We start from the raw sequence: 72,089 nt of genomic DNA on the forward strand, positions 1-72,089 counted from the left end.
GTTCTCCAAATGCATGAATGTGTTTCTGTTTTTTTACATTCATTCAAAATATTCATTCATTTTTTTTAGTTTTGGGATTCCAGATATATATGATAATACTCAGTATTTGTCTTTCTCTGAGTTATTATGCATAATATCCTCCAGGTCCATCTATGTTGTTATAAATGACAAAATTTCATTCTATTTTTAGCTGCTAAGTATTCTATTCTGTATACACACACACACACACACACACACACACACCCCCCTTATCTTCTTTATTCATTCATCTGCACATCATAAACACTTAGGCTACTACCATATCATGGCTCGTGTAAATATTGCTGCTAAGAACATTTGGGTGAATTTATGTTTTTGAATTAGTGTTTTTATTTTCTTTAGATAAACACCCAGGAGTAGAACTGCAAGATCATATGGTAGTTCTATTTTTAGTTTTTGGGACTCCCTCCATACAGTTTTCTATAGTGGCTACACCAGTTTATATTCCTATCAACAGTGTACAAGTGTTCCCATGTCCTGGCCACCACTGATTATTTATCTTTTTGATGATAGCCATTCTGACCAGTGTGAGGTGATATCTCACTGTGGTTTTGATTTGCATTTCTCTGAGGATTATGTAAGTTGAACATCTTTTCATGTCCTATTGGCCAACTGTATGACTTAATTAGAAAAATATTTATTCATATCTTGCCCTTTTTCAGCCAAGTTTTCTATTTTTTATTGTTGAGGTGACTGAGTTCTTTATTTGGATATTAACCCCTTATCTGTTACATGGTTTGAAGTATTTTCTTCCATTCAGTAGTAGGGTGTTTTCTCATTTTGTTAATTGTTTCTTTTGTTTTGCAGAAGGTTTTGAATTTTATATTGCCCATTTGTTGATTTTTTCTTTTGTTGTTTATGCTTTTGGTACAAGTATTATTATTACCATTATCTTGTATTAACCTATAATGGAGTATAATCTATGTTGTTGTTGTTCAGTTGCTCAATCATGTCTGACTCCTTGAGACCCCATGGACTGCAGCAAGCCAGGCCTCCCTGTCCTTCACCATCTCCTAGAGCTTGCTCAAGCTCATGTCCATTGTGTCAGTGACACCATCCAACCATCTTGTCCTCTGTTGTCCCTTTCTTCTCTTGCCTTCAATCTTTCCCAGCATCAAGGTCTTTTCTAATAAGTCAGCTCTTTGCATCAGGTGGCCAAAGTATTGGAGTTTCAGCCTCAGCATCAGTCCTTCCAATGAATGGTCAGGATCGATTTCCTTTAGGACTGACTGGTTGGATCTCCTTGCAGTCCAAGGGACTCTCAAGAGTCTTCTCCAACAGCACAGTTCAAAAGCATCAATTCTTCGGTGCTCAGCCTTCTTTATAGTCCAGCTCTCACATTCATTCATGACTACTGGAAAAGCCATAGCTTTGACTATCTGGACTTTTGTTGGTAGAGTAATATCTCTGCTTTTTAATATGCTGTCTAGGTTTGTCAGAGCTTTTCTTCTAAAGAACAAGCATCTTTTGATTTCATGGCTGCAGTCACCATCTGTACTGATTTTGGAGCCCCCCAAAATAAAGTCTTTCCCTATTTCCATTGTTTCCCCATCTATTTGCCATGAAGTGATGGGACCAGATGCCATTGTCTTAGTTTTCTGAGTATTGACTTTTAAACCATCTTTTTCACTCTTCTCTTTTACTTTCATCAAGAGACTCCTCAGCTCCTCTTTGCTTTCTGCCATAAGGGTGGTGTCATCTGCATATCTGAGTTTATTGATATTTCTCCTGCCAATCTTATTTCTAGCTTGTGCTTCATCCAGCCCAGCATTTCGCATGATGTACTCTGCACTTAACTTAAATAAGCAGGGTGACAATATACACCTTGCTGTACTCCTTTCCCAATTTGGAACCAGTCTGTTACATATCTAGCTCTAATTGTTGCTTCTGGACCTGAATGCAGGTTTTGTAGGAGGCAGGTCAGGTGGTCTGGTATTCCCATCTCTTTGAGAATTTTCCAGAGTTTGTTGTGATCCACACAGTCAAAGGCTTTGGCGTAGTCAATGAAGCAGAAGTAGGGGTTCTTCTGGAATTCTCTTGCTTTTTGTATGATCCAGTGTATGTTGTCAATTTGATCTCTAGTTCCTCTGCTTTTTCTAAGTCCAGCTTGAATATCTGAAAGTTCTTGATTCATGAACTGTTGAAGCCTGGCTTGAAGAATTTTGAGCATTACTCTGCTAGCATGTGAGATGAGTGCAGTTGTGCAGTAGTTTGAACAATGAGTGAAATGTGCAGTAGTTTTATAGTGTAATCTGTAAAAATACTGAATTGCTATGCTGTACACCGGAAACTGATATAAGATTGCAAATCAACTATATACCAATGAAAAAAGGCCTAAATCTGTTCTCTGTGTTTCTGCTTTTTCATATCTTACTGTAAGTAAATTCCCCTCCCCCACCCTCACCTCTGCCCCAGGAATCTGGAGCTGCCTGCATTGAAAAAAAGCAGATCTACTTCCTAGATTTGCCTTTGTATCAGTCCCTGTGTTCCCTGTTCTTTGTTTTGTGGGTTTTTGCATATTTATCTTATAGATCATCTTCTGAAACTGAGAATAGTAATGAGAATGTCTGGAATCTAAATATAAAGACAAGAGTCTCTGACTATGGTCATGCCTAAACAGCTTCATTAAACTAATCATTCTACAAAAAATAACTATAAAACCTTGACAAAATACATAAAAAGAACATTCTAAGGCACTAGAAAGCAGTTAACACAGAAAAGACTTCAGGGGATACAATTCCAAGAAGGGAGCAACAAGGAGATGAGTTCCACATTCACCTTGGGGGTTTTCCCCTGAGGAATAGCAATCAGTAGGGCAGGAAAATGTAGATAGGAAGGCATAAGGAAAGATTGGTGTGAAAAAAGAATACTGTCTCAGCAAAAAGCAGTAAATTTTCCTCAGACTGAACTGAGGAAATAAAGGTTTGGTGCTATAGCCAGTAAGGCAGTTGGGGTTTGAGAAACAAATTCTGGAAAAGGAGGACCACAGAGAAGGAAGATCAAAGGGTAATATAATCTCCTTTCAAGGCATTTTTGATTTCTCAACTAGCCATTCATATACAAGATGAGATTTCAAAAAAAATCTAGTAGAAAGCAGAAATTGGGAGTCTAAAGAGCTGAGAGATGTTTTAGGAGTCATGATTTTTCAGAGTACAAAAATAGGAATTCAGGGATTGCTAAGGTGGAGATATCCTAAAAACAATCCAGGTTTGCAGCTGAGATCTCAGAAAGGTCATATTCCTGAGTAAGAGTCACATCCCAGAGATAAGAGCAAAAGTGGTTTAGGTTATTTTTACAACATGAATCCTTAAATGGGATCAAACTGATCTGTTTTTACTCTATCTGCTACTTGAGGAAAATTTAACCTTTGTTGCATTACTATATCCATTGTCTTTACAATGTCAAAAATATAATGTGTAACATTAAATTAAAAATATGGAAGCATATGAAGAAACAGGATAAATGATCAAGAACCTATCAAGAATACCAAACTATCAAGAATAGTTTTATGGTTTCAGAAATTTCTTCAGGGCCTTTTTCATATCTTTGTTCCTAAGACTATATATTATTGGATTAAGAAGTGGGGTGACAACAGAATAAAACAGAGTCACAGTCATCTGCATTCTAGCACCATGCTCAGATGCTGGGCTCCCATACACGACCACTGCTGAGCCATAGAACAGTGAAACCACAGTCAGATGAGACCCGCAGGTGGAGAAAGCCTTCCTTTGTCCAGCTGCTGAAGGAGCTTTCAATACAGCTTTTATGACCAAAGCATAGGACCCCATGATGAAGAGAAAGAGAATGATGAGGGGAATAGGACTTAGAGTGGAGAAGACAAGCTCCATCACAGGAGCTTTTTTGCAGGTGAGTGCTAGAAGAGGACCTGGGTCACACAGGAAATGGTCAATGATCCTGGATCCACAGAAGGACATTTGGGAGATGAGGATGACAGGAATCAAAAACCAGAGAAAACCAAGTACCCAGCAGCTGATCACAAGATTGGTGCAGAGGCGTCCAGTCATGAGGGTGGGGTAATGTAGAGGTTGGCAGATGGCAAGGTATCGATCAAATGCCATAATAGCCAAGAAAAAGCTTTCTGTAGAACCCAAGGAGAAGAAAAAGTAGAACTGGAGAAGGCACCCAGAGAAGGAGATGAGCTTGTTGTCAGAGAGGAAGTTGGCCAACATGTTGGGGACAGTGGAGGTGACATACCAGATCTCCAGGAAGGAAAAGTTGGCAAGCAGGATGTACATGGGGGTGTGGAGTCTCTGATCCCAGCACACAGCACAGATGATAGAACCATTGCCCATGAGGGTCAGGAGGTAGACAGCAGAGAAGAGCACAAAGAGGAGAATCTGCCCCTCCCTGGGGCAAGGGAAGCCCAGGAGGATGAAGCCAGCGATGGTGCTGGAGGTGTTGGGGGTGTTGGAGATTTTCATGGATCTGGAAAAGACCAGCAAATATCAAATGAGTTTGTATAGAGACATGAGGACTCAGATTTATACTTAAATAATCTTGGGAAAGATATAAGAACTTGCATGCCTGAGTGCTAAGTCACTTTAGTCATGTCCAACTCTTTGCAACCCTAGGGACTGTAGCCTGCCAGGTTCCTCTGTCCACGGAATTCTCTAGGCAAGAATACTAGGATGGGTTGTCATGCTCTTTTCCAGGGGATCTTCCCAACCCAGGGATCGAACCCACATCTTTTATGTCTCCTGCATTGACCGGCAGACTCTTTACCATTAGTGCCACTTGGGAAGCCCATAAGGGCTTATATCAATAATTTATATAACATATCAATAATTTTTTCTTGAAAGATGAAATATTGACCTGGGTTTCCTCTTTATTCTCATTTATATTTTCATCTTGGATTCCATAAAATTTCTGGTCAGAATAGATAAACCTTTCTAGTAAAGTGTTGTAGTGGTATTTGAAGATTATATAGACTTAGTAGAGAAGACTCTTGAGAGTCCCTCGGACTGCAAGGAGATCCAACCAGTCCATTCTGAAGGAGATCAGCCCTGGGATTTCTTTGGAAGGAATGATGCTAAAGCTGAAACTCCAGTACTTTGGCCACTTCATGTGAAGAGTTGACTCATTGGAAAAGACTGATGCTGGGAGGGATTGGGGGCAGGAGGAGAAGGGGACGACAGAGGATGAGATGGCTGGATGGCATCACTGACTCGATGGACGTGAGTCTGAGTGGACTCTGGGAGTTGGTGATGGACAGGGAGGCCTGGCGTGCTGCGCTTCATGGGGTCTCAAAGAGTCGGACACGACTGAGTGACTGAACTGAACTGAATAGAGAATATACATATAAGTATATTACCTTTAGGGCTTCCCAGGTGGCGCTAGTGGTAAAGAACCCGTCTGCCAATGCAGGAGACATAAGAGACAAGGGCTCAATCCTAGGGTCAGGAAGATCCGCTGGTGGAGGGCATGGCAATCCACTCCAGTATTCTTGCCTGGAGAATCCTCATGGATAGAGAACCCTGGCAGGCTACAGTCCATAGGGTCACAAAGAGTCAGACATGACTGAAGTGACTTACCATGTATGCATACAAATATTACATTTAATAGAGTCTATCTATTGATCTATCTACCAACCAACCTACTGGTCTATTGTCACAAAAATGGAATGGATTTCTTCCACTTTTCAAACAGGTGACATCATGGCAGTTGTGCCAGAAGTTAAGTCAAACTATGTTGCACATTTATACATTATCTTACAGGGTTCTGATTGATTTCAAGATCAATGTGCAAGATTACTTAACAAAAGTATTCTCATTTAGAACAACAGAAAAAGACATGTTGCAGATATGCAAACTTTAAAAGCTACCCTGCCTTGAGATGCTCCAAGTAGTTACTGGAAAGACCTATGTTGCCATGCAACACAAATTGATGGAACTTTTTGAATTACTTCTTCATGTGACTTTTGAAGCAGCCTTTATTTCAAACTAAATGATTTAAATTATTAATTTCATAATGTTTTACACTAATCATCTATAATCATCAGATCGCAATCATCAGATCAACTAGAGGAAATTAGCCTTGATTTCTATTGTGTTAAAAAGGCAATCCTAGTCATTCTCAGTGGACATGTGTGTAAGAATTATTAACAGAGCATGTGAAACAGGTCTGTACTTACCTGGAACAGAGATATGAAGTTTTATAAGCTACAATTATTGATATATTTCTATCCCAATGATATGAGCTATGAATATTACTGATAACAAGGAATTCTAAATATTCAAATAGCAGTGGATTTGTAAGGATTCAAAACTAAAATTTTGCTTATCCTCCAGAAACTACTTGGAGCATCTCAAGGCAGAGTAGCTTTTAAAGTTTGCATATCTGCAACATGTCTTTTTCTGTTGTTCTAAATCAGAATACTTTTGCTAAATAATCTTGCACATTGATCTTGAAATCTATCAGAACCCTGTAAGATAATGTTTAAATGTGCAATATAAAGAAAATCTATATTCCCTACCCTTTGTTCTATTGTAAATCCATATTTTACTTTTTGAAGTTTGATACAGGGACTCAGGAAGTCTAATAATTTCCTTTCAGAAATAGTCAATTTTTGAGAAACCTCCAGGATCAGGAGCAAAAGGTGGTGGCAGCAAGGTGTCATCCCTTCTCATGTAAAGGTGTGGCTGCTTACATGATGTGTTGGAGGAGGAATACAATTGTGTTGGTTGGAGGCAGGGGAACAAAGCTGTGGCAGAGATTATAATACAATACATATTCTTAAAAAACCCTTTCTGGGTCATTTTAAACAAGATTCCATGATTCCTATTGCATAAGGGATGCTTGAGGCCAATAAAATTCTTGCAGATCTGGCAGATTGTCTTTATATAACTTGACTGGAATTAGATTTAATGGACTCTATTTGGTGAGGGGGAGAGTGTGTAGGTTCTGGTACCTATCCCATGCAATTCCATTTACTATCTTTTTCTCTTCTGCTTTTAGGGGTCCAGTAAATTTCTGAGGCCACGCATTTATTTTTTTTATAAAGGAGAGTTGAAGGAAGACAGCAGTGACTTTTAATATCTGAGTCACTTTTAAGTCACTCTGTACCAGTTGCACTCATGAGCAATGACAGTACTCATTTACCCTTTTATTGCTTCTTACCCTGGCTTTTGTAGTGTATTTACAAAGTTATATTAGTTGCATGAGCCCATTGATTTGTAAAGAATAAAATTAGGGACTCAAAAGAATAATTCTGCTATGTGAAAAGGTCCTTAATGAGTTCTAAGTATTTTAGAATCTAAAGATAAATCTAGATTTGCCAGCCAGGATTAACCCTAACTTTGCCAGAATCCTTTGCTCCACATTAACACTGCAGGCTGATGCTCATTATGAAATGTCCTAACAAAGTCTGTGTCTGTGCAAAAAAAAAAAAAGCGTAAGTCTATAATTCTTGTACTGATTCAGAGGAAAGAATTATGATCAATTAAAAACAATTGTTAAGTGTTTTTGACCAGGTTTGCTTTGCTGGTATTCCTGAAATTTCATTTTAGGAGTAAGCATCTGCTCAACAATCATATAACTGACCCCTTCAATTGAATGCTGAATAACTTTTTTGGTAAAATTTATGTCAGTAGTTTTTCTCCATTATCTAAACCTCACATTGATTCCATCAGAAATTATTGTTAGTTTTTCTCATGTCTAAAACTCTCTTGTTTAAGCTATCATCTTATCTTCCCTGGATCACTGTGATACTGTGCTCACTGGCTTCCTGTTTCACCCTTGCCTCTAGATAGTGTGTTATCCCTGTCATGGCCAGAGTACTCTAAAAAAGAAACTCAGATCAGTCCCTTTTCCTGTGCGCATACTTCACTTAGCTTCCCAAAGCACTGAAAATAAAATCTTCAAACCAAACTATTAGATGACCCCTTGTAACAGATCCAACCTCATCTCATGACTGTATTAATCAATCATATACATACTATATCTCTCAAACACATACATACACACACACATAGAAACACACATTCTGTTTTGCAAAGGACTCTGAAGTTTGAATTTAATATAACTGATGTGTTACATTAACACAGTTTCTGACTAACAGAAAGTTAGTCCTCTATTGATTTTTTAATTTAAATTCAAAATATAAGAATTCTTAGCTCACTGTCTATACAAGAATGGGCAGCAGGCCAGATCTGGGCCATTGGCCATAACTTGCTGGCTCCTGTTTCATGCATTTTTAAGGATAGGAAAGCAACGATCATCACTGTACTGTGGCACAATAGAAGCTCCTTGGTCCAGCAAGAATCTTATTAGATAGAAAGCGAGGAGACCACTAGAGGCAGCTAGAATCAGCCTAATCTTCTCAGGTAGCACCTTTGGGCCAGCTTTAGCTTAATAAAAAAGATGAACTTCCAAAGCCATTTGCCTCTTTCTCTCTCTGTCTCTACACACACACACACACACACACACACACACACACACACGCTCATGCATGCACGGCTTCCCTCTTCCCCACAGTACTTCGGCAATATAACATTGGCCTTCTTTCAGTTTCTAGAAATAGCCAAGTACTTTTCTGACCCAGGGTTTTTTGTTCTTGTTGTCCTCCATGGTCATTCTTAATCCCTAGTTCTCAGCACAGTATAAGGAAGATAGTATATATTTGTAATTTTTTTTGAAAGAAATGATTGTCCTCACTGTTACCAACATAGAGAATATAGATAGATAATATGGAGATATCTACCAATTACTTTCTCTGAGCTTCAAAGAGCCTGTGAGATGAAGTTTTAGGAAATAAATTATATAAGAAAGGGCTCCAAATGATCTGAGACTATGAGAGTATTGGCCCAGACATGAGAGGAATCCATTCAAAGGAAGTAATGGGAGGTAAGGTTCTGTGTGGAACAACATGTCCCACCCCAGGTGGCTTACTCTGTATTGCTAGAGATAATAATGGTCTCCAGCTATAGATGTTAAAATAGGAGATAGGGAGGGTAGGTTGGAAATTCCAGGTTTAGCATCATGACAGAGTTGCTCAGTGGCTCTAGTGGAGTCTTCTACTGTCTCTAAACTTTGGTTTCCTTATGTGAAAAGGGAGTAGGGTTATATAATTTTTAATAACCTTTCATTATAACATGTTTACCCCTACTCCAAGTATACTACAAGTACACATGATATGAAGGTTTTATAGATCTAGAGGTGATAATTTGTTTACATTTATCTCCCAGATAAGAAAATCCATTAGTTTGTCACATTTACATGAGGCAAAAATATCCAGGTGATTCCCTCTAGGGCAATTCTCCTACTTTGAGAGTCTGACAAAGCTGCCTTAGAAAATCAGATAAGTGTGAAAAAATGATTCTCTGTGTTTCATCACCATTTCATGCTCAATGTAACTATAAATTGTCAGTGGGTGTAAAAAAGATATTTTGAATAAGACATGTCATTTGCTACTCACCTTTTATTACTTCACTCCTTTGTACAGAAGAGCTGTGGTGTTCACCTGACACAAGGGTAAGCTGGAGCTGTCCAGAGAGGCAGGAGAGTTCCCCTGAATTAGCTGCAGAAAGTTCTGTGGCAGAGGGAGTGGGAATATGCATACAGTGGTGTCAAAGTTGTGTTATGCATGCAGGATGTTGGGACTGAGTTTATTAACAAAGCCAAGCAAAATAAACTACTCCCTGACCTCCATGCTGTCTTGGAAAGGTTGGGTTAAACCCAATCTAGATTAGCCAGATTCTCAGATGTAATATATAAGATGAAGGAAAGATATTTCTCTGAAATTTTGCTTTTCCCCCAGGGCTAGTCCACAGAGGCACAACGGGGTAGAAGCATCATGCCCTGCTCTCACAATAGCACATCCATCTGCTTCATTTGGTTTGGTCAGGAGATGTCACAGCTGTCCCATTTCTGCAATGCTTTTGAAAACAAGAAAAACTCTCATTTCTGAGAAGTGGTAGGCAGTTGAAGCATAATAGAAGAGCAAAGGATTTGGAATAAGGAGTTGAGGGTATGATATACAACATATAAACTATTTCTAGTTCTTCCAACTGTAAAATGGGTACAGTAGCACTTTCACCAAACTACTGAGGACTCTGAATGATAAAACATGTGAAACCTTGTCTAGGGCCTGACACACTGTAATGCATAGGAATTTTTAGCTGTATAATATACAGCTGAAGCAAAGTAAAAGGAAGCCTTATTTGGAGGATAGTAGTTTTCTCACTCTGTTGTATTTATTTCTCCTTTAAGCATTATATCATCTCCTTTCTTGAACAAGAGGATCATCCAGACCTGAAGTTTCTCTGAGTGTCTGGTCTTCCTGGAGAGGAGAGTTGGTCTTCCCTACAGAAACCATCAAGGGGTGAAGGAATAGAAACTGGGTGAAGATCTTTCTGTGGCTTGCTGAAGAATGCGAAAATTATAAGCAGAGACTCAAGAGAGTGAGAATCCATGAGGATCTATTTACCACTTCCAGAAGGATCTCTGTGCTAGGAGACTGTTCTTACTAGTTATTCCCTTCCTCTGGGACCTGTCTTCTCAGGAGACTATGCTTTTTCTACCTTTGTTTCCCAGTAGAGTAGAAAACATTACTTTTTCCAGCCCCAAATTTCTCAGTGATGGCATGAGATTTCATCAATCTTTTGCCAATATGAGCCAACTCAGAGTGCTGTTCAAGGGAAAGTCTATTAAAAAAACACAGTGTGGTGGCTGTTATGTGGAAGATGTTCCTGGGCCTCTAGTGAGTGCTGTCAATTATGGGTTTGGGGAACAAAGTCTTCTCTGATTCTCCTGAAGGAAGAGATGGGTTGGAGGTATGATGTGACCTCAGCCATAGAGGGCTGTGCAGTTACTCCAGGAATCAATCCCTTTCCAGGACCTCCCTGCTTCTTTTATAGATCTACCCTTTCTCATTTGTGGTTGAGGCCTGTGAGTCTCAAACAGGTGTCTCAATCAGGTGTCTTGATGGTTAACTCAGGTCCAAGAGAAGCCAGAGCCGAACATTCCTTAGCTCTACTCAGGGTTGCATCAGGGAGTTGGATCTAAGACTTCCTCATCTTGACAGAGGTACAGTGTTTTAGCACAACCCATTTCTTGTCCCTCTGTCTCATTTGTGAAGGAGTTTCAAATCAATGACTTATCAGGTTGTTTAACTTCCTTGTTTGAACTGCTTTGATGTTTCTCTCTGTTTACAACATGAGATTTGAAATTGGCAAACAGAGACAGTTGCAATTCAGCTGTAACTATTGTTACCCCTGTTGTAATTATATACATATATATATATTAATTTTATTATATTGAAGTATAACTGATTTAAAATGTTGTGATATTTTCAGATGGGCAGCAAAGGAATCAAGCTGTACATATACCTGTATCCATTCTTCCCCAAAGTCCCTTCCTATCCAGGCTGCCACATAATATTGAGCAGAGTTTCCTGTGCTAAACAGTAGGTCCATGTTTTATATTTTTCATTTTTTCCCACTATTTCTTGCAGAAGTCCTTGTGTCCCAGTCGGATTAAATTGCTTAGACACACAGTGGAATATCATATATTTCGGTGGGGTGGATAATTTTACCCTCTGAAAAGCAGACAAGAACACTGTGAATTAATGACTACCAATGGGAGAGTTAAGCCCTGTGGAGTGAGGATCCCAGGAGGTTAACTTAATCATGCAGAAGGGAGATAACTTATGAAGTGTTCTCTTTGCTTTCTTTCTTTCTTTCCTTTCCTTTTCTTTTTTTTTTTGTAGCCTCTCTTGTCATTGTTTCCCCAGCTCAAAATGTTTTCTCATAGAATTCTTGAAGGTGGTATTAGTGCATTGTAACAGAGCTCATTGGTTGCTGGTCCATATTCCCTTTGTATTTTCTCCTCCTTTCCACTTCAGCGCAACTTCAAGCTTCTACATTTGTTTGCCTGAGAGTTTTTTCATAACTGGGAAACCTGCTTTGGCTGCCCATTTTTCATTCTTTCAAGCTGAAAGTTAATGATCTCCACACTTCCTGAAACCCTCAGCTATGGACAAATTGGAATTGGAGTATCAGTATCCCAGCTCCTTTGGCAAAATATTGGGATAAGTCTGGAATGTCTAATTGCCTACCTTGGGATCCTCCAGAGGGATTAGCTTCATTTACGTCCAATGGGAGTTGATTTGACTATTTACCCTTTGTCCGAAGACTTCTCTTCCTTATTTGACTTTTCTCTATCAGTCTTCCCTTCATTACATAAATGAACTCTGCATTGGAATCTCTGTCTCAGGATTTATTTGGGGGACACCAATAAAGACATAGGGGCTGGTATATTTGGTCTAGCCACAATTTATGACACTTTTTAGATAATCAAGTTTGTATCCAGTTTCAAACAAATTTAAATATTCTTCCATTAAGCTTTTTAACAACTTAAATATTGGTATTGTCAGGTGGGTGCTATTCATTAGAATGGTTCCTTTAAGAGTACTATCATCAAACAGATGAATTATTATAAAAAATGTTTAACTCAGTCACAAAAAGGAATGATGTACTGAAATATGCTACAACTTGGGCTACTTTGGGAACTTTATGCTTAGTAAAAGAAGGCAGTCACAAAAAGTTACATATTGTATGATTCCTTCATAGGGGCTGTTCAGAATAGTCAAACCCATAGAGACAGGGAGCAGATTAGTGGCTGCCAGGTAACGTGGGGATGGTGAGGAGGGGGGAGTGACTTACTGTAACGGATATGAGGTGTTATTCTGGGGTGATGAACAAGCTTTGAAATTACAGACGAGTGGTGGCTGCACCACACTGTGAATGCACTAACTACCGCTAAATTGTATACTTTAAGATGTCTGATTGTATGTTATATGAATTTTGCCTCAATTAAAAAAATTAAATCCTAAATTTAATTAAAAAAAAAAAGGAGTACTATCATCAAAACACCACATATCTACAGTCAGGCCTTTTTACTGTGGAAGATGGAGCTTGCATGTAGATTTTCCAGGTAAAGGAATAATGGATTCATGTGACAGGTCACTGACTTTTTTCTCTTAATTGGTTATTAGCAATAAACTTTCTTACAAGAGAAGTTTCAAAAGATAATATTCCACTGAGGACACATCTTGATTAACATGCCACTTGTGAGCATAATGCATAATGTGAGCATAATGTCTCTTCTCTTAGACAGCCCACAAGATTGCTGCATGACTCAGCGGCGGATGTCTGAAGTATAGATCCATTTTCTTGTATAGCATGTGCAGTAGAGATTATTTCATTCTGTAGCCAAGCCAGTTGGTTTCTGAAGAGCTTTCAAGTCACGTTGTTACAGACCATTTTCCTAGAATGTCTGTACCACTGGTTAATTCAATACTATAAACAATTACAGAATGATACCACTATTTTTTCATACTCCTGTCTGGTGTCAGGTTACCCTTCATCATTTTCTGGTTTTAAATCCCATTATGGCTGGTTATAGGAGCCCATGGGTTTGCAAAGAATTGGACACTGCTGAGCACACACACACAGGGTTGGTTTGAGTAAATCTTTTCCTCGTTTTCTTCATTCTTTTTCCTCCTTTCTCCTTCCCTTTCCCTTTCTCTGTTTCCCTCCTTCCCCCTCTTGTCCTCTTCTCCCTCCCTGTCCCTCTTTCTCTTTGTCCTCAGTGCCTCACTTTCTCCCCTTTTTTCGTGCCTTCTTCCATGCTCCGCAGGCTTCCCTTGTGGTAAGGAATCCACCTGCAATGCAGGAGACCTGGCTTCAATACCTGGGTTGGGAAGATTCCCTGGAGAAGGGAAAGGCTACCCACTCCAGTATTCTGGCCTGGAGAATTTCATGAACTGTATGGTCCATGATGTGGCAAAGAGTTGGACACGACTGAGAGACTTTAACTTTCACTTTCCATGCTGTGTGCTTAGTTGCTCAGTGTCCTAATCTTTGTGACCCCATGGACTGTAGCCCGCCAGGCTCCTCTGTCCATGAGGATTCTCCAAGCCAGAATACTGGAGTGGGTTGCCATGCCCTCCTCCAGGGGATCTTCCCAATCCAGGGATCAAACCCAGGTCTCCCTCATTGCAGGCAGATTCTTTACTGTCTGAGTCTCCAGGGAAGCCCAAGAATACTGAAGTGGGTAGCTTATCCCTTCTGCAGGGGATCTTCTGATCCAGGAATGGAACCGGGGTCTTCTGCATTGCAGGTGGATTCTTTACCAGCTGAGCGACCAGGGAAGCCCTCCTTCTTCCAGACATACATACATAATATATATTTATACATATTTTCTTCACGTATACATCTGTTGATGGACATTTAAGTTGTTTTCATATCTTAAACATTGAGAATAGAGCTGCAATGAACACGGTAGTGCAGATGTCTCTTCAAGGTTGTTGATTTCAATTTCTTTGGATAAGTAGTTAGAAGAGGGATTCTTAGGTCGTATGGTACTTGTAGTTTTAATTCTTTGAGGAAGCTTTGGATTGTCTGTTGATAGCCCTATCTTTTGTTTATCACTTTATCTCCATCCAATGATTAAAAGAAAGTTAATTTATAAATAAACTTAATAAGTAAATAAGCTTAATGAATAAATGAGTTTAATAAGTAAAACATTTTCTTGTTTAGATTTGTTGAGTTGTGAGTTAAAGACTGCCCATAAACCCCTCTGGTGTAACTTCTCCTCCATTCCCTGCCTAAGCAAAAATATAGAATAACATTTATAAAAATAAATGCTAATTGTTTAGGATTTAACAGTAATTAGAACAGCTTGTGGATTTTAAAAATGTTAGACTTAATTTTATCTTTTACATAGAGGAGACTGAGGCTCAGAGGATTTTAATCACTTTTTGACAGTACACAGCTAGTAAATAACAAAACTAGAACTCAAACCTAGGTCGTAGGTGTTTGGGTCCGTTGCTCTTTGAGCTTGTGTCAGTGAGTTGTTGGGGCAATGATTGCATTCCTGTGTGTTGCCTGCACAGTTCACAACATATTTATCAATATTCAATCCAACACTCCATCCTTCTCTGGCTTCTTTCCTCACTTCTGCTTCATTTCGCTATACACAACTGAGTGGTACTGGCTCTCTCTTTCTTTGCTAATGACTCATACCTGAACATCTGCTGTCCCAGCATGGGTGGCTCTGCGTATTCCAGTGTTCTTGTGTTTGCTCATTCATGTCCTTATGTGCTTAATTCTCATTTCTCCCTAACATTATTTATAACTTTCTTTGTGACGTGGACCCGTTGATGCCCTGTCCTGTACCCTCATTCCAGTCATAAATTACATATTTCATTCCTTGAGTTCTACATCTAGGAGTTTAGTTAAAATGCAGACAATAATCACATCATGATATTGATGTATTCTGTAGTGAAATCAATCTCAAACCCTGTAATCTCTAACCTACTCAACAATAATCTGGATCTTAAAGATCTTTGTGGAATGAGGATTAATCAGAGCTCATGAATTGTCTTTGGATAGACCTGTAGCTAATGCCACCTTTTTCTGGTGTATGGGAGAATAACCTCTTTTGACAATCCAAATTGACTTATTTTTATTCTTTATAAATCTCTAGCTATTAGTAGGGGGAGGAGCCTGGTGGGCTGCAGTCCATGGGGTCGCTAAGAGTCAGACACGACTGAGCAAATTCACTTTCACTTTTCACTTTCATGCATTGGAGAAGGAAATGGCAACCCACTCCAGTGTTCTTGCCTGGAGAATCCCAGGGACGGGGGAGCCTGGTGGGTTGCCATCTATGGTGTCGCACAGAGTCGGACATGACTGAAGCAATTTAGCAGCAGCAGCAGCTATTAGTACAAGGAAAAAATATTCAGTATGTGTAATAAAATTTTAGTAAAGATACTGTAAGTACAAAATGAAATGGTAGAGAAAAATATTTGCAATATATTTGACAGATAAAGTGTTAATATTGAAAATACATAAAAAATTTTTTCTTGAGCAAAATATGAAAAATTAAAAATGGATAAGAATGTTAACAAGCAAAAAGTAGAGAAAATCCACTGGCCAATGTCATAAGGAAAAAAATGTTCAACTATCACTAGTAAAAGAAGTGGACTGTCTCTTTAAACCCACCAAACTGGAAAAATTTAAAGTAATTTTATTAGCTCCTAAGGGTGAATGGGTACTGATACTAATAGTGGAAACATGATTGTGCATAGCCTTGAGTGAAAGCAACCTAACAATATCTAAATATTAAGCGTACTGATCTTTGATCCAAAAATATCAATACATCAATTCCTAGAAATCTATCTTATAAAAATAAAGGTATAAGTAGTTTAGAATAAGGGCTTCCCTGGTGGCTCAGATGGTAAAGAACCTGCATGCAATGTGGCAGATCTGGGTTGGATCCCTGGATTGGGAAGATCCCCTGGAGGCGGGCATGGTGACCCACTCCAGTATTCTTGCCTGGAGAATCCCCATGGACAGAGGAGCCTGGCAAGCTACAGTCCATGGCGTCACAAAGAGTCGTGTGAATGTGTGTATAAGCCTACAATTACATGTGCATTAAGATTAATGTGGAAGGATACACATTAGATTATTCATACTGATTATTTAACTAGAGTGTGAGGTAATTGTGGAGAGAAGTGGGGAAAGAATAAAGGTAACAAGAGAGGAAAAGAAATGTACATGTACACCCATGGCTGATCCATGTCAATATATGGCAAAAACCTCTACAATATTGTAAAGTAATTAGCCTCCAATTAAAATAAATACATTAATTTAAGAAAATTAAAAAAAATGAAGATGGCATGCAGAGAGACAGCTTGTCTGTTGCCACCATATATGTAAAATTATATATGCGTATGTGTACAATCATATGTATATAAATCATATGCATTAATGTAAATTATATACTCTCTCTATATTATACATATGCACATAAACACATCTAAAGAGATGAATAGCTAAAATTTAATGATATGGAACCCTGGACAGTGGAATTTAGGTGACTGATATATATTTATACTTTACTATTTAAAAAATGTTTAAAATGCCATAAATGCTGGAGAGGATGTGGAGAAAAAGGAATGTTCTTGCACTGCTGGTGGGAATTTAAAATGATATAACCACTATGGAAGACAGTATGGAGATTCCTTTAAAAACTAGAAATAAATCCACCATATGACCCAGCAATCCTACTCCTAGGCATATACCCTAAGGAAACCAAATTTGAAAAAGACGCATGTATCCCATGTGTAGTAAACAGTGCTGCTCATTGTAGCACTATTTGGAATAGCTAGAACATGGAAGTAACCTAGATCTCCACTGACAGATGGATGGATAAAGAAGTTGTGGTACATACAGACAATGGAATCTTACTCAGCCATAAAAAGGAACTCATTTGAGTCAGTTCTGATGAAGTGGATGAACTTCGAACCTATTATGCAGAGTGAAGTGAGTCAGAAAGAGAAAGATAAATATCGTATTCTAACACATATATACAGAATCTAGAAAAATGGTACTGAAGAATTTATTTACAGGACAGCAGTGGAGAAACAGACATAGAGAATAGACTTATGGACATGGGGAGAGAGGAGGAGAGGGTGACATGCATGGAAAAAGTAACATGGAAACTTATATTACCATAAGTAAAACAGATAGCCAATGGGAATTTGCTGTATGGCTCAGGAAACTCAAACAGGGGCTCTGTGTCAACCTAGAGGGGTGAGATGGGGCGGGAGGTGGGAAGGAAGTTCAAAAGGGAGAGGACATATTTATACCTATGGCTGATTCATGTTGAGGTTTGACAGAAAACAACAATTTCTTTCTTCTGTAAAGAAATTATCCTTCAATTAAAAAATAAATGTTTAAAATAAACAAGTATTATGTAAATAAGAAAGAAAATTAGGATATTTATTATCAAACATTATTACGTTACAAATGCATTTGAAATAAAATGCTGAATGTAAGCAGCTGTGCAAAGAGCTGAAGCAATTTTCAGCTTTCTTGCCTCCTACCCTCAGGGAAATCATATAATACACTATTATTATATCATATTTTATACAATAAAATAATTATTTTGTCATGTAATACAGTCAGATATCTCTTGCTTGTAGTAGCAGTACACTGTAAACCATGAGACAAGTTTTCTTTAAGAGGCTCAGAGACCCTTTCTATGAATGTCTATCAGGGACACACCTGATCTTTACCTTTACCCTGTAGTCCATGAGCTATAGTTTCTGTGTCAAATACTTGATTCTCCTGCTCTCTCACCACTTACCTCTCCACTGTTTGCATATACTGTTCCCCAGTTGACTCCTGTAACAACTAATCTCTTTCTTGGTCATAGCACATCTCACAGTTTAATTTTTTCTCGTCCTAGACTGTCAACTCCATGAGAGACTTACTGACTTATCTGATTCATTTCCTAGATATATACTTGATATATGACAAGTATTCACTAAATGCTTTTAATGAATTAGTGAACAATAAGGAATGCAAATGTAATAGCCCTGAAACTAGACTAATTAACACTTTACATGCATGCTAAGTCGTTTCAGTTGTGTCTGGCTCTTTGCGACCCTGTGAACTGTCCCCACCAGGGACAGGCTCCTCTGTCCATGGGATTCTCCAGGCAAGAATACTGGAGTGAGTTGCCATGCCCTCCTCCAGGGGATCTTCCACACTCAGGGATTGAACGCAGGTCCCCCAGTTCTCCTACATTGGCAGGCGGGCTCTTTACTGTTAGTGCCACCTGGTGGAACTAGGTGAACACTTTAACAAACACTTTTACAAACTTTATTTCCCCCCACACATCTTGGGTTATTGTTGTTCAGTTGCTCAGTTGTGTCCAAGTCCTCAACCCCATGGAGTGCAGCACTCGAGGCTTCCCTGTCCATCACCGTCTCCCGGAGCTTGCTCAGACTCATGTCCATTGAGTCAGTGATGCCATCCAACCATCTCATCCTTTGTCATACCCTTCTCCCGCCTTCAATCCTTCCCAGCATCAGGGTATTTTCCAATGAGTCAGTTCTTTGCATCAGGTGGCCAAAGTATTGGAGCTTCAGCTGCAGTATCAGTCCTTCCAATGAATATTCAGGGTTGATTTCCTTTCAAATTGAATGGTTTGATCTCCTTGCAGTCCAAGGGACTCTCAAGAGTCTTCTCCAACACCACAGTTCAAAAGAATTAATTCTTTTTCTCTCAGACTTCTTTATGGTCCAACTCTCACTTCCATACATGACAACTAGAAAAATCATAGCCTTGACTAGACGGATCTTTGTTGGTGAGGTAATGTCTCTGCTTTATAATATGCTGTCTAGGTTTGTCATAGCTTTTCTTCCCAGGAGCAAGTGTCTTTTAATTTCATGGCTGCAGTCATCATCTGCAGTGATTTTGGAGCCCCCCAAAATAAAGTCTGTCACTATTTCCATTGTTTCCCCATCTATTTGCCATGAAGTGACGGGACCAAATGCCATGATCTTCTTTTTCTGAATGTTGAGTTTTAAGTAATCTGCTGTCTTTCACTTTCACCAAGAGGCTCTTTAGTTCTTTGCTTTCTGCCATAAGGGTGGTATCTGCTTATCTGAGGTTATTGATATTTCTCCCGGCAATCTTAATTCCAGCTTGTGCTTCATCCAGCCTGGCATTTTGCATGATGTACTCTGCACATAAGTTATACAAGCAGGGTGACAATATACAGCCTTGACATACTCCTTTCCCAGTTTTGAAATTGGAAAACATTTTCAGAGAACAAAATAATTTCCCATATTTCCCCTCCAGAACCAAGAAATCTGAATGAAATGGTGTTTGTGGGTTTTTGGGTCCTGGCTCCTTTGTTTGCATTGGAGACAGCCAGTGCCTTGCCATAGATTCCCCAAGAAACCCAGGAATTGTGGGCGACTGTTTCTTAGGCTCCAGTTCTCAGAAAACTCACCAGTAGAGCTATCATTATTAGCTATAAAATTTTGTTTTAAAGATACTGAAGAGTGAAAATAGGTCTTTTTTCCTTCTCTTGAATTCAAGACATCCTCTTGCCAAATGCAACCATGGTTAGGTTTCTTATTTATCCTATGAAAAATATTCCTTTTTTTTAAACCATGAGGACAAATTTATAATCTCATCAATAAATGACAACTTACGTACTATGCATCATTTATTCACTTAATAACAAATATAAGTTGGAGGTAGTTCCATATCTGTATATCTAAAATTCTCTCATTTAAGAAATGCTACATCATATTCCATTGCATGAATGTCATACATATTGAAATATGTCTCAATAAATAGGCATTTGTGTTGTTTATAGAAATGCATTTTTCACATATGTATGATTATATGTGTAGATTGAGTATCTAGGACTGAGTGCAATTGCTGGGATAATGGATATGTGAATTTTAAATTTTCTGAAATTGTTTGCAATGTCCTAAGTAGAAGTTGCACCAGTTTAGACTTTTATCAGTAATTTATGTTTTCCCCTCTTAGATGAAAGAATATTTGATGGCTGTACACCAGAATGCCAAAACCTCCAATACTCTCTTATAGTTTATTATGTATTGCTCTCTTTATGAGTAGAATAAGAAGTATAAAGATTTTTCTAAGCATTTTAAAGTTATTACCAGAGCAAATCACTCAAATTTTCCATTCTTCAGCTTCTTAATCTGTAGAATGAGGGAGTTGGATAAAGTCTCTGAGTCCTTTCTCCTAAAAATTTTGGGAAAAGTACGAATAGCCATGAATAGGTTCAATAATAGGATGAACAATTCTTGAAGTGTTCAGTTCAGTTTAGTCACTCAGTCATGTCCGACTCTGCAACCTCATGGACTGCAGCACTCCAGGCCTCCCTATCTATCACCAACTCCCAGAGTTTACTCAGATTCATGTACATTGAGTTGGTACTAGCTATTTACTTAGGACTTTTTAACCTGGAAGAGTATAAAGATAGCCCAGTTGCCCAAAGATTTCCCCTTTTGTTTTTTGACCATGTTTCTTATTTTTGTATTTCCAGAAATTTCTGCAAGGCATATTTTATATCTTTGTTCCTCAGACTGTAGATCACAGGATTAATGAGTGGAGTTCCCACAGAATAAAACAGAGTCACAAGCTTCTGTATTCCAGCATCATGCTCAGATGTTGGGCTCAGATACATGACCATCACTGAACCATAGAAGAGCGAGACCACAGCCAGATGAGACCCACAGGTGGAGAAAGCTTTCCTTTGTCCAGCTGCTGAAGGGACTTTCAATACAGCTCTCAAGACCAGAGCATAGGACCCCATGATGCAGAGGAAAGGAATAAATAAGAGGAGAGAACTTATGATTGCCCAGAAAGATTCCATTACTGAGGTTCTAGCACAGGTGAGTGCTAGAAGAGGACCTGGGTCACACAGGAAATGGTCAATAATCCTGGATCCACAGAAGGACATTTGGGAGATGATGATGATGGGGACTGGGAACCAGAGGAAACCAAGTACCCAGCAGCTGATCACAAGATTGGTGCAGAGACGACCAGTCATGAGAGTGGAGTAATGTAGAGGCCAGCAGATGGCAAGGTATCGATCAAATGCCATAATAGCCAAGAAAAAGCATTCTGTAGAACCCAAGGAGAAGAAAAAGTAAAACTGGAGAAAGCACCCAGAGAGATGAACTTGTTGTCAGAGAGGAAGTTGGCCAACATGTTGGGGACAGTGGAGGTGACATACCAGATCTCCAGGAAGGAGAAGTTGGCAAGCAGGATGTACATGGGGGTGTGGAGTCTCTGATCCCAGCACACAGCACAGATGATAGAACCGTTGCCCATGAGGGTCAGGAGGTAGACAGCAGAGAAGAGCACAAAGAGGAGAATCTGCCCCTCCCTGGGGCAAGGGAAGCCCAGGAGGATGAAGCCAGCGATGGTGCTGGAGTTGTTGAAGGTGTTGGAGATTTTCATGGGTCTGTGAGCTGTGAAAGGTCATAATTACTGAATATCCCTGGAATAGCAGAGGAGCTTCATTTTCTTTGTCCCAACATGAAACTGAGATTTATATACTTGTTATTAATTAAGTATAATTGAGTGTGTACTTTTAGATACTGGGGATACAGCAAAGAACACAAGAGATTAAAACCCATACCTCATGTAGCTTATCCCAGTAGGAGAATGCAATGTGTAATTCTCTTTCTGAACTAAATATATAGAGTTATTGTTCTTCTTGGCAAAAACCTTCTTAAGGGTAGGCTAAAGTTATTGCTATGTCAAACAGTAGTGTCATGGTGATGACTGGGAATGTACATGATCTTGCATTTAAAAGGGTTTTTGTAATTTTCTTATAATGAGTGGAAAACTGCATTTCCTATGTACTCCTTGAGTTGTCACCTAATGCAGCTGCTTGTAGACAGGTACTTCATTGGATCATGTGATTGTGAAGCAGGAAAACATGTCTGACTTTTGATGCCATTTAAAAATTGACATTCGGCTATGTTCCAACCTAACTTGTTGATTCATTCTCTCTAGTATCATTATCTGACAATTTCATAAGTAAATCAACCAACTTTGATGGGGAAAATTTCCTGAAAAAATAGCACAAAGAAAGAGGCCATCTAAACAGAGTTCTTGAATGATAAAATTAATATATCAATAATATGACCATGTTGAAATAGTTCTGTCTATTCACTGTGATAAGAGTGCAGTGCTGTGCTGGGGAACACAGCACTTTGGAACCCATTCTTCTGGGTCAGAATCAATATTACTTGATTCTCAGGTCAAGGGGTACTCATGTGTTCAATAAGAACTCCAATGATTCTGTCCATTTCTATCTTAATGTGCATTACCACAGTGCCTTGCTGGCTTCAGCTAGAGTGAGAATGGGAGGGGGAGTAGATGACTGCATTATGAGTTCCAGCTTCTATGTGCTTTTGCTCAGCTTGTAAATTTATCTGTCAGCTCATGCAGCTCAATTTCAAAAAACATACAACCCAATCAAAACATGGGGAGAATACTTAAACAGAAATTTCTCCAAAGAGGAGATGCATATGACCAATCAACACATGAAAAATGCTCAACATTGCTCACTATTACAGAAATGCACATCAAAACTACAATGAGGTATCTCCTTACACCAGTCAGAATGATCATCATCAAAAAATCTACAAACAATAAATTCTGGAGAAGGTGTGGAGAAAAGGGAACCCCCTTACACTGTTGGTGGGAATGTAAATTGATGCAGTCACTATCAAGAACAGTATGGAAGTTCCTTAAAAACTAAAATTAGAGCTACTGTATGACCCAGCAATCCCTCTCTTGGGCATGTACCAGGAGAAAACCATAATTCAAAAAGATACATTGCACCTGAATGTTCATTGTTGCACTATTTACAATAGCCAGGACATGGAAGCAAAATAAATGTCCATTGATGGCTGAATGGATAAAGATGTGGTACAATGGAATATTACTCAGCCATAAAAAGGAACAAAATTGCAGCATTTGCAGACACATGGATGGATCTAGAGACTGTCACACAGATTGAAGTAAATCAGAAAGAGAAGAACAAATATTATATCAATTTTCTGTGAAATCTAGAAAAATGATCCCACTGAACTTATTTGCAAAGCAGAAATAGAGATACAGACATAGAAAACATATGTATGGATACCAAGGAGGGGAAGGTGGAGTTGGGATGAACTGAGAGATTAAGATTGACATATATACATTACTATGTATAAACTAGATAGCTAATAAGAACCTACTGTATAGCACAGGGGATTCTACCCAGTGCTTGGTGTTGACCTAAATGGGAAGGAGATCCAAAAAAGGGTATATGTGTATATGTATAGCTGATTAACTTTGCTGAAGTGTATGTTTTAATAGCACATCTCTCTTTCTACTATCCTTCATACACAGTTCAGCTGTAGTTCTGTTTATTTCTAAAATATGCCTTGAGCCCTGATGCATCTGCTTCTCTCTCTTTCCCCTGCACCCTCCTAGTTCATGTTACCCATATTATTTCTCTAAATTACTGCAAAGATCTCCCAAATGATTTCTCTGCTTCCTGCCTTTGCTTCTATACAATCAATTCTCTATACAGCAGACAGACCGACCTTTTAAAAGTGTAAATAAGATCATGCAATTTCCTTATGCAAAAACATTCCATAACTTAACCTAGAATAAAATCCAAGCCCCCTTTTATGATACATGGGCCCCTGAATGACCTGGCTTTATGGGCCCCTGAATGATCTGACTTCCACCTATTTTACCATTTTCTTCCCTTTTGCCTTTTCCGATCTGTCTTTTCCTATTCCGCCTTCTTCATTTACATGGGCCTTCTTTGTATCCTGGAATACGCAACTTCTTTACTGACTAGGTTCTTTGCTTTAAATGTTCTCTTCACCTGGAAATGTATCTGGAGCCCATTTTTCACTTTCCACCCTAATTATTCTGTTCTTCTGAACACCCTCTGTAAGTATCTCTGTCATTCTTTTGTTCATAAATTCCTATTTATTTTCTTCCTCATACTTATCAAAGTCTGAAATTATTATTATTATTTTTTCTTATTTGTGTATCTTTGCCAGCCAAATGAGGGCAAGAATCTTGTCTGTTGATTTCATTGTTTTATTAAAATTGTGGCACAAAATAGTTTTAATAAACTTTTTAAACTGCTCTCTTTTTCAAAATTATTTTTCTGATTATAAAATTTGGTTATTATTGAAACTTTGGAAAATGTATGCATTATAATGAAGAGAATAAAAGCTTCCTTAACAATATCTATACATAGAAGATATTTTGGAAGAAATATATTCCAAGCCTGAAAACAATAGAGTTTTGTTTTCCACAGTGGAGTGGAGTCCTGGTATCCTCACTAACTTCTCTCAGCAGCCAGCCTGGATGATTCCCTATGAGCACAGTCCTTTGCCTTGCTGGCCTGGACAGGCTACTCCATACAGAAGCACAGCTTCCAGAACTGGACTGTCTGAGTCTGAAGGCTGCTTCCACCACATTATAGCCATGGATGCTAGACCAAGTATTAACCTCTCTATGCTTTGGTGTCCTTTTCTGTAAGGTGAAGTGAATAAGACTACAGAGGGGATTTTGAAGACTGCAGAAAGAATAGTTTTAAAATGCCTAGTAATATATATAGGGTATCTATCTATCTATCTATCTATCTATCTATCTATCTATCTCCTATTGTTCAAACTTTTTAAAAAGCCCCAAAGCAGTGTATTTACCCACTGCTGATGAGTGGCAGGCAATTATGTTATGCTAGAAATAGTACTGAATTTGGATACAAGAGCCCAGGATTTGAATTCCAACACTTAAACATTGCATTATCGTGGCAAATTCTATAAGCCAGTTATTTTTTGACTCTTAGTTTCCCCAAGTGTCAGAGGGAGATGATAACACCTTCCCCAGAGGGTTGTTATGAAAACTATTGAATGGAATAATAAATTGACAAGGTGGAAGCACCTTCTCAATATCTGACATATGGTAAATATTAGATGTTTTGGGTAAAACTGTGGCAGAGTTAACAGGAGACTTTTTTCCCCACAGATGTAGATTCTCCAGCTATATTTTAATATTTTTCTCCTCTAAGAACTGAATTACCTTCTTCCCTGAAGTAAGAAAGGGATTCTCAACGGAAGCTTCTCAGTTTTTTGCAGACTTTTCTGAGTTAGAAGCAGTTGTCTTTGTAGTAAGCAGCTGGGAGAGAAGGTTTAAAAAGTAGGTTGGACGGGGATCAGCGAATGTATGTGCTTTAGGATCCATGGATTATAAGCACAGCTTGTCCTCCTTGAGCAATCATTTACTGCCTCTGGGAGGATTGTGCCAGGAGACAGGTCTGTGCTGGTTATTCCCTTGTTCACTCCCTATCTCCTCTGGAGATATCTCCTTCATTGTTGCTTTTATTTTCCCCAGTGATGGAGGAAATAATATCTTTTCCTTAGTTTTAGTCTCTTAGAGATGGCCAGAGTTTCAATCGACAGGTTCATCAGTCACTCACCATATCTGTTCAGCAATACCTCTCATATTATCAGGGGAAATTCTGTCAAACAAAACCCAAGCCAAGGTGTTCATCTTGCTGGAGATTGTTCTTTGGTCTTCTGATAAGTTGATGTCAACTATGGGTGTTGGGGACAGATGCTTGTCTTGCTATCAGACAGAGGAGATTGGTTTTAGGGAGTAAGGAAGCTGTGCAATCACTCTTTTCTCCAGACCATCATGGCCTTTTTCTGTAGAAAAGAATCTTTAGAAATCTTGCGTTGAATCTGATAAGCATTTATCATTTAGAATTCAATAGTTCTTATTTCTATTTATTTGCACTGCAAAACAGTTACTTACAGTGTGAAATAAGAAAATTTAATTTTGAATAAATTTTTTTTCCCAAGAATTGACTTTTCTTTTAAAAGTCTGTTTTAGAACTTTGAGGTTTTCACCAATTTGCTAACACAAAAAGGCTCATTTGATTTTAAAAATGATCAATATCTAAACTTGATTGGATCACAGGCCAGAAAAAAATATCTCTCTTCACCTTTTGCTGTAAAAGATATGAGCAGTATAATTTGGGAAATTACATAATAAGGTCTTTATATTGCATAATGGTATTATAGCAGTATAGATTTCTTAACTTTGATAAATATGCCAGCTTATGTGAGAAAATATTTTTTATTTCTAGAAAATACACACTAGATCCTTTAGGTAAGTTGTCTTCAGCTTACACTTAATAGGCATATATATATAGAGAGAAAGACAGTCAGACATATGGACAGAGAGGGTAATAGATGTAAAAGGACACAGAGAGACTGTAAGAAATTGTGGTAAAATTTTAATAATTTGAAATCCAGATTATGGGCATATAGATATTTTGTACTTTACTATTATTGCAACTTTTCTGCAAAGCTGAAGTTCTGTTTGATAATAAAAAACTATAAAAATAATTAGCTCACTTTTATTTACCAAATGTGCCTTTTTTTTTTTCCTGGTTCTCAAGGTCTTATTTGGAAGTAGTAGCTTCCCTGGTGGCTCAGAGGTTAAAGTGTCTGCTTGCAATGTGGGAGACCCTGGTTCCATCCCTGGGTCAGGAAGATCTCCTGGAGAAGGAAATGGCAACTCACTCCAGTATTCTTTTTTTTTTTTCGCTCCAGTATTCTTGCATGGAGAATCTCATGGAGGAAGGAGCCTGGTAGGCTACAGTCCATGGGGTTGCAAAGAGTCAGACACAACTGAGCTGCTTCACTCACTCAGTCTTTTTAAACACTTGCAAACAAAATACAATTTTTCTTATATTTAGCTGGATCCTAAAGAAGATAACAAAAAGAAGAAAAATTGCAAAAATATAAAGAAGGTTTTAGGGAATTATTTCAGCTGTAGTAACATATTAGCAAGTAAAGGTTATTCTGCTTTTTGTTGCATATCTTTTGTGGCTTATGCCTGACTGGATATATGACTTCCAGAAATCCACCACTGAACATTTACTATGTATGTACCACTCCTCTGGATTGTGAATGAATACGAAAATTGGAAAAATAGAGAAATGCAAAGAACATTAAAACTTGTCCTCATGCAGCATGGGAATTTAACATGAATATTTCAGAAGAAAAAATATGAAAAAGATGTCACAGATATTTTATATAATTATTAATGTGTTAGAACTTGGAGCTCTAAAGAACATTGAACTTGAGATAGGAAACGAACTATATCTTAGATATAAAGGTCCATTCATGATCTAAAACATATTTCGTATGACTCTATCACTGAAGTAAAATGCAAAGGCTTCTTCAGTTTATACTTTGTGATATTTCTTTAGAATTATTTTCCGTATCTTCTCAAATATGTTTATATGTATATACTTAAGTATGCATATATCCATATTTATAAATAAACAGGGTTGTAAATTGTGATTTGTATTAAATTTTGCAGACCTATTTACTTTATTCTAGAAGTTCATTTGTACTTATGAGAAATATCAATTTAAATGGTAGTGAACTGTAAACTGTGGGCAACTCTGTAGGGACATATTAATTCAGAACTAGAAAGTATGCAATATGATTGATAACAATCTTCAGTTTGAAATGTTGCTAGCATGATTTCACCTCCCTTTATACATTATCAGCTGATATATCAAAGTTGAGAAACTTCCCCTCTTCTGTGTGGTGCCAGTGAAACTGACTGATGAGAAGCTGGATGGGCTAACAGGCCTTTTCTCTTCTGTCCAATAGTAAAGGCTCACTTTTCAATCTTCAACTCCGGCTCTCATTCCCTCAGCGTACCTAGTGGCTGTCTCTTAATTCTGAGAAAATTAAGAAAATACAGTTTTGAAGTTACAAATATAAGTTTTGTTAGAAAAAATAAGGGACATCATGATTACTGAGGTTTTATATAGATGAGCATCCTTAAGGCGTGCTAGTTCTTTTAAACTGGGAAACTGTGCTAGATTTATCATTATTATTATTTACAAAATAACTTACTGGAGATTCAAAGTATTCTTTATATACTATTACATATCTTCCTTGACCTGAAAGAGGTTTACATCCCAATAAAACCTTTAAAATTGAAAATATGATAAATAAATAAGTGCTGTAAAATTTTTCAACTTTTTAATTGGAGGAAAATTGGTTTACAATGTTGTGTTGGTTTCTGCAGTACAACAACACAAATCAGCCATAATTATACATATATCTTCTCCCTCTTGAGCCTTAAAAATGCATTTATTACACCTAAATTACCAAATATCATAGTTTAGCCTAGTTTACCTTAAATGTTCTCAGAACATGTATTAGCTTACTTTTGGGCAAAAGTCATCTGACATAAAGCTTATTTCATAATAAAATTGCTGAATTTTCATAATAAATATTATTGTTGATTTATTGAGTATTGTACAGAAAATGATAAACAGAAGGCTGCATGGGTACTTTATGGTTTAAGTGTATAGGTTGTTTACCCTCATGATCATGTGACTGACTGGAAACTGTGTCTCAGAGCTGAACCTAGCATCATGAGAGAGTATCATACTACTTATCAACATGTCAGAAAAATGTAAAATTTCAAAGTATGTTTTTTACCAAATGTGTATTACTTTCTCACAACTGTAAAGTTGAAAACTGGTTAAATAGTAAGTTTGGGACTATCTGTACTTTGTATTGAAACATTTGAAAATAAAGCCTACAATTGGAAAAAAAAAAAAACAAAACCCGAAAATAGAAAAAAAAAAAAAGAGAGAGAGAGAGACCTCCAAAACCTCCATATTACTACCCAAACATTGCCATTTCAAATATTTTGAAATGCTTCCCTTTGTATTTTTTCTAAAGACTAGATTTTAATTTTTCTGCACGTGTCATATTGTATTTACAATATGTATTTACTATACTATACTTATTCATTAAGTTTTTGTTAACCATTTACCCAAACAATAATAGTTGGATATTATTTCAGCTTTAAAGGCACATGGACAATTTTTCCTGCTTTTAAACAATATATGTAAGTCTGCTATGGCAAATTAATATTGATAATGAATGTGAGTTTGGACTCAGAGAGACCTGGTTGAATCCCTGCTTTCCTAGTTACTATTAGACTGTATCACTGGTAAATTGTTACCTATTCTCTCCAGGCCTTAGTTTTCTACTCTGTAACACATGTAAAATAGTAATGGCTCATATAATGTAATGAGGATTGAAAGAGAGATTGTACACAAAATGCTTAGCTCAGGAGCTCACGTATGATAACATTAAGAGATGCCATGGCATAACACTCTGTAGTACGGTTTTTGAAGTCATAGTTGATTTCAACACTCATTAACTGTTTGGGCAACTCGCTTATTCAATCTAGGCTTTAGTTACCTCATCTATAAAATGAAGATATGAATGGTATGCTTGAGGCTGTACATTACTTGAATGGCTAAAGTGGAAGTTCATTTTAGGCATGAAAGGTTGTTGCTGAATGAAAAGACGCCGGGATTCTTGGCCTCCGGAGGAGAAGAATTCAATCCAGGGCCATAGACAGGCTTGATGGCTCAGAGCTATTAAAGTTTTGTAAATCCCATGACAAACTTTGTTCAAATAAGTGAGGACTGTCACGAAATCCCTGGGGCAAAACTGTCCAGGTTAACTGAGAAGCTGGCTGCGTAGGGTCTTCAAAGGCGAATAGAAATTGACTTTCCTCTGCCAAAGGCACAGAATAAAAAGCATCTTTCAAATCAATTACTGAGAAATATTTGGCTTGTTCAGGAATTTCAGACAATAGAGGATGAGGATTAGGCACCATAGGGTGTAAAGGAACTACAGCCTCATTTATTATTCATGAATCTTGAACTAGTCTCCGTTTACCATTTGATTTCTTTATACCCAAAATAGGAGTGTTGCATGGACTGTTACAGGGAATTAATAGTCCTTGCTCCTTTAAATTTTTGATGATGGGTTTTAACCCTTCTTTAACCTCAGGTTTCAGTGGATACTGCTTCTTATGTGGAAATAAGTGCGGGTCTTTGAGCTTGACAACTACAGGAATAGCATTTTGTGCTCGACCCACAGATTTTCCATCAGCCCATACTCTAGGATTTACATTTTGTCCATCTAAAGGGAGAGAAAGGGAAGGCTCCATATTCATGAAAACAGAGGCATGGACCTTGCTCAGTATACCCCTCCCCAAAAGGGCTGAGGGAGATTCTGGCAAGATCAGAAACTCGTGTGAAAATAGCCCAGAATCCCGGTTACAAGATATAGAATAACTGAAATAATACCTTTTGGCTTGTCCAGACAGTCCCATTATGGAAGCGGATCAGGAAGAAAGTGGGCCAGGGGCTTCAGTAGCACAGAGTAAGTTGCCCCAGTATCTAAAAGGAAATTGACGGATTGGCCTCCCACAGTTATTAATACCTGGGGTTCCTCAGGTGTAATTAGGACGGGAGCTTGTGTGGGGACCCCCAGGCACCTTCAGTCCTGATTGTCTTGAGAGTCTGACCCCAGAGACCGACCCCTCTGGGGGCAGTCTCTCTTCCAGTGTGGTCCTTTGCAGACCGGACGTGGAGCCTGGGGCGGCTTAGATGCCTGAGGGCAATCCCGCTAGAGGTGCCCCTACTTTCCACAGTAATAGCAAGCCCATCCCTTTTCACCTGGCTCTCTCTGGGCATTTTTCTCAGGCTGTTTAAGAACGTTTTTTATAGCCATTGTGAAGGCTTCCGCCTTTTCCTTCGTTTTTTTTTTTTTTTCCTGCCTTTCTTTCTTTTCCTCATATTCCCTACCATAATAGACTGTATTATGTACAGTTGTAACAGAGTATCTAAAGACTGATTTGGTCCATACGCCCATTTTAATAGCTTATGGCGGATATCTGGAGCAAATTGAGTAAGAAATCTATCCTTTAAGATCACTTTTCCCTTGGTTTCTTCAGAACTTGTCTAATTGTAAAACAGTATTATACTTAAGAGACCCTCCAACTGGCCACCGTTCACTGTCTTCCAGTGGGTACCGCGGCCATGCAGTATCACATAGGAAAACCAGGTGCAGTATCACATAGGAAAACCAGGTGTGTCTTCTTTAAGCCCTGGGGATCAAATCTATCCCAGTTTTCCAGGATACAGTTCAAAGGAGTGAGGCTGGAATTTTTAGTGCCCATCTGTAAGAGAGAAAAAAAGAGAGAGCACCATCTTTATACCAGAGGTGCCCCTCCCTGCTCTAGATAGAGGTGTAGACAGACTTTACACCAAAAGCTTTTCCTTCCTGGTCAGACTTAGTCTGTCCCTTACCGACGCAGGTGTCATACTCGTCCCTCCCAGTTCTACCACTGAGACGGGGTGGGGACGCATCAGTGGTAGACCCGATGGGATCCCTGACTGACGTCCAGCTCTTCACCATTAAAACCTTGCTTGCCTCTGATGCCACCTGGGGTGCAATCAGAGTAACCTTCCGGAATGCCTCCCAAGCTAAGACCACTGGGGAAACATCTGTCACCTGAGTGCCTGTGCACAACCCTGAGTATATTCCTGACCACCATAAGACCGATACGAACATAAAACTGAGATGTTCCTTCCAAGCATCACCACACCAGTGTAAGAGTCTCCTCTGGTCCATTAACAGCCAGTGTTACCAAAGGAAAAAAACCCATTGCAGTTCCAATCTGAGTAACCTTTAACCTCAGAGATGCTCTTGGAGCTAGTGTTATGCCCAAGTCACGAAATCTCCCAATGACCACCCAGGAGCCGATGTCCGATGCAAAAGCAAGAGAGTCTTTATTACCAAGCTCGAGCTGGGGCTCTTACCGTTACCGATGCAGCGGCTATGGGGAGGAGCCCCGAGTTTTGGGTTACACTGGTTATATAGGGTATATTCGTGTAAAAGGGGGTTTCCAGGCTGGAGGACGTCTGATTGGTCACCCTCTTTCGAAGGGTTGTTTGTTGATTTTTGATTGGTTCTTATTACCTAGGCAAACCACAAATTCCTGAACGTAAGGTCAGGAGATTTTGGTCAGAGGTCTGATTGGCTCATGGGTGGTGGGGTGAGGTCAGGGGATTTTCGAAGTCTCTTTCCTGGAACTTTACAAAATGGAATTCTCCTATTAGACAAGATGGAGTAGCTTAGGTTCTATACTAGAGCTCCATCTAGCTTCTGAACTTTTGATTCCTAGTGAGGCTAGGCCCTTCCTGACTACCAATCCAAGTCTGGGACCTAAGTAACAGTACACAGTAACAGCACAGATCACAGGTCCCTTGAAAGTCTATGATCTGATAGATTAGGTTAGTACTCCTAATTCCCAAGGAGTTATGAAATGGTTGAAGAGACCGAAAAGTTGGACTGAGAATGGAGAGTTCAGTCCACATGCTTTGCCCATTTCTGGTCGGTTCCCGAAGGAGACATTGGGTGCCTTTTGGCACTGGCATGTCGGTATAAACCCCTGACAGGTTTCTGCCATGAGCCGTATGAGATCACCATGGAACTGTCAGGTAGGTAGAACAGGGAAAAGGAGTCCAAAATGGCGGTGGCTACAGATAAGGCAGGGAAAAGCCCACAAAAATGAAACAAAAGAAGGTCCGAGGACCGGAGTGAGGACCTCAGGTAAAACAAACAACACTCCTGGCTGGCCCAATTTACATAGGACAGGCCCAGGGAGAGATAGACATATAAATAGAAGAGCCAGAGCCAGCCCTCTCTCTCTCTCTCTCTCTCTCTCTCCTGCGCACTGGGGCGCTCTTCTCCTCGTGTCTTTAGATCGACGTGCCCTCATGCTTCAAAGATAGATTTCCTGTTATCTTCTAAATAAAATAGAGCTGTAACACTGATTTTCTAAGAGCTATAGCACGGTCCATTTGAGACCTGAGAGCTATAACACGGTCTATCCAAGACCTGAGAGCTGTGACTCACCGAGGGGGCTTTAATGTCCGTCACTCCAAATCTTTGTTGTGCTGAGACAAAGAATCGAGGAACATACACTCACGTGACAGAACCACAGAGCAGGGCTCCTCACTTGCTTTGCTCAGGGCGTTTCATTCCTTCACACAAGCACACTGTAGAGTTAGTAAAGTACAGCAGAAAACGTGTTCACTAGGAGAACAAAGAACTTGAGTTCCAAGCATCTTTACTTTGTCCTGAAGGATCCTGGAAGAGCCCCCAAGATGAAAGGTTGTTGCTGAACGAAAAGATGCCAGGATTCTTGGCCTCCAGAGGAGAAGAATTCAATCTGGGGCCAGAGACAAGGCTTGATTGCTCAGAGCTTTTGTGTAATAAAGTTTTATTAAAGAATAAGGGAGATAGAGAAAGCTTCTGACATAGGCATCAGAAAGGGGCAGAAAGAGTATCCCGCCCCCTGCCACTCTTCAGCTGGATGTTATATAGTCATTAGCAGTCTGTTAATGAAAGAAAGGAATGTCTTGAAACTCAGAATGGCACCAGACCTCTCACTCATAAGATGCATTTTGGGATAATCTTGGCACCAGACGAATCAATCGGCCATAAAATGATTAACTTGAATCTTGTAGAAGGGCAGATTACCATACAAATAGTTTCGTTTATATAAATTAGGGGAACAATATCTGAGTATAACATACTGGTTTGTCAAGTAGGTTCTGAGCCATTAGGTGGAACCAACTTGAAGACAGAGTCTAGAGTAAATGCATAGTACATTAACATAGCTTAAGACAAACATTTCCTTAAGAAAAATGCATTGGTTGACTCAAGGTTTGAGAATAGTTAACTTCAGGTGAAACCAGGTGTCATTATGGCAACACAGTATTTTAAGAGAAACCTCCTTTTAAATTTGTATAGAGAAGAAAAAATATCACTAGTTTGTTTCCTCCTGCCACTTAAGAGAGAGAAAAATGTCTGACACTTGCATGCTATTTCCTCCATTTGGAGACCCCTGGCCTTCCTGCCTGTTACCCTCTCAGGCACATTTAGAGTTAGCTAGTGTAGCTTTCTTGACTTTTAAAATTACTTCACAACTTTTAAGTCCAACATATAGGACAATTTCCTTTCGAAAACCAAGACCATTTCCTATTTTGGTTGCATCACTTGGTTCTATTACTTTTTCCCCCAGCACAACCGCACAGTTCTACTTTGTCTTGGAAAATGATCAGCCTTTGGCTATCACTGAAATACTTCATTCTCATGAAAAATCTGAGGTAGGTTGATATGTCTGTTTTGGCTCATTGATTTACTTAAGCACTCAAGCGCTATTTTCTTTCTAAGTGACATGGTCTTAAAGGTTGAGCTCCCTGGAAACAAATACTAATAATGAATATCAGTAATATTTGTACTGTGATGACATCTGAAGACTGAGTTTTATATTTTAATACCTATGATGTGCTTCTTTATTTTTATTTGTCTTTTCTGGGGTCTTTCTTTATTTATTTTTAATTGAAGGATAATTGTTTTATGGTATTGCTTTGGTTTCTACCAAACATCAACATGAATCGGCCATTTTTCTATCTATCTATATCTCTTTGATGAATTGTGAATTATATTACATCTTGAAGCTGTATTTATTTTGATTAAGGATGTTCATTAATATATTAATAAGTTTGGCCAATTATAAGTCATGATGGGTGGTAAATGCCACACGGACATCTATTTGAGGAATACTTCTATTCTGTATATTGTAGTATACTAGTAAATAGATAGTGGTCTGGGAATGGTTATATGCATTTTTCAGAACTTGGCATGATCTGTGCCTTCCTTTACCTGCTCCCATAGCAACTTATAATTCCCTTGTTTATAGAACATCTTGCTTCATTTACTACTTGTTCATGAGCCCCAGAAGAGAAGGAAATGTGTCTTACTTACTTCTGTATGTGGCTTATCCCTTCCAGCTCAGTGCCTAACATATTGAATGTGTTTGTTTTCATGAATAAATGACTATGGAGGAAGATGATACAACAATTATTTTTAAAAAGCTGCTTTCACTTTTTCATAGTTTATTACTCTCATAGGTCTTCAGAAGAGGAAGACATTTCTTACTTTGTTCCAGCTGAACGAAAGAATTTTAGTGAGATGACATGAAGACCTTGTCAGTTTTCTTTTTCTTTATTTTCCTCTGAGAAACAGTCTTCTTTTTAGTTTCTCAAAGAATCACAGAATTATGAATAAATGTTACCTTGGTTCCAATTTCATAGTAAAATAGTTTAAAATTTTACTTTTAGATGATAATGAATGTTGTTTAAATGAAATACACACATATGGAAAAATTTAAAATATACAAAGGCTTGTATGTACAGTGAAAATATTTCCTTCTCTCCCTGTCCGTAGATACCCAATTTTGTTTCCCAAAGCATCACTGTTCTTAGTTTCTTCTCAGAGATACACAATGTGTTTATGAACAAAAATATGTAGATATTTATGCAATCTTTCTTCATATGAAAGATGGCCCAAGACAGATCTCTTTCATCTTGCTTTTTCTTTAACTTTGAGGGTACTTTTATATCAACATGTACAGATCTTCATTTTTAGTGGTTATATAGTATATTCCACCCTATGTATATACAATGGAGAAGGAAATGGTAATCCACTCCAACACTCTTGCCTGGAAAATCCCATGGACGGAGGAGCGTGATAGGCTACAGTCCATGGGGTCGCAAAGAGTTGGACATAATTTATCTAATTAGTCCTTAATTAATGGGAATTTGGATTGTTCCAATCTTTTACTATTAGAAACAGTAGTCAATATTCTTGTACACAGATCATTTTTCTTATTTGTGAGTATCCTCCTCAGATAAATACCTAAGAGTGGAATTGCTGAGTCAGAGGGAATGCCCTTTAAATTCTGATAGTTTTTTGGCAAAATGTCCTCCATAGATATTGCACCAATTTATGCTCTACCAGTAAGGGAAGAGATTGCTGTTTTTCTCAACATTATTTTTGATCTTTGTCAAATTGGGGGGAAAAGAGATATATTTATTATAGCTTTCTTTGTACTTCTCTAATTCTGAACAAAATAGAGTTGTCTTTTTAGATATTTTAAAGCCTTTCCTTTGCTATTTATTTTTTCATATATTTACCACTTTTATTATGCTGATGCTATTTTTCATATTGACTTGAAGATATATACAATATTAAAATTGATGTTATGATAGATGTTTTAGAAGACAGAAATAAAAGCACTACCAGAAAAGTAAAGAGTTAGTTGGTGTTGGAAGAGTAATAGGAGACAAGTTTTGCCCCAGGATTGTACAATTTGTAAGAGCAAAAACAAAACAAAACAAAAAAAAGAGGTGTAAGTATCCATGCTGAAGATAAAGGAAGAGACTTTCCCCTCTTCCTGTTTTCAGAACACTTTAGAAAATTGTACTTGTTTCTCTGTCATTGAAATGAATGTAAAATTTAAAAGTTTTAAATTTTAAGGGGTTTCAACACCCTTGCCAGATTTATGACCTAGGAATGTCTTTGTCAAGGACCTGGAAGTCTCTTTGAAATGTAATAATCAAGACAGAAAGGCCCCAATCTTTCATTTCCTGTGGGAAGATAGGAGTTTAAGATTGGTGGCTTAATTTCCAAGTTGAGAACTATCTCCTGTTATATAGAAATGTCTTTTCTCCCTTGTGTGAAACCAATTAGCAAACACAGATGGCCAGTCCAATTACCAGGCAAATCTAGGATGAATTGATTATGTGTGATAAAATGGTCAAGTCTTTTTGAGGATTAGCTTTTATCTTGAGAACCTGTATGTAATGGGTTGTATTTGCTTGACTATAAAGGGATGAAATTTCTTTCAGTCTTTGTCTTTTCTCAGTGGGTTGCCTGAGATGCCCATAGTCTCCTGCTTTAATGCTTATTCAATAATCAGTCAGTTCAGTTCAGTCGCTCAGTCATGTCCAACTCTTTGTGACCCCAGGGACTGAAGCATGCCAGGCTTCCCTGTCCATCAGCAACTCCCTGAGCTTGCTCCAACTCATGTCCATCGAGTCAGCGATGCCATTCAACCATCTCATCCTCTGTCGTCCCCTTCTCCTCCTGCCTTCTTCAATCTTTCTCAGCATTAGGGTCTTTTCCAATGGGGTCAGTTCCTCACATCAGGTGGCCAAAGTATTGGAGCTTCAGTCCCGCCAATGAATATTCAGGACTGATTTCCTTTAGGATTGACTGGTTTGATCTCTTTGCAGTCCAAGGGACTCTCAAGAGTCTTTTCTAACACCACAGTTCAAAAGCATCAATTCCTCTGCTCTCAGCTTTCTTTATGGTCCAACTCTCACACCCATAGATAATAAATAATAAAACTGCTTTATTCTCTTCCACTATTGTGGAGAGGTTTTCCAGATTGGCAGGAAATTTATATTTAATTATATTTCATAGCAAACTAAACTCAGTTTTTCAATCTACGGCTCTATCATTTGCAAAATTGGGGATATGCAGTACATCTTTGAGATGTCTTATAGTCCTATAGTCAGCTAGTCTTCTTTTTAACCAAGAAATTAAAAACAGCTTCTGTCCCCCCAAATATTTTAAATCAAGACCCTTACTTTTACGTTCCTAATAATTTCTTCATAGCATGTTTCATATCTTTGTTTCTCAGACTATATATTACAGGATTAATGAGTGGAGTAACTACAGAATAAAACAAAGTCACTATCTTCTGCATTCCAGCATCATGTTCAGATGTTGGGCTCACATACATGACCATCACTGATCCATAAAAAAGAGAAACCACAGTCAGATGGGACCCACAGGTGGAGAAAGCTTTTCTTCGTCCAGCTGCTGAAGGGAACTTCAGCACAGCTTGTAGGACCAGAGCATAGGACACCATGATGAAGAGAAAGGGGATAAATAAGAGGAGAGAACTTAGGGTGGAGCTAGTTAACTCTATTACAGGGACTCTAGTACAGGTGAGGGCCAACAAGGGACCTGGGTCACACAGGAAGTGGTCAATGATTCTGGACCCACAGAATGACATTTGGGAGATGATGATGATGGGAATCAAGAACCAGAGGAAACCAAGTACCCAGCAGCTGATCACAAGATTGGCACAGAGACATCCAGTCATGAGGGTGGGGTAGCGTAGAGGCCAGCAGATGGCAAGGTATCGATCAAATGCCATAATAGCCAAGAAAAAGCATTCTGTAGAACCCAAGGAGAAGAAAAAGTAAAACTGGAGAAAGCACCCAGAGAAGGAGATGAGCTTGTTGTCAGAGAGGAAGTTGGCCAACATGTAGGGGACAGTGGAGGTGACATACCAGATCTCTAGGAAGGAGAAGTTGGCGAGTAGGATGTACATGGGGGTGTGGAGTCTCTGATCCCAACACACAGCACAGATGATAGAACCGTTGCCCATGAGGGTCAGGAGGTAGACAGCAGAGAAGAGCACAAAGAGGAGAATCTGCCCCTCCCTGGGGCAAGGGAAGCCCAGGAGGATGAAGCCAGCGATGGTGCTGGAGGTGTTGGGGGTGTTGGAGATTTTCATGAGTCTGCGAGCTGTGAAAACACCATGACATTATTGAATAATTGTAAAGACAAGTGAGAACCCAGATATGAATTGAAGCCACTCTGGGGAATGAAATAGACATTTATGTATCAATAGTTACTATTTTAGGCTAATCCTGAATTACTGTCCTAGTTTAGCAGTTGGATTATAGAAACAGAAGTTAATGAATATCAGCATATATAGAGATATTTACTTATTGTGAAATGTACGGAAACATGTTCAACATTTAAATCTTTTTATATAAAACCCTGCAGTAACTATCACTGAAGTTGAGAAATAGAGGATCACTTGTACCCTAGAATCTCCTCTTATGCTACATCCCAATAAGAGGATGACTATCCTCTGCCTCTTTGTCCCTCCAATCGTTAACCCTCTCCTTTCCTAATGGTAATCACCTCCCTATTTTTCTTTAAGAACTAAGTATGCATTCTGAAACTTTTTTTTTTAGTTTTGCTTGTTTTTTTTATTTTACATAATTGAAAGCATAGCATACGCAGTATTTGAATGGCTTCTTTTGTTCAACATAAGGTTTTTTACATTTATGTTACAATCATCTATAGTGTGTCCATTTATATCCCACTATACTCTACGAATAAACCACCACTTACTAAACCATTGTACTATAGATGACTATTTTGGCTATTTCTAGTTTGGGGCTGTTAGGAGTAATGGTGCTATGAATATAGTTCTCTTTTCCTGGTTCACACATGCATGCATTTCTGTAGGCTAGATCATAAGGGCATGTGTATCTTTCCTTCAGTAGATAAGTTTAACAGTGTTCCATCATTATTGCACTATTTATCACTCCTGCTGATAGAATGTGAAAGCTCCAATTGTCAACATTTTTTTCTAATGGTAAGGTCTCTGTTTACCAGAGCCTAGGGAATGAGATCGGAGAAGGCGATGACACCCCACTCCAGTACTCTAGCCAGGAAAATCCCATGGGCGGAGGAGCCTGGTGGGCGGCAGTCCATGCGGTTGCTAAGAGTCAGACATGACTGAGCGACTTCACTCTCACTTTTCACTTTCATGCATTGGAGAAAGAAATGGCAACCCACTCCTGTGTTCTTGCCTGGAGAATCCCATGGGCGGAGGAGCCTGGTGGGCTGCCATCTATGGGGTTGCACAGAGTCGGACACGACTGAAATGACTTCAGCAGCAGCAGCAGCAGCAGCAGCAGCAGCAGGAGGGAATGAGATATATACTGCATTTTAATGACTTCTCTCTTTTTTTCTTTTATTTTTGTAAAATAAGACTGCATAGTTGTCCTCCTGGCAGTATTGCTTTTTTCCGAGTAGGAGCTTATATCAGAAAGTTTTTACTTTCAAGGGAAAGTATTCTGGAAATTATAAAGAAAACTGTCTTCAAATTTGGTTTTGGAGAACAGTTTAATGCACATAATTTACAGCCATCTTTATCTTATATGAGTTTTGGGTCTTGTGCTCAGCCTTATGATTTAAAGAAATAACCTTCTAAAAGGTTATTTTTGTGTGTGTTAATCTCTTTATCATCTCAAAATATTTTCAGCACTTTAAATAGCTTAGTTAATGTTGAAGAACTTACGTTTTCCTGGTATAGCCTATTTCATTGTTACATCTCTTCTTTTACCCCTCACATCCAATTCATTAGCAGGATTCTGCTGTTTCTAAAGTATGGCTTGTATCATGCACTCCTTTGTCTTAACTGCTGTCTCTCAAGTTCAAATTACCATCCTTTCTTCCGTAGACTTCTGCAGCAGCATTCTAACACAGCTCCTTGCTTCTACTTTTGCCCTTCTACCCTCCATTTTCTAAGCAGCGACACAGTACTCCTTGAAAAATGGAAAAACTGATCATGTTACACTTTTAAGTAAAACTTTTCTCTCAGCAATTCTGTGCCAAGAAGTCTTACAGAGCTGTTATAGAAAACAGGAAGGTGTTCTAGAAAACAGGAATTGCCATCAGCATTTTATGCTCAATCTAACATATTTAATTAGCTTGTATCACTCTTCACTTTTTACTACTGAACTCCTCTGTACAGAAGAATGATGACATTACCTGCCTCAAATCTGAGCTGAAACTGTCAAAAAAACAAACAAAAAAAATTCCCCAAACCAATAAACCAAAAAAAGAGCAAAAGACCAATAAACACACCCTGTGTCAATTACAGAGGGCACTGTGAACATGGGTGCAATGATGTCTGTGTATTTGTACCCTGGCCACTTGGACTGAGTTAATTAACAACAATTGCCTTGTTTTCTTCGTTTACTTGTTAAATTAGTCAACCCTGGAAAAATTGAGATAGAGTATGTCTGAATGAACCAGGCAATGCCATACACAGTACAAGGGAGACATTCACCAATATTTTAATTTTCCCTCAAAGCTCAGGACAGTAGAAGCTTTGGTACCCATTTGTTGGCTCTCTCTCTAGAGCCCACCCAGAGATGTTTCATGCGTGTGTGCTCAGTTGGTCAGGCATGCCCAACTCTTGGTGACCCCATGGACTTCACCCTGCCAGGCTTCTCTGTCCATGGAATTTTCCAGGCAAGAATATTGGAGTGGGTTGCCATTTCCTTCTCCAGGAGACCTTCCCAACCATGACAACTCAATTCACTTCCTTAGTTTGTACAGTTTCAGTGAGGGGCTGTAACATTGGATAATCTGTTTCTGGAAGATACTTAAAAGTAAGGATAATTTTCCAGAGTGAGATGACTGGTAGGGAGCTGTGTATGATAGAAAAATTATTGAATTTAGAATTAAGAACTTTTGTTTACTTGTCATAAGAAATTAATACTTAGCTATAATAAGCAAATATTTATGCCTTCTTTAAAGGGCTGTTACAAAGATAACTGAATGAGATAAATTCCTGTGGAAGTACTTTGACTATTGCGTGGCCAGTAAGAGTTTACGAAATATTGGTTGTATGTATATGACTGCAATAATTCAAAGAGAACTGTGGGTGAAAATCAGTAGATTATGATTTTTTGCTCTTCTAAACACTACATAATCTTATTACCTGGATCAGCAAAGGGAATTCTAAGCTGGAGCTTATCAAAATTTATTTTTTATTCTTTTAGAAGAGATAGTCTTCTTAACAATAACCAGAGAGGAGGAAAGAGCTGGAAATGGTTGTGGTAAAAATTCTTGAATATGTTTGCTGAGGGATGGAGGGGTTATAAGCAGAGACTGCCAGGAAGTAAGTCTTATTTTTCCTGATCCTTGAGGATCCATTTATTGCTGCTAAAGGAAAACAATGTCAAGAGACATCGCTATGCTTGTTATTCACTTCCCTTGGGATCTTCCTTAATTTCAGTGTATTTATTTTCTATGCAGTTTAAATGAAATCTTTTTCCTTTTTAAAAACTCTTACAGATAGAAGGAAATGTTAACAAATCAATTGATTGCTTGATTAATTAATCAACCAGTATATCTAACTCTAACTCCCCTAAGTGTGCATACCATGTGGCCAATGAAGACTTTAAAAAACTTGAAGGGGATAAATGCAGCCCCAGATGTCCATAAATGATTTGACTAGACATCAAAGTTATTACAAGCTATTCTGACACTCTCTGCTAGGTCATGCTATTCTGTTATTGGACACATACATGAAACAAAACAAAGCTACTTTATAATTTTGTCTAAGGATAAAAAAACAATGTCACTGTGCCAGTCATAAAATACCAAATATCCTCCCCTCTTGGCTAAAATGAGTGTCTACTACTTTAAAAAAAAAAAAGCCAGTTGTAGCTTTAATCTCCTTCTTCTCTGCCCTCTATATAGAAAAGATTTGTTGAGATACCTAGTCTTAGAATTGCCCTTTCATTGACAATATACAATCTGGAGCAGACCATCACTTCCTTAGATCCTCCCTCAAATCAGTCAACCAAAGCACCAATCCTATAATAGATTATTTTTTAATTGAAGTGTAATTGATTTACAATACTGCTATTAGTTTTAGATATATAGCAGAGTGATTCAGTTATATATGTACATATATATACACAGATTTTTCCTTTTTTTTCAGATTTTTTCATTATTTTTTCCAGAATTTTTTCTATTATAAGTTATGATAAGATATTGAATATTGTTCTTTACGCTGTACAGTATCCCCTTTGGTAACAATATGTTTGTTTTCTATGTCTGTGAAGCTATTTATATTTTATAAGTAAGTTCAATTGTATCATTTTTTAGATTCCACATATAAAGGATATATGGTATTTGTCTTTCTCTTTCTTACTTAGTATGATGATGTCTTGATCCATCTATGTTGCTCTAAATGGTATTATTTCATTGTTTTTATGTCTGAGTAGTGTTCCACTGTATATATGTATCACATCTTCATCCACTCTCTGTCAATGCACATTTAGGTTGTTTCCATTGTCTTGGCTGTTGTAAATAGTGCTGCTATGAATATTGGGCTGCATGTATCTTTTCTTTTTTTAAACATTTTATTTATTTATTTTTATTTTATTTTTTAATTTAAATTTATTTATTTTAATTGGAGGCTAATTACTTTACAATATTGTATTGGTTTTGCCATCCATCAACATGAATCCACCATGGGCATACACGTGTTCCCCATCCTGAACCCCCCTCCCACCTCCCTCCCCGTACCATCCCTCCGGGTTAACCCAGTGCACCAGCCCCAAGCATCCTGTATCGAACCTGGACTGGCGATTCGTTTCATATATGATATTATACATGTTTCCATGACATTACCCCAAATCATCCCACCCTCTCCCTCTCCCACAGAGTCCAAATGACTGTTCTATACGTCTGTGTCTCTTTTGCTGTCTCGCATACAGGGTTATCATTAGCATCTTTCTAAATTCCATATATATGCTTTAGTATACTGTATTGGTGTTTTTCTTTCTGGCTTACTTCACTCTGTATAATAGGCTCCAGTTTCATCCACCTCATTAGAACTGATTCAAACATATTCTTTTTTAATGGTTGAATAATACTCCATTGTGTATATGTACCACAGCTTTCTTATCCATTCATCTGCTGATGGACATCTAGGTTGCTTCCATGTCCTGGCTATTAACAGTGCTGCGATGAACATTGGGGTACACGTGTCTCTTTCAATTCTGGTTTCCTTGGTGTGTATGCCCAGCAGTGGGATTGCTGGGTCATATGGCAGTTCTATTTCCAGTTTTTAAAGGAATCTCCACACTGTTCTCCATAGCGGCTGTACTAGTTTGCATTCCCTCCAACAGTGTAAGAAGGTTCCCTTTTCTCCACACCCTCTCCAGCATTTATTGCTTGTAGACTTTTGGATTGCAGCCATTCTGACTGGCGTGAGATGGCACCTCATTGTGGTTTAGATTTGCATTTCTCTGATAATGAGTGATGTTGAGCATCTTTTCATGTGTTTGTTAGGCATCTGCATGTCTTCTTTGGAAAAACGCCTATTTAGTTCTTTGGTCCATGTTTTGATTGGGTCGTTTATTTTTCTGGAATTGAGCTGCAGGAGTTGCTTGTATATTTTTGAGACAAGCAAGGTGAAAAGACAGCCTTCAGAATGGGGGAAAATAATAGCAAATGAAACAACTGACAAAGAACTAATCTCAAAAATATACATGCATGTATCTTTACAAGTTAGGGTTTTCTCCAGATACATGCCCAAGAGTGGGATAATTGGATCATAGGGTAACTCTATTTTTAGTTTTTTAAAAGTAATTTCCATACTGTTCTCCAGAGTGGCTGCACCAATTTAGATTCTCATCAACAGCGTAAGAGGTTTCCTTTTTCCCCAGACTTTTCCAGCATTTATTGTTTTTAGACTTTTTGATGGTGGCCACTCTGACTAGTGTGAAGGTCAGACTTTTGGATTAAGGCAGATTATCAGAAAGCAGATATTTGGACCTCAGTTCTTAGATCTGGAAAGAATTGCTTCCACTGAGTTATATTTCTATATTATGCCTTTGAATTTTATTAAGAAATGGTATAAGAAGCAGCTGTGTTAAACTATATGTATATATGTCAGATATTTTGGGGAATCACTGTTAAATATATCTCATTCTCCCTCGTATGAATCATCTTGAAAGAAATTATAGAACTAGGAGTCAGTAATTTAGTTTTCCTTTGTTTCTTCGTACAGTTAATCAAAATCATATGACAGATAATGTTTCTCCATTCTCTACTTCATTTTTTGAATCAAAGAAACATTTTATAGAGAATCATAACAACACTTGAAAAAACTTCAACACTGAAGATCCTTTTTGATGATTTCCCACTTCATTTTAAAGGGAGCTCATAACACTTTTACAGGCTTGACTTAATGTCAGCATTTATCCTATTATCCATAAATCATCATCTTGTTTTTCCTTTTTAAATTCATATTTTTCTTATTCTTTCTTTTAGTGCACTTTCATACTTCCAATTCTTAAAGAAAAAAAGTGGAATATAGTATAATAAAGGAACATATAAATAAACATGTAAGTAAATAAGTAGTTTCAATATAAGAAGAGCTTATGAAGATATGGATTTTTCTAAGAAGAGCTTTTTTAGCCTTCCTCTTAGTATACTGTATTGAGCAGGCTTCCCTAGGAGTTCATATAAAAACATTTTATTGTGGGCTAGAAGTTTGTAAATGATTTGATGCTGCCTACTTTTCCAGCCTCTTATGTCATTTTCCTTCCAGCTAGCAAAATCAACTTTTCTTATTCTTTGAAGATCACAAACTTCTACCTGTACTTACATGGGAGTTTATTGTCCTAGGTCTTTGCATGATATATTGTCTGAGTTTGAAATATCACTTCCTAACAAAGACATTCTCTAACCATTTAGATCTAAACTATGCCCTATCCTACCCTAACAATTTCTGTATTCATACTCCCATTTATTCCTTTTTTTGGTGTTTCAAGGATAGCATCTTTTTTTTGGTTGGAACATAGTTGATTTACAATGTTGTGTTACTTTCTGCTGTACATCACAGTTAATCAGTTATGCATATACATATATCCACTCTTTTTTAGACTATTTTTCCATTAAGTCATTAATTAGTACTGAGTAGGGTTCCCTGTGCTGTACAGGAGGTACTTATTATGTATCTATTTTATATATTGTAGTATGTATATATCAATCCCAATCTCTCAATTTATCCCTTCCCCTTTTCCTCCCTGGTAATCCTAGGATTATAATTCTATTTCTGTTTTGTAAATAAGTTCATTTGTACCATTAAAAAAAAATTCCACATACAAGTGATATCCTATGATATTTGTCTTTCTTTGTCTGACTTACTTCACTCAGTATGACTTCACTCTAGGACCATCTATGTTGCTACAAATGGCATTATTTAATTTTTTTATGGCTGAGTAACATTCTATTGTGTATGTATACCACATCTTCTTTATCCATTCACCCATCAACGGACATTTAGGTGGCTCCATGTCCTGGCTATTGTAAAAGTGTTGTAGTGAACATTGGGGTTCATGTATCTTTTCAAATTATGGTTTTCTCTGGATATATGCCCAGGAATGGGGCTGTTGGATCATATGATAGCTCTATTTTATTTATTATAAAACTTGTAGAGGAACACATAGGCAGAACGTTCTCTGACATAAATCACTTTGACCTACCTACTAGAGTAGTGAAAATAAAAATAAACATCTGGGACCTAATTAAACTTAAAAGCTTCCATACAGCAAAGTAAACCATAAACAAAACAAAAAGACAACCCACAGAATGGGAGAAAATGTTTGCAAATGAAATGGCTGGCAAGGGATTAATCTCCAAAATATACAAGCAAATCATGTGGCTCAATAACAACTACAACAAAAACCCCAACAAATAACCCAATTAAAAAATGGACAGGAGATATAAACAGATATTTCTCCAAAGAAGACATACAAATGGCCAAAAAGCACATGGAAAGATGCTCAACACCACTAATTATTAGAGAAATTCAAATCAAAACTATAATGAGGCATTGCCTCAATAGATCATAATCCTCATCATCAAAAAAACTATAAAAAATAGATGCTGGAGAGGGTTTGGAGAAAAGGGAACCCTTCTACACTGTTGGTGGGAATGTAAACTGGTATAGCTACTCTGGAGAACGTATGGAAGTTAATTAAAAAACTAAAAGTAGAGTTTTCATTTATTCTTTTTATTTTGTTGAGATATAATTGATATAAAACATATTAATTTCAAGTGTACAGTATTATTCAATATATGTAAATATGGTGAAACCATTACTTTAATAAGTCTAATTGTAGGTAATATCCATTACCATATATAGTTACAAATTTTTCAAACTACTGGAATTAGTAGTTATAATTAATGAGATTTATGTGTTCAGCTTCTTATTATCTATCCCCTTCACTATAATGTAAGCTTCACAAAGACAGCGACTTGATCTGCATTCAAATAGAGATAAATGTTTACTGAATGCCTGAATGAAATGCATCAACCCCAGAGGACAACTTGACTAATTTATTTATAACCAAATAGTTGAGCCAAATCACTACACATGTCTCATATCTCAGAATCCCTGGCTTTTACTCTCTGTCTGCTTTTATCTCGTTAGAGCTGTGTGCTCAACTCAAACTTCCTTCTCTTGAAACTAACCCCAAAGTATTGATATATTGTCACTACATGCTAATCTTTTAAAATGCAAACCTACTTCTAGGTATCTTAATTATTTTTCACAGGTAGGAAAAGGTAAGAAGACTGTAGTATATTTCTTATTCTATAAATGGAGGATTTGGGAATAGAGGGAGGAGAAGCTTCCACTGCTGCTGTCATGAGTGTTTGAATCACCTGTACTACTCACCATAACTTGTTTCACTTTCCCAACTAGTTATTGTAAGATTTTTATTTCTCACTATATGTCATGTATTTTTTTTTTTTTTAAAATAATGGCTCTGTAAGGTCAGTGTGTGAACTGGTGCTGGTCTAGGTATACCAGAATCACATTAAAATGGGAATTTCTGGTGTTAATTTTATATTCTGAATTAGGGGATTTGGAGAAAGACCTGGGAATCTATTCTTTTAAAGAGTTCTCTAAATAACTATGACATAGTGTTTAAGATCATTATTAATTTTTTGGATGTTGATTAAATACATTTTGCCTCAATTATGATAAAAACCAAATGTAAGAATACATACACAATAGAGGAGAGTGATCTCAGATAAAGGGAAAGTAGTTACTGGCAGTCAGGATAGGAGAAGGGTTTAAAGTTCAGATTCGGTCATTTAATTCAAGTTACTGTCTATCAAGTCCTGTTTTGAATGTAAGGTCTGGTTTAATCGGTTGTATTATTGTCCATATTGTCTAGGCAGAGGTAGATGAATTTGGGTCTGTATTTCTGGAGACAGTAAGTAGAGATCTATTTTTTAAGTTGGAATGGATTTTTTTGATTGTCATCATCAAAAAACTCTGCAAATAATAAATGTCAGAGAGGGTGTGGAGAAAAGGAAATCCTTGTACACTGTTGGTGGGAATGTAAACTGGTACAGCCACTATGGAGAAGAGTATGAAGGAAAAAATAAATATTATGATCTTGGTCCACTCATGAGCTTTTGTTTGCTTTGGCCAGTTTTTGTAAATATCTGAATTTTTCTTAAGGCAGTCTTCATGTCCTTGTTCCGGAGACTGTAGATCAGTGGGTTTACAAGTGGAGTCACTGATGAGTACAGCAAGGTTACAATCTTCTGTATCCCAGCTGGATTTCCAGAGGTTGGGCTGATGTACATCATCATGATGGTTCCATAGAACAGAGATACCACAGCCAGGTGGGAACCACAGGTGGAGAAAGCCTTACGTCTGCCAGCAGCTGAAGGGACACGCAACACTGCTCTGAGAACCAGGGTGTAGGACCAAAGGATAAAGAAGAAGGTGATAAAACTAATAAGAGAGCTCAATATAGAACAGGAAAGCTCAATTCCAGGGGCAGGGATGCAAGATAGAGCCAGTAAAGGACCAGGATCACAGACAAAATGGTCAATGATATTGGGGCCACAAAAGGGAAGTTGTGTGATGAAATAGATAGGGACTGGATAGCAGAGGAAGGCTGTTATCCAGCAGAGGCCCACCAAGTTCATGCAGAGATGGCTGCTCATGATGGTAGGATAGTGGAGAGGTCGGCAGATGGCCAAGTATCGATCAAAAGCCATGAGGGGCAGTAAGAAGGTCTCAGTAATGCCCATGGAGAAGAAGAAGTAGAACTGGAGGAAGCAGGCAGTGAAAGAGATGGTTTTGGTCTCAGACAGAAAGTTCCTTAACATATTGGGAACAGTGGTGTTGATGTAACACATCTCCAGGAACGAGAAGTTGGCCAACAGAGTGTACATGGGAGTGTGGAGTCTGTGATCCAGCTTCACTGCAAAGACAATGGCCCCATTTCCCATCAGTGTCAGGATGTAGGACACAGAGAAGAGCACAAAGAGGAGGACTTGAACCTCTCTAGAGCAGGGAAAACTCAGGAGTATGAATTCAGTCACCGTGTTGACTCCTGACACATTCACGGCTTCCTAAGAGGTGGAGAGGAAAAAATGACAGTGACAAAGATGACCTTACTCTCTAATCTTCAGGAATATTTCCTTTTAGAAATCTGTAAGTCCCTCAGATTCTATTACTGTATTAAGTAAATAATGTAAATACACTGCTGAAGACTGTCAAACTTTGAGAATGCTAGATATGATAAGTCTTTGAATTTTGGACTTTTGCATTCCTCTTCCAGTATTTTGTTATACCCAGCAAAACTCCAAAAAAGCAGTTTGGAGAAGATAAATGACAATACTTGCAAATGTAAATAGGTATTTTATATTTGTATCTATAGAATAAGATATGTAGACCCTTAATATTAGACATAGAATTTCGATTCTGTGTTTATTTGGAATTAGAGTCATAATACTAGGCATCACAAGAGGAGGAGAAACGTAACAAATAACACAATGACATTCTGTGCAAGTCACTTTTATTCTGGATCAATGTTAGGCTTATAAATGTCAGCCTTCTAAGGTGTTCTGATAACCCAGACAAGAAATGTCATGTGCCATCATTTCTTCAGTGTTCATCATGGTTTTTTAACTTACAAAAATATGAAAAGCCTAGACATCTACATAACAGTCCTTTTACTAGATGTTTTAATACTTTTGTAAAATCTTGGTTTAGGTTGAAACCAGGAGATCTGGTATATCACAGACTTTTGAGATTTTTGCCTGAGATGTCAGGATTCTTAGAAAACTTGCTATTCTTCTAGTTTGTGGTTAGAGGCAGAGGATCATAAATATCAGATACCCATAAGCAGAGACCTCTAGGAACTAAGGACAGTGATGGGAGTCATAAGTGCCCTCTGGACATGGATTCCTCTGATTTCTACTCTCTCCTCTTGTCCCCATGTGGAAGGTTAGAGTTGTTTTGGTAAATTGATTAATCATCTTTGTTAACGCTTCTTTCTCTGACTGAATGAAACTTAGGTTTGAAGACGGTGTGACTTCTATGGTGAGAGAAGCAAAAACAAAGCCCCTGAAATCACCTGAGATTCTGTTGCCAGTCATTTGGTCTTAATTTATTAATTTATTTTCTGGATCCCCTCTGTTATTGAGGGACAGTTATCATTTGTATGAAAATGACCCAAGTGACATGATTGAGTGATGATACTTATTCAGGAAAATATAAGTGCAGAATACAAACCTAGAAACGTTCAATAACATTATTCTAGCTAAGAATATTTATTAATGTATTCATGATAAAATGTAATACTTTTCAGATCACATAATGTTACAGCTTTAAGGATGATCTTGATGATTGCAACTAGTGACGAAAGATAAGAGGAAAAAATTTTCATATCACACTTCACTGCAAATTTCCTCTTCAGTCTGTGAATAGATCATATATGGCAGAGCAAAGCTGTGAATAATTCTTCTGTAGGAGAAACTGAGAGTTACCCAGAAGCCAAAGTAACCACGAGGAAAGAGAAAACAGCAAGAAATATTTGGTACTGGTGTGTATGGGGATTCCATTGACTTTGTAAACCATACGGGAGTGAACTCACGCATTTGGACTGTTCAGTCATCACCTTGCTCTTCCTGCTTGCACAGGCAGTGGGCCATCATTTTCTCTGTGGCAGAGCCAAACACAGCTACAGATAGGGAAGGCTTAAGTATTTTTTTTTTTTCCTGCCCTCTTCCTCATAGCTGCTTTGTCAGTTATTTCCAGATGTCACTTTGCTAACATTTTTGTTCCCCCAAAGACCTGTTTTTGACTGGGTACATCTAACTCCTGGTTAATAAGAACAGAATTTATACACATCAAAGCTCTTTCTTGTTCTTATCTCCCTCATTTCTCTGATTCCCAGACTTTTTAGCTGCAGGGATGAATCTGCTTAAATTAATTTATAAACCTGAGATTCTATTATTTTCATGCCACACAAAAGAAGGCAGAGCTAAAATGAACATCTAAGACTTGTCTTATATTACCTCTTCTGAACCCATCTTCTTGTAGAACTCAAGGGTCTGACTTATCGTCTGTTTTTGCTGCAGCAAAAGGCATGTAAGATGGAGGGCATGACTTATTTGGCAGCCAACAGCCCAGACAGCTGGTTAATCTTTCTGGACACTGATACTGGTTTGGAAAGAAACTGGCATATTTGCTGAAAAAGAGACTTATCTGAAACCTATGCTTTATTTCTCCTGAGGGATATAGTCTCCTATGAATTCAAAAACTGAGTACTTATGAGGGAAGATTATTAATCGTATCCCAAACGTTCCCTTCCATTGGGAGTCCTTTGTTGGCCTTTGGGACCCTGTTTCTCCAATAATGGATGATCATCTCATGTTACTTTTAGAGCAGATGTTTATTTTGCCCTTTGGTCTGATTACCTCCATGATGGTGCAAACACTCAGCATCATCAGTTTAGCTAAAGTATGACATTTTTGTTTATCTTTTATTCCTTTACATTCAATTTTATTCATTTTTTGAGTCTGTCTGCAAGTTTTGAACTCTCTTATGTGTTAATATCAGAGTTGCCTTATGGTAGTTCTTTCTTTTTCCTATGGATTCACTCTGGCTTGAAAATATTATTTCATTTTGTTCTTTGGTAAAAGGCTTTCTCTTCTGGGTGAAGCTCTGTGCTTCTAGCCTGATAGTAGTAAGTAAAATATCATTTCATGGTGAGCAGGGCCTAGGAAACTGTGGTACAAGTGGTGAAATGCCAAACTTCTAGAAGATTCATCTCCATCTAGTCCTTTAAACTATGTCTCTAAAAGTTACCATGACAGTTTAAATTGTCTTGCTTCTTTTAGAGATGACCTAAACTTCTGAACCCCTTTGTTTTTATTACTTGCATGTGTGTGCATACGCACATAGGTATGTATGAATTTAGATCAGATATTTACTTATTTTTTCTAATATTGGTTTGGAACAGTCTCTAATGAGATGGACTCTTGCTAACAATTTACTAATGACTACAATGTCATTTATTGACAAAAAGAGGTTTTTCTAGGGGGGTTATTAATTTACTTTGCTCATTTTCTCAGCATCATTCTGTAAGGTAGAAGTGTTTTTGTCTTTTAAATGGTAACATCACTTCTTCCATCATGAAAATTGATATCTGAGGATGCATGGTCATCGAGTTTTTCAGAATGATTTATTTATTAAAATGTTTGCAATCAGGGAAGAAAAATAAATAAAAGGAATCCAGATTGGAAAAAAAAGAGTAAAACTCTCACTGTTTGCAGATGACATTATTCTCTACATAAAAAACCCTAAAGACTCCACCAGAAAATTACTAGAGCTAATCAATGAATATAGCAAAGTTGCAGGATATAAAATTAACACACAGAAATCCCTTGCATTCCTATACACTAACAATGAAAAAACAGAAAGAGAAATTAAGAAAACAATTCCATTCACCATTGCAACAAAAAGAATAAAATACTTAGGAATGAATCTACCTAAAGAAACAAAAGACCTATATATAGAAAACTTAAAACACTGATGAAAGAAATCAAAGATGACACAAATAGATGGAGAAATACAGCATTTTTATGCGTTGGAAGAATCAGTACAGTGAAAATGAATATAATACCCAAAGCAATCTATAGATTCAATGCAATCCCTATCAGGCTACCAACGATATTTTTCACAGAACTAGAACAAATAATTTCACAATTTGTTTGAAAATACAAAAAACCTTGAATAGCCAAAGCAATCTTGAGAAAGAAGAATGGAAATGGAGGAATCAACCTGCCTGACTTGAGACTATAGTACAAAGCTATAGTCATTAAGACAGTATGGTACTGGCACAAAGATAGAAATACAGATCAATGAAACAAAATAGAAAGCCAAGAGATAAATCCAAGCACCTATGAACAGCTTATGTTCTACAAGGAGGCAAGAGTATACAATGGAGAAAAGACAATCTCTTTAACAAGTGGTGCTGGGAAAACTGGTCAACCACTTGTAAAAGAATGAAACTAGAATACTTTCTAACACCATACACAAAAATAAACTGTAAATGGATTAAAGATCTAAATGTAAGACCAGAAACTATAAAACTCCTAGAGGAAAACATAAGCAAAACACACTCTGACAAAAATCACAGCAGGATCCTCTATGATCCACTTCCCAGAGTAATGGAAATAAAAGCAAAAATAAACAAATGACATCTAATTAAACTTAAAAGCTTCTGCACAATGAAGGAAACTATAAGCAAAGAGAAATAATAGCCTTCATAATGGGAGAAAATAATAGCAAATGAAGCAGCTGACAAAGAATTAATCTCAAAAATATACAAGCAACTCCCACAGCTCAATTCCAGAAAAATAAACGACCCAATCAAAAAATGGGACAAAGAACAAAACAGACATTTCTCCAAAGAAGATATACATTTGGCTAACAAACACATGAAAAGATGCTCAACATCACTCATTATCAGAGAAATGCAAATCAAAACCACATGAGGTACCATCTCACGCTGGTCAGAATGGCTACGATCCAAAAGTCTACAAGCAATAAATGCTGGAGAGGGTGAGGAGAAAAAGGAACACTCTTATACTGTTGGTGGGAATGCAAACTAGTACAGCCACTGTGGAGTACAGAGTGGAGATTCCTTAAAAAACTGGAAATAGAACTGCCATAAGACCCAGCAATCCCACTTCTGGGTATACACACTGAGGAAGCCCGAATTGAAAGAGACTCATGTGCCCTAATGTTCATTGTAGCACTGTTTACAATAGCTAGGACATGGAAGCAACCTAGATGTTCATTGGCAGACGAAGGGCTAAGAAAGCTGTGGTACATATACACAATGGAATATTACTCAGCTATTAAAAAGAATGCATTTGAATCAGTTCTAATGAGGTGGATGAAACTGGAGCCTATTATACAGACTGAAGTAAGCCAGAAAGAAAAACACCAATACAGTATATTAATGCATATATATGGAATTTAGAAAGATGGTAATGATGACTGTATATGTGAGACAGCAAAAGCGACACAGATGTAAAGAACAGACTGTTGGACTCTGTGGGAGAAGGTGAGGGTGGGATGATTTGAGAGAATAGCATTGAAACATGTATATTATCATATGTGAAATAGATCACCATTCCAGGTTTGATGCATGAGACAGGGTGCTCAGGGCTGGTGCACTGGGATGACCCCGAGGGATGGGGTCAGGAGGGAGGTGGGAGGGGGTTCAGGATGGGGAACACATGTACACCCATGGCTGATTCATGTGAATGCATGGCAAAAACCACCATAATATTGTAAAGTAATTAACATCCAATTAAAATAAATTAATTAATTTTAAATGTTTGGTGTTTGAGGGCACAAAGAATTTTTTGACACTAATTTCCGACAAAATTATGATTAGGAACAAAGAATTTATTTAACTGTCAAAAGATGAAATGTGGTGTTTCTGATATTTGAACTCAAATTAAATTACAGAATTTAATCAGAGTGAGTTGAGGAACACTTTTGAGCTTTAATATATCTATATCTCTAAATATATTGTAAAGTTCTCCCTCCTGTACAATCATGATCTGACCACTAAACAAACCAAGCAGACTTAGTAACTGCACATAACAGGTGATAGAGATTTCACAGAATTAGGAAAAAAAAAGTCATAATAAATAGCAGAAACATGAACAAGAAAACCCATAACTGCAACAAAACTTGGAGAAGTGGGGGGAATTTGATGTTCAGAGTTTTCACTTTATATTATTTAAAACATTCCATTTTAAATAAAAAAGAGAGACACATGCAAGAAATACAGAGAAATCATATGGCCCATATACAGGAAAAAACAGCAGTCCAAATGTGACACTTACTAGGTAAATAATTTAAAAGAGCTTTTATAAACAAGCTCAAAGAATTAAAAAAACTCATCTTAAGAATTAAAGAAAATTATGAGAATTATGTCTCAAAATAGAAAACATCAAGAAGGATATGTGAATCATAAAAAATATCAGATGGAAACTTTGTTGAAAAGTACAGTAACTGAAATAAAAATTCAGTACAGGGGTTCAACTCCTATATTTGAATCAGTAGGAGCAAGATTCAGCAAACTTGAAAAAGGGTTAATTGGAGATAATCCAATCTGAAGAATAGAAGCCAAAGAAATGAATAAAAATGATCAGTTTAAGAAAGCTGTAGGACAACATCAAGCATACCAACATATAATGGGAATCCAAGAAGTATAAAAGAGATAAAAAGATGGTGAAAGAATCTTTGAAGAAATAATGGGTAAATGCATGAGAGAGTTAATTCTTAGGTAGGTTGATAAAGAGTCCAGGACCCTCAAGAAGGAAGGGGTCTAAGGACCTGGAGGAGGAGAATGGGGTCTGGGGCTCTCAAGGAGGAGAAAGGTGAAATCTTTTTTTTTTTTTTCTATATTCTTTCTTTTAGTCACATAAAATGATTTTTCTTTAGTTTCGTTCAGTTCAGTCTCTCAGTCGTGTCTGACTCTTTGCAACCCCATGAAGTGAAGCACGCCAGGCCTCCCTGTCCATGACTAAATCCCAGAGTCCACCCAAACCCATGTCCATTGAGTAGATGATGCCATCCAACCATCTCATCCTTTGTCGTCCCCTTCTCCTCCTGCCCTCAATCTTTCAGGGAAAAGCATCAGGGGCTTTTCCAATGAGTCAGCTCTTCGCATCAGGTGGCCAAAGTATTGGAGCTTTAGCTTCAACATCAGTCCTTCCAATGAACACCCAGGGCTGATCTACTTTAGGATGGACTGGTTGGATCACCTTGAAGTCCAAGGGACTCTCAAGAGTCTTCTCCAACACCATAGTTCAAAAGCATCAGTTCTTCTGTGCTCAGCTTTCTTTATAGTCCGACTCTCACATCCATACATGACCTCTGGAAAAAACATTACCTTGATTAGATGGACATCTGTTGACAGAGTAATGTCTCTGCTTTTTAATAAGCTGGCTAGGTCGGTCATAACTTTTCTTTCAAGGATTAAGCATCTTCTAATTTCATGGCTGCAATCACTATCTGCAGTGATTTTGCAGCCCAGAAAAATAGTCAGCCACCGTTTCCACTGTTTCCGCATCTATTTGCCATGATATGCAGATGACACCATCATTATGGCAGAAACTGAAGAGGAACTAAAAAGCCTCTTGGTGAAAGTGAAAGAGGAGAGTGAAAAAGTTGGCTTAAAGCTCAACATTCAGAAAACGAAGATCATGGCATCCAGTCCCATCACTTCATGGGAAATAGATGGGGAAACAGAGGAAACGGCATCAGACTTTATATTTATGGGCTCCAAAATCACTGCAGATGGTGATTGCAGCCATGAAATTAAAAGACACTTACTCCTTCGAAGGAAAGTTATGACCAACCTAGATAGCATATTCAAAAGCAGAGACATTACTTTGCCAACAAAGGTCCGTCTAGTCAAGGCTATGGTTTTTCCAGTGGTCATGTATGGATGTGAGAGTTGGACTGTGAAGAAAGCTGAGTACCGAAGAATTGATGCTTTTGAACTGTGGTGTTGGAGAAGACTCTTGAGAGTCCGTTGGACTACAAGGAGATCCAACCAGTCCATCCTAAAGGAGACCAGTCCTGGGTGTTCATTGGAAAGACTGATGCTGAGGCTGAAACTCAAATACTTTGGCCACAGCATGCTAAGAGTTGACTCATTGGAAAAGACCCTGATGCTGGGAGGGACTGGGGGCAGGAGGAAAAGGGGACGACAGAGGATGAGATGGCTGGATGGCATCACCGAGTCGATGCACGTGAGTCTGGGTGAACTCTGGGAGTTGGTGATGGACAGGGAGGCCTGGCATGCTGCGATTCATGGGGTCACAAAGAGTCGGACACAACTGAGCGACTGAACTAAACTGAACTGAACTGATGGGACAGGATGCCATGATTTTAGTTTTCTGAGTGTTGAGTTATGCCAACTTTTTCACTCTTCTCTTTCACCATCATCAAGAGTCTCTTTAGTTCCTCTTCACTTTCTGCCATAAGGGTGGTGTCATCTGCATATCTGACGTTTTTGATATTTCTCCTGGCAGTCTTGATTCCAGCTTGTGCTTCTTCCAGCCCAGTGTTTCTCATGATGTACTCTGCATAGAAGTTAAATAAGCAGGGTGACAATATACAGCCTTGACGTACTCCTTTTTCTATTTGGAACCAGTCTGTTCCATGTCCAGTTCTAACTTGCCAGAAGCCAGTGTGAGGAATCCCACCCGTGACAAGGTCATGCAGCAGAGATTTGATGGGCAAGGCGAGTCAAATCTCAGGGTGTCCCCCTGGTATTTCCCAGGCATGTACTCCAAAAACCAAAGATCTGCCGGTCTTTGTACTCTGCTTTTTCACTTTTCTGACACTCTCTGGAAAAAGTCAAATCAGGGCTTTAGTCTTCTGCATTTGAAAGGGATGTTTCAGTTAAATCCCTCTGATAGCTCTCTAGCTTGCCTAACATGTTCCCCTGGACCTCTTACAGCTTGTGAATTGCTTACAGCCCCCCAACTGCGAGAGGCACAAAGCTTAAAAGCATCTTAAAGATACAGAGCCTTTTCTAAAGAGCTAAAAATCATATTGGTGACAGGTTTTCACTGTTGACTCAATGATTGCTGCCAGGCCTCCATATTCTTTATCTTTTAGGCACCTGGGAGGATGTTAATCAATGTAAACAGGATATGGAAGAAGATATATAGTAGTTTTGATGTTAGCAACACTAGACTTTTGAGTTAATTACTTTTCTTTCGTTATAAATGACTGTACTCCTTTTACTTGTTATAAATTGCTGTATTTTTGCTGTGTAAGAATGTAACTTTATTTAGTGTTTTTCTGAGAGTGGCACCAGACTTTGGGAAGATCAATACAAATAAGCCTTCTGGTTGACAAACCTTATCAGAAAAGGACTGTAAAATGTTAATTGGCCCTTTTGGCCAGAAGATGATGTAAATTACCTGATTTGTGTATACAACTAGGTATGCAGAGAGAAAAGCCTGGTTTTGATAAGAATCTGGGCTGCTAACACTGAATAACTTTGTGTTACCCATTGATCATGTATTATCAAAAGTATAAAAAGCCTTCTGAACAATAAAAGATGGACCAGCTTCTTGGACTAGTCTCTCGGCCTAGTTTCTTGGGAATCTGGCTCCCCTCGTGTCTCTCTCTCTCTCTTTTTCTCCCTCTCCCTCCATCTCCTCTTTACTCTAATTTCAGGCTGAATTCCCATCTGGAGCAGGGCGGCTCACCACGTCTACTTACTTGTCCTGGCTTCTAAGACCCGCGCGAAAGGGAGCCCAAGGCGGGACACCCTTCGATATTCAAGTGGGCGCCGGTGGCCCAACGTAGATTGTGAAAATCTCTTGTCCTGAGATTTTATTGGTCTTCCCTGTAAGCCAAGTTATTCAGCCTCCTTTCTTCACTTAATTTTCCTACTACACTATTTCTTCTTAATCTCTTTTATATTTCTATATAAATAAGTTTTTCCCTCGCCTCTCCGTCTCCTCTTCAATCACCCTGGTTCCACTGCGGCTGGACCCCGGGACTAACTGTTGCTTCCTGACCTGCATACAGGTTTCTCAAGAGGTAAGTCAGGTGATCTGCTATTCCCATCTCTTTCAGAATGTTCTACAGTTTATTGTGATCCACACAGTCAAAGGCTTTGGCATAGTCAATAAAGCAGAAATAGATGTTTTCCTGGAACTCTCTTGCTTTTTCCATGATCCAGTGGATGTTGGCAATTTGATCTCTGGTTCCTCTGCCTTTTCTAAAACCAGCTTGAACATCAAGAAGTTCATGGTTCATGTATTGCTGAAGCCTGGCTTGGAGAATTTTGAGCATTACATTACTAGCGTGTGAGATGAGTGTAAATGTGCGGTAGTTAAGAGCATTCTTTGGCATTGCCTTTCTTTGGGATTGGAATGAAAACTGACATTTTCCAGTCCTGTGGCCACTGCTGAGGTTTCCAAATTTGCTGGCATATTGAGTGCAGCACTTTCACAGCATCATCTTTTAGGATTTGAAAGAACTCAACTGGAATTCCATCACCTCCACTAGCTTTGTTCATAGGGATGTTTTCTAAGGTCCACTTGACTTCACATTCCAGGATATTTGGCTCTAGGTGAGTGATCACACCATCATGATTATCTTGGTTGTGAAGATCTTTTTTGTACAGTTCTTCTGTGTATTCTTGCCACCTCTTCTTAATATCTTCTGCTTCTGTTAGGTCCATACCATTTCTGTCCTTTATCGAGCCCATCTTTGCGTGAAATATTCCCTTGGTGTCTCTAATTTTCTTGAAGAGATCTCTAGTCTTTCCCATTCTGTTGTTTTCCTCTATTTCTTTGCATTGATTGCTGAGGAAGGCTTTCTTAACTCTCCTTGCTCTTCCTTGAAACTCTGCATTCAGATGCTTATATCTTTCCTTTTCTCCATTGGTTTTCACTTCTCTTCTTTTCACAGCTATTGGTAAGGCCTCCCCAGGGAGCCATTTTGCTTTTTTGCATTTCTTTTCCACGGGGATGGTCTTGATCCCCGTCTCCTCTACAATGTCACGAATCTCCACCCATAGTTCATCAGGCACTCTTTCTATCAGATCTAGTACCTTAAAACTATTTCTCACTTCCACTGTAAAATCATAAGGGATTTGATTTACATCATACCTGAATGGTCTAGTGATTTTCCCTACTTTCTTCAATTTAAGTCTGAATTTGTCAATAAGGAGTTCATGATCTGAGTCACAGTCAGCTCCGGGTCTTGTTTTTGTTTTCTGACTGTATAGAGCTTCTCCATCTTTGGCTGCAAAGAATATAATCAATTTCAGTGTTGACCATCTGGTGATGTCCATGTGTAGAGTCTTCTCTTGTGTTGTTGGAAGAGGGTGTTTGCTATTTTCTTGGTGCATTTCTTGGTGCATTTTCTTGGCAAAACTCTATTAGCCTTTGCCCTGCTTCATTCCATATTCCAAGGCCAAATTTGCCTGTTACTCCAGGTGTTTCTTGACTTCCTACTTTTGCATTCCTGTCCCCTATAATGAAAAGGATATATTTTTTTGGGTTGTTAGTTCTAAAAGGTCTTGTAGGTCTTCACAGAACCATTCAACTTCAGCTTCTTCAGTGTTACTGGTTGGGGCATAGACTTAGATTACTGTGATATTGAATGGTTTGCCTTGGAAATGAACAGAGATCATTCTGTCGTTTTTGAGATTGCATCCAAGTACTGCATTTCGGACTCTTGTTAACTATGATGGCTACTCCATTTCTTCTAAGGGATTCCTGCCCACAGTAGTAGATATAATGGTCATCTGAGTTAAATTCACCCATTCCAGTCCATTTTAGTTTGCTGAATCCTAGAATGTCGACGTTCACTCTTGCCATCTCCTGTTTGACCACTTCCATTTTGCCTTGATTCATGGACCTAACATTCTTGGTTTCTAGACAATGTTTCTCTTTACAGCATTGAATCTTGCTTCTATCACCAGTCCCATCCACAACTGAGTGTTGTTTTTACTTTGGCTCCATCCCTTCATTCTTTCTGGAGTTATTTCTCCACTGATCTCCAGTAGAATATTGGGCACCTACCTTCCTGGGGAGTTCATCTTTCATTGTCCTATCTTTTTGCCTTTTCATACTGTTCATGGGGTTCTCAAGGCAAGAATACTGAAGTGGTTCGCCATTCCCTTCTCCAGTGGAACCCATGATCTGTCTGTCTTGGGTGGCCCCACACAGCATGGCTTAGTTTCATTCAGTTAGACAAGGCTGTGGTCCATGTGATCAGATTGGCTAGTTGTCTGTGAATGTGGCTTTTTCAACACCTCAGTTCAAAAGCATCAATTCTTCAGTGCTCAGCTTTCTTCAAAGTCCAACTCTCACATCCATACATGACCACTGGAAAAACCATAGCCTTGACTAGACAAACCTTGGTTGGCAAGGTAATATCTCTGCTTTTCAATATGCTATCTAGGTTGGTCATAAGTTTCCTTCCAAGGAGTAAGCGTCTTTTAAGTTCATGGCTGCAATCACCATCTGCAGTGATTTTGGAGCCCCACAAAATAAAATCTGACACTGTTTCCACTGTTTCCCCACCTATTTCCCATGAAGTGATGGGACCAGATGCCATAATCTTCATTTTCTGAATGTTGAACTTTAAGTCAACCTTTTCACTCTCCTCTTTCACTTTCATCAAGAGGCTTTTTAGTTCCTCTTCACTTTCTGCCATAAAGGTGGTGTCATCTGCGTATCTGAGGTTATTGATATTTCTTCCGGCAATCTTGATTCCAGCTTGTGTTTCTTCCAGTCCTGCATGTCTCGTGATGTACTCTGCATAGAAGTTAAATAAGCAGGGTGACAATATATAGCCTTGACGTACTCTTTTTCCATACTCCTTGGGCTCCTCTAGTGGTATCTAATTTTTTAAATCAGCATTTTCCCAGTGACATATGATGTAGAATATCTCTTCATATACTAAATTTCCATTTGTATATCTTCTTTGGAGAGGTGTCTATTAAGGTTTTTTCCCCATTTAAAAAATCAAACTGTTTTCTTATTCTGAGTTTTAAGAGTTCTTTGAATAGTTTCAGGTATTTATCAGATGTGTATTTTGCAAATTTTTTCTCCGAGTCTGTAGCCTGTATTCTAGTTCTTTTGATATTGTCTTTGTAGAGCAAAAGTTTTCAGTTTTAATGAAGATAATCAATTATTTCCATCATGTCTTTTGTATTGTATTTTTTTTTCAGTACAAAATCAAAGGGATTGCTTCTAATATTTTACCACTTATAATCTTTGTAAATTTCTGGTATGGCCACAAAAATATGATAAAACTTTATTTCTGGCTTGTTTAAAACTCAAATCAGATATTCCTGATCAGTGGGCAGTTCTACTTCAAGCAGCAATTTATAAACCAGGCATCTTCCATTTGGCTGTCATTTTTCAAGGTTATCATATATGTTTGCATCAAACTATATATGTTGACAGAAGGGGAAAGAGCAAATGAAGGATCATGCATGGGAGGTTTTATAAGTAGTAATAGAAATGGTATATATTATTTCCACTCACATCACTGGCCAGAATTCACCTACCTACTTGCAAGAGGGCCTTATAAAAGGGTAACTGTGAGATAGAGCCCAGCTGTGGTTACAAGAAACAAGGAAAAAGAGGTGTGGCAAAGAGTGAGCCAGTCTTTGTCACATCTGCCATATATCAAGATTTCTTATACAGATACAGTCATCAAAACTGTAGTGGCACAGGGATAAATGAATAGATCAATAGAACAGAGAGCAGAACCCAGAAACTGACCTACAAGTGTGTAAGAAGTCTGTATATGAGAGTGCTCACTTCACAAACCAGTGAGGAAATGGGGAACCATGTAGCATAGGGTGCTTGAACAAGTGGCCATCTATATGGAAGCCAAAAGAAAATAATATATAAATATTAATAAATATATTGTTGTTCAGTTGCTAAGTCCTGTCCAACTCTTTGCAACCCCATGAACTGCAGCACCCAGGCTTCCCTATCCTTCACTGTCTCCCAGAGTTTGCTCAAATTCATGTCTATTGGATCAGTGACACCATCTAACCATCTCACCCTCTGTCTTCCCCTTCTCCTACTGCCCTCAATCTTTCCCAGCATCAGGGTCTTTTCCAATGAGTCAGCTTTTCATATGAGGTGGCCAAAGTACTGGAGCTTCAGCTTCAGCATCAGTCCTTCCAGTGAATATTCAGGGTTGATGTAAGGCCATATGTGAAAATCTAGGTGACCTGAAGGGTAAATGTAAAAAAGCAAACTAAAATAACTGTTAAGTCTTAGAGAATATCTAATGGTGTTGTTTAGGAAAGATTTCTTAAACATGGGAGAGAGAGAGAAGAACCAACCATGAAGGAAGAGAGGGATTAATTTGTCTTTTCTGCTCCATTGTTTTGCCTGTTCCTGTGCCAAAACCACCATATACAAAGACATCCTAAATTTAAAGTATTTAAAAACCACAAAGTGGGAGAAAACATTTTCAAAATTAAAAAGCTATAAAGGATTTATATTCAGGTTACATAAAATACCTTCTTCACTTCAGTAAGATAAAAAGAAATAATCAAAAGGAAAGTAGACAAAGGACATGGACAGCTAATATACGAAGGAGAAAATGGAATTCCCCATAAAAAAGAAAGAGATGCTCAACTTTGTTAATAATTGGGGAAATACACCAAAAAGATCTTTAAGACACCGTATCACGTCCATCAAATGGGCAAACATTTAAAAGTCTGGTAGCATCAAGTATGTATTAATAAAGATGTGGGGGAAAGACTTGCACACAGCTGGTGGGAGGGCAAATTAATGCAATGACTTTGGAGAGTAATTTGAGAATACAAATTGACAATTACATACTTCAGGACCCAGCAATGCCACTCCCTGGTGTATTAAGCAGAGACATTTTGCTCTTATACACAAAGAGATATTCACAAGGATGCTCGTTGCATAAGAAATATGCACTGTACCTATGTATCATTGTATGTCTACCAGTGGAGGAAATAAATTATGGTGTTTCCATACAACGGGTTACTCTTCCTCAGGTGAAATGAACAGACCTGGGGTACATGTATCAACATGAACAAATCTCAGAACATAATGTTGAATGAAAACAAGTTGAGAATGCTTCCGTTTATGTAAATATGTACATAATGGTATGTGACAACTTACTTAAATATTAAAAATATATAACAGTGTATTTTAATGGATACCTCTATAGTAAAAAGTATAAAAATGTGACTGGCAGCATACACACCAATTTATAATAATAGTTATCTATAGGTTAGTAGTAGTGAAGAAAGTAATGAAAATGGATCAAGAGGAGGGCAAAATCAGATAGAAATAATACTATGAAAAAATCTTTTTTAAATTAATTAATTATTTTTGGCTGTTCTGGGTCTTCCTTGCAGCATGTGAACTTTCTCTAGTTGCAGCAAGTAAGGGCTACTCTCTAGTTGCAGTGTGGGGGCTTCTCATTGCTGTGGCTTCTCTTATTGTGGTGCACAAGCTTAGTTACCCCATGGCATGTGAAATCTTCTCGGACTAGAGATCAAACCCATGTCCCCGGCACTGGCAGGCTGATTCTTTACCGCTGGATCACCAGGGAAACCCAACAGCAAAATCTTCATGATTGCTAAATATGGATGATGAGCAGAAGGTTGTCATATTATTCTATTTTTTCATATGCATGAAATATTTTATATTTTAAAATTTAATAAAATTATTGTTTAGAATCCCAGGGAAGGGGTCTAATTGGTGTCTCCTGAGTCAGCTGCCCACTTTTGGATCAATCATTTGAGTCATGGTAGAATACGGCAGCTCTTGTTATAAGCAATGTATTTAGTAGGGGGCTGGGGATGGAGGTAGTATCCTTGAGAAGAGAGGGAGCTGTATAGACAGAACCAAAGATACCCACTGAGTTTTGGTCCTAAGGGCATAAGCAGCCAAGGTATATTGGCAATTAACCAGGGTACAGATTATAACCCTGGAAGAAAAGTTATGACCAACCTAGATAGCATATTGAAAAGCAGAGACATTACTTTGCCAACAAAGGTCCATCTAGTCAAGGCTATGGTTTTTCCAGTGGTCATGTATGGATGTGAGAGTTGGACTGTGAAGAAAGCTGAGTGCCGAAGAATTGATGCTTCTGAACTGTGGTGTTGGAGAAGACTCTTGAGAGTCCCTTGGACTGCAAGGAGATCCAACCAGTCCATTCCAAAGGAGATCAGCCCTGGGTGTTCTTTGAAAGGAATGATGCTAAAGCTGGAACTCCAGTACTTTGGCCACCTCATGTGAAGAGTTGACTCATTGGAAAAGACTCTGATGCTGGGAGGGATTGGGGGGAGGAGGAGAAGGGGACGACAGAGGATGAGATGGCTGGATGGCATCACTGACTCGATGGATGTGAGTCTGAGTGAACTCCAGGAGTTGGTGATGGACAGGGAGGCCTGGCATGCTGTGATTCATGGAGTCGCAAAGAGTCGGACACAGTGAGAGACTGAACTGAACTGAACTGAACTGAGCTAATGGCTCAAGGGTATGTTTTTCTCTAAGTTCTGTACTAATGATTATATAAAAACAATGTATCTTGCTTGAGGACATGTTTCTCCTTCTTAACAGGGACCGCTACCTAATCCTGTTATCTTATGTGGGAGTGGATCTGGTAAGACCTTTCTACTGTGAGTTCTTTATTTTATTTTATTTATTTTTTTTGCTTTTTTTCTACTGTTCATTCTAATCTTATTAATTTAAGATGTATGTTGTGGGAGTGGATCAGGTAAAGGTATATAAGGCCTTGATAAGACTAGCTAGTTGGGTCTCCATCCTCCTACTGATGTCTATGTCAGAAGATTTCTGTGTCCTTTCTTACTGTAATAAAACTTTGCCACACAAAAGCTTTGAGTAATCAAGCCTGGTCCCTGACCCTGAAGCTAAATCTTCTTCAAAGATCACGAATCTGTCCACTGTAAGCTATCATACACACCAATTTGATGACATTAATAAACATATCCAAGAAGCTTAATAAATAACAATTTCTCCTCCCATATCTGTTAGCATTTAATTTTTATATTTAATTTCTATGTGTGCCTGCTCAAGTACTTTTAAAAGTCAAACTCCATTTATATTAATCAAAAATATTGGCTTGTGGAGGGAGGGAAAGATGGCGGAGGAATAGGACGGGAAGATCACTTTCTCCTTCACAAATTCCTCAAAACAACATTTCAACGCTGAGCAAACTTCACAAAACAAATTCTGTAGGCTGGCAGAGGACATCAGGCAACCAGAAAAGCAGACCTTTGTCTTCAAAAACAGGTAGGATACAATATAAAAGACGAAAAAGGAGACAAAGGAGGTGGGGAGGGAGCTCCGTCCCGGGAAGGGAAGCCCGTCCCGGGAAGGGAATTTTAAGAAGAGAGGTTTCCAAACACCAGGAAACACTCTCCCTGCCGAGTCTGTGGCGAGCCTTGGAAACACAGAGGGCAACATAACAGGAAGGAAAAATAGATAAATAATTAAAACCAACAGATTACAAGCCCACCAGTAACTCCCCCAGCGGAAAAGCAGCACAGACGCCTGCATCCGCCATTGGGAAGTGGGGGCAGGGCAGGGACGCACGGGAGGCGCGGGCTGCAGAGCTTTGTAAGAATCGGGCAGGAACGCCCCACGCGCAACCAGAACGATCTAACCTGGGCTAGCAAATCAGACTGTGGGATAGCTACCACGTGAAAAGCTCGAACATAAGACACCGCCAGGACCAAGCACAGAACAAAGGACGGAACGGAAAAAGCCGGCTGCAGACCATCCCCCGCCGGGGACAGGCAGCCAGAGCCGTAAGGTCTGGAAAGGGGCAACTGCAGACCCGGAGAGACTTTACTTACCTAACTGCAAGCAGGCTCCTTTGCTAAGACTTATGGGGGTGTTGGACAGTCACAAACTGCCTCACGGGGTGCGCCAGCAGTCCACCCAGTAAGCTGAGCAGCAGCGGCAGAAAAGGTGACAAGCCGCGGCGACCGCGCTCGCCAAACTCCTGAGCTACTCGGACCTGGGAAGGGCACAAAGCGCAGTTCCAGCCGAATCTGTGCCTCTGAGGGCTGCCTGAGCGCCGAACCTGGGCGGCTTGGACCGGGGAAGTGCACGCAGCCTAGGGCCGGCCCCAGACGGTTCCCGGCTGAGCATCGTAGAACCGGAGCGGTTTGTGCGCCGCGAGAAAGGACAGGTCAAGCGGAGCAGAGATACTGTATGCACACGACAGTGCTATTTGTTTGCAGCATCCCCCCTCCCCACAGCGCGACTGAACTAGTGAGCCTAAAAACCAGCAAACAGAAGAAGTTAAACAGAGGGAACCACCTTGGAAGTGATCCCACACGGCCCATAACACCAGAAAGGGCCAGATAAATATTCTTTTTTAATATTTTTAAAAGCATTCCCTTTTTTTTTGTTTTTTTTTTTGCTTTTTTTTTTCTAACTTTTTTTTTAAAATTCTTAAGTCTACTATTTCTCCGCTAATTTTTATTTCTATAACCTATTATTAATATTTTTTTTTAAAGACTTTTTTTTTTTTTTTTTTTAAGGCAAACACCATATATAGTCTTTGGATGGTTGTTGATGGTTTTTTTTTTTTTGATTGTCTGTTTGTTTGTTTTTTAATAATTCTTTTTCTTTCCTTTTTTTTCTTTCTTCCTTTTTCCTTCTGCTTCTCTTTAATATTGTATCTTTGAAAATCCAACCTCTACTCTAGATTTTTAATCTTTGCTCTTAGGTGTTTATTGCCAATTTTGTACATTTAAAAACCCAAACTTCACTACCCCAGTTTACCTGAGAGCGAGATTACTGGCTTGACCACTCTCTCCTCCTCTGGACTCTCCTTTTTCTCCACCAGGTGGCCTCTGTCTATTTCCCCCCCCCGCCCCATCTCTCCTCTATCCAACTCTGTGAATCTCTGTGTGTTCCAGACGGTGGGGAACACCTAAGGAACAGGTTACTGGCAGGATTTGTCTCTCTCCTACACATTCCTCTCTCTGATCCTCCTGGTCACCTCTGTCCACTTCCTCCCTCTCCTCTTCCCCGTATAACTCTGTAAATACCCCTGAGTGGTCCAGACTATAGAGCTCACATAAGGAAGTGACTACTGGCTAGTTTGCTCTCTTCTCTTTTGATCTCACCGCATCTCATTCCAGTTACCTCTAACTACCTCCTCCATCTTCTCTTCTCCTTATAACCCAGTGAACCTCTCTGAGTGTCCCTCAATGTGGAGAAACTTTTCATCTTTAACCTAGATGTTTTATCATCGGTGCTGTATAGATGGAGAAGTCTAGAGGCTACTGTAAAAATAAAACTGAAAACCAGAAGCAGGAGGCTTAAATCCAAAGCCTGAAAACATTAGAGAACTCTTGAATTCAGGGAACATTAAGCAATAGGAGCCCATCTAATGCCTTCATACCTACACCGAAACCAAGCTCCACCCAAGGGCCAGCAAGTTCCAAAACAAGACATACCACGCAAATTCTCCAGCAACACAGAAACAATCCCCTGAGCTTCAATATACAGGCAGCTCAATATTATCCCAAAACCTTTGATGTCTTGTAACCCATTACGGGTTACTCCACTGCACTGCAGAGAGAAGAAACCCAGCTCCACCCACCAAAACTCCAACACAAGCCTCCCTAACCAGGAAACCTTGACAAGCCACTGATAGAACCCCACCCAAAGTGAGGAAGCTCCATAATAAAGAGAACTCCACAAATTACCAGAATATAAAAAGGCCACCCCAAACCCAGCAATATAACCAAGATGAAGAGACAGAGGAATACTCAGCAGGTAAAGGAACAGGAGAGCTGCCCACCAAACCAAACAAAAGAGGAAGAAGTAGGGAATCTACCGGAGAAGGAATTCCGAATATTGATAGTGAAAATGATCCAAAATCTTGAAATCAAAATGGAATCACAGATAAATAGGCTAGAGACAAAGATTGAGAAGATGCAAGAAAGGTTTAACAAGGACCTAGAAGAAATAAAAAAGAGTCAAAATATAATGAATAACGCAATAAATGAGATCAGAAACACTCTGGAGGCAACAATTAGTAGAATAACGGAGGCAGAAGATAGGATTAGTGAAATAGAAGATAGAATGGTAGAAATAAATGAATCAGAGAGGAAACAAGAAAAACGAATTAAAAGAAATGAGGACAATCTCAGAGACCTCCAGGACAATATGAAACGCTCCAACATTCGAATTATAGGAGTCCCAGAAGAAGAAGACAGAAAGAAAGATCATGAGAAAATCCTTGAGGAGATAATAGTTGAAAACTTCCCTAAAATGGGGAAGGAAATAATCACCCAAGTCCAAGAAACACAGAGAGTTCCAAATAGGATAAACCCAAGGCGAAACACCCCAAGACACATATTAATCAAATTAACAAAGATCAAACACAAAGAATAAATATTAAAAGCAGCAAGGGAAAAACAACAAATAACACACAAGGGGATTCCCATAAGGATAACAGCTGATCTTTCGATAGAAACTCTTCAGGCCAGGAGAGAATGGCAAGACATACTTAAAGTGATGAAAGACAATAACCTACAGCCCAGATTACTGTACCCAGCAAGGATCTCATTCAAATACGAAGGAGAAATCAAAAGCTTTACAGACAAGCAAAAGCTGAGAGAATTCAGCACCACCAAACTAGCTCTCCAACAAATTCTAAAGGATATTCTCTAGACAGGAAACACGAAAAGGGTGTATAAACCCGAACCCAAAACAATAAAGTAAATGGTAACGGGATCATACTTATCAATAATCACCTTAAACGTAAATGGGTTGAACGCCCCAACCAAAAGACAAAGACTGACCGAATGGATACAAAAACAAGACCCCTCTATATGCTGCTTACAAGAGACCCACCTCAAAACAAGGGACACATACAGACTGAAAGTGAAGGGCTGGAAAAAGATATACCACGCAAATAGAGACCAAAAGAAAGCAGGAGTGGCAATACTCATATCCGATAAAATAGACTTTAAAACAAAGGCTGTGAAAAGAGACAAAGAAGGCCACTACATAATGATCAAAGGAACAATCCAAGAAGAAGATATAACAATTATAAATATATATGCACCCAATATAGGAGCACCGCAATATGTAAGACAAATGCTAACAAGTATGAAAGGGGAAATCAACAATAACACAATAATAGTGGGAGACTTTAATACCCCACTCACACCTATGGACAGATCAACTAAAGAGAAAATTAACAAAGAAACGCAAACTTTAAACGATACATTAGATCAGTTAGATCTAATTGATATCTACAGGACATTTCACCCCAAAACAATGAATTTCACCTTTTTTTCAAGTGCTCATGGAACCTTCTCCAGGATAGATCACATCCTGGGCCATAAATCTAAACTTGATAAATTCAAAAAAATCGAAATCATTCCAAGCATCTTTTCTGACCATAATGCATTAAGATTAGATCTCAATTACAGGAGAAAAACTATTAAAAATTCCAACATATGGAGGTTGAACAACACACTTCTGAATAACCAACAAATTACAGAAGAAATCAAAAAAGAAATCAAATTATGCATAGAAACTAATGAAAATGAAAACACAACAACCCAAAACCTGTGGGACACTATAAAAGCAGTGCTAAGAGGAAAGTTCATAGCAATACAGGCATACCTCAAGAAACAAGAAAAAAGTCAAATAAATAACCTAACTCTACACCTAAAGCAACTAGAAAAGGAAGAGTTGGAGACCCCCAGAGTGAGTAGAAGGAAAGAAATCTTAAAAATTAGGGCAGAAATAAATGCAAAAGAAACAAAAGAGACCATAGCAAAAATCAACAAAGCCAAAAGCTGGTTCTTTGAAAGGATAAATAAAATTGACAAACCATTAGCCAGACTCATCAAGAAGCAAAGAGAGAAAAATCAAATCAATAAAATTAGAAATGAAAATGGAGAGATCACAACAGACAACACAGAAATACAAAGGATCATAAGAGACTACTATCAGCAGTTGTATGCCAATAAAATGGACAACGTGGAAGAAATGGACAAATTCTTAGAAAAGTACAATTTTCCAAAACTGAACCAGGAAGAAATAGAAAATCTTAACAGACCCATCACAAGCACGGAAATTGAAACTGTAATCAGAAATCTTCCAGCAAACAAAAGCCCAGGTCCAGACGGCTTCACAGCTGAATTCTACCAAAAATTTCGAGAAAAGCTAACACCTATCCTCCTCAAACTCTTCCAGAAAATTGCAGAGGAAGGTAAACTTCCAAACTCATTCTATGAGGCCACCATCACCCTAATACCAAAACCTGACAAAGATGTCACAAAAAAAGAAAATTACAGGCCAATATCACTGATGAACATAGATGCAAAAATCCTCAACAAAATTCTAGCAATCAGAATCCAACAACACATTAAAAAAATCATACACCATGACCAAGTGGGCTTTATCCCAGGGATGCAAGGATTCTTCAATATCCGCAAATCAATCAATGTAATTCACCACATTAACAAATTGAAAAATAAAAACCATATGATTATCTCAATAGATGCAGAGAAGGCCTTTGACAAAATTCAACATCCATTTATGATAAAAACTCTCCAGAAAGCAGGAATAGAAGGAACATACCTCAACATAATAAAAGCTATCTATGACAAACCCACAGCAAACATTATCCTCAATGGTGAAAAATTGAAAGCATTTCCCCTAAAGTCAGGAACAAGACAAGGGTGTCCACTTTCACCGCTACTATTCAACATAGTTCTGGAAGTTTTGGCCTCAGCAATCAGAGCAGAAAAAGAAATAAAAGGAATCCAAATTGGAAAAGAAGAAGTAAAACTCTCACTGTTTGCAGATGACATGATCCTCTACATGGAAAACCCTAAAGACTCCACCAGAAAATTACTAGAGCTAATCAATGAATATAGTAAAGTTGCAGGATATAAAATCAACACACAGAAATCCCTTGCATTCCTATACACGAATAATGAGAAAGTAGAAAAAGAAATTAAGGAAACAATTCCATTCACCATTGCAACGAAAAGAATAAAATACTTAGGAATATATCTACCTAAAGAAACTAAAGACCTATATATAGAAAACTATAAAACACTGATGAAAGACATCAAAGAGGACACTAATAGATGGAGAAATATACCATGTTCATGGATCGGAAGAATCAATATAGTGAAAATGAATATACTACCCAAAGCAATTTACAAATTCAATGCAATCCCTGTCAAGCTACCAGCCACATTTTTCACAGAACTAGAACAAATAATTTTAAGATTTGTATGGAAATACAAAAAACCTCGAATAGCCAAAGCAATCTTGAGAAAGAAGAATGGAACTGGAGGAATCAACT

The 72,089-nt window shown here is 38.4% G+C and overlaps 3 protein-coding genes and 1 pseudogene across 3 annotated transcripts; all 4 read right to left on the minus strand.

Annotated features, from left to right (window-relative positions):
- Positions 1 to 478: 478 nt before the first annotated feature.
- LOC138444003 (olfactory receptor 11G2-like) lies at positions 479 to 4,481 on the minus strand. The gene is made up of 2 exons (XM_069597360.1): positions 3,559 to 4,481; positions 479 to 566 (listed from the first exon to the last, which is right to left on the minus strand). The coding sequence occupies exons 1-2, from the start codon at positions 4,479 to 4,481 to the stop codon at positions 479 to 481; spliced, it is 1,011 nt and encodes a 336-aa protein (XP_069453461.1).
- A 16,441-nt stretch (positions 4,482 to 20,922) lies between these two features.
- LOC138444097 (olfactory receptor 11G2-like) lies at positions 20,923 to 21,860 on the minus strand (annotated as a pseudogene).
- A 15,978-nt stretch (positions 21,861 to 37,838) lies between these two features.
- On the minus strand, positions 37,839 to 38,774 carry LOC138444098 (olfactory receptor 11G2-like). Its single transcript, XM_069597426.1, has one exon. The coding sequence runs from the start codon at positions 38,772 to 38,774 to the stop codon at positions 37,839 to 37,841; it is 936 nt and encodes a 311-aa protein (XP_069453527.1).
- Positions 38,775 to 48,274: 9,500 nt separating this feature from the next.
- LOC138444004 (olfactory receptor 11H6-like) lies at positions 48,275 to 51,697 on the minus strand. The gene is made up of 2 exons (XM_069597362.1): positions 51,605 to 51,697; positions 48,275 to 49,252 (listed from the first exon to the last, which is right to left on the minus strand). The coding sequence occupies exons 1-2, from the start codon at positions 51,695 to 51,697 to the stop codon at positions 48,275 to 48,277; spliced, it is 1,071 nt and encodes a 356-aa protein (XP_069453463.1).
- Positions 51,698 to 72,089: the final 20,392 nt, after the last annotated feature.

Source organism: Ovis canadensis, chromosome 7 (assembly GCF_042477335.2).
Source record: "Ovis canadensis isolate MfBH-ARS-UI-01 breed Bighorn chromosome 7, ARS-UI_OviCan_v2, whole genome shotgun sequence".
Classification (NCBI taxonomy): Eukaryota; Metazoa; Chordata; class Mammalia; order Artiodactyla; family Bovidae; genus Ovis; species Ovis canadensis.

Bases quoted from the DNA above. Each gene is read 5' to 3' on its own strand.
- LOC138444004 (XM_069597362.1), bottom strand. From the start codon at position 51,697: ATGAATAAAATTGAATGTAAAGGAATAAAAGATAAACAAAAATGTCAT. The intron at 49,253-51,604 runs GTAATCAGACCA...TCCACCTCTTAG, and splicing joins GTGTTTGCACCATCATGGAG to GAAGCCGTGAATGTGTCAGG.
- LOC138444098 (XM_069597426.1), bottom strand. From the start codon at position 38,774: ATGAAAATCTCCAACACCCCCAACACCTCCAGCACCATCGCTGGCTTC.
- LOC138444003 (XM_069597360.1), bottom strand. From the start codon at position 4,481: ATGAAAATCTCCAACACCCCCAACACCTCCAGCACCATCGCTGGCTTC. The intron at 567-3,558 runs TCTGAAACCATA...ATATCACCTCAC, and splicing joins AAAAAGGCCCTGAAGAAATT to ACTGGTCAGAATGGCTATCA.